The 72,089-nt window shown below is 43.0% G+C and overlaps 1 protein-coding gene across 1 annotated transcript; it reads right to left on the reverse strand.

Moving 5' to 3' along the window:
- Positions 1–2,550: 2,550 nt before the first annotated feature.
- On the reverse strand, positions 2,551–59,553 carry ERGIC1 (endoplasmic reticulum-golgi intermediate compartment 1). The gene is made up of 10 exons (XM_057409785.1): positions 59,383–59,553; positions 36,944–37,005; positions 30,148–30,220; positions 20,024–20,118; positions 19,269–19,393; positions 16,676–16,780; positions 12,668–12,728; positions 11,369–11,469; positions 8,560–8,682; positions 2,551–2,883 (listed from the first exon to the last, which is right to left on the reverse strand). Exons 1-10 carry the CDS (start codon positions 59,400–59,402, stop codon positions 2,776–2,778), a joined length of 873 nt encoding a protein of 290 aa, XP_057265768.1. The 5' UTR covers positions 59,403–59,553; the 3' UTR covers positions 2,551–2,775.
- Positions 59,554–72,089: the final 12,536 nt, after the last annotated feature.

Raw genomic sequence — 72,089 nt, forward strand, 5'->3', positions numbered from 1 at the left:
CACATTTGAAGAGCAGATTCTTCTCTAAACACATGATGTAGCATCATTACATGACCCAAGCCATCCACATCTGATGGACAAGCTTGCCACAACTTAGAGCGGACCCAGAAGGTAGCATTAACTTGGCAGTACTCAAAGGCTTAGACTGGGTTTACAGAAGAAGAAAGGTACGGACCATTTCTTCAGCAGGGTTTTGCCAGAACTCGAGTACAATTTTGTTTCCACATCTAGCAAAAAAAAAAAAGTGATTTATTATGTTATTGCAGTGGACATTTTTGCAGAGAGAGCAGGCACACTGAAGTATGCATCTGTCATTTCCAAAAAAAAGCCAAACAATTTCACTGGTCTGGTTTAGAGAAGTGGCTTGGACTGCACAGAAGGCAGCATTTTAATACAGACTGAGGATGGAGAGAAGGGCAGAAATAAAATGCCAGGGGACACAAGGAATTTGCAACAAGCTTTGCTTGTTTGTGTTGAAGACATTACACCAGGGAAGACATTTTAGAAAACTAACAGTACAGTCCATTGCACTACAAAGGTCTTCTGCACAGCTCAGGAAAAGGGTGCACTGCTAAGATACGGAGAGTTTCATCCTTGTAATCCACTGGGTTCACAAGTTGTGAGCAAAGACTCAACAAATTCAGGAGGAAAACCCAGGACATTTTTGCTGTGAGCTTCAGCTGGTCACAGTGGATTAGAGGAAATCCTTCAGCCAGCAAGAGAGGCAATAGCAATGGAAAACCCAGCTCCTACTGGGCAGCTGCCTCCATCCAGTGGGTACCACTCACAAGCACATGGACGCACACATCGAAATGAAGACAAGCATCTCATTTTCAAGTTGATTTTTGTAAATGGAAAAAAATGTATAAAATCTATCCATACATTAACAGATACAGGAAGTTACACAATCCAGTTTACAGCTAAAGCAATAGCAATCAGTCCATAATAAGAACAGGGAAAAATTCCAATGCTGTAATTTGTCCAAAGTCACTACAGGGCGGAGGACAGCGGGGGACTGTGGTTGGCTTCTTCTTTTTGGCATGTGGATAAACTGGCTACCTTCCCTACTTCCAAAGCAAAGAGACAATTCCAACAGACATGTATTAGGAATACTTTTGAAATGCATTTGACTCTATCATTAACACTGAATATTCAAAGATTCATATTATTACAGTATAATGCTTGCCTGCTTCTGCCTCCAGGAAAGGGCAGCGGGCAGTAGATACTATCCAAGAGAAATCCTGCACCCATCACAGAATTTACAGCATTGATTGAGTAGAAGATTTACTTTATGGTTTTTATCCATCCTGGAACACTTAAAATTTAGTTATCCTCAGCTCAGACATTTACAAAGCATGCGGAGACTGTTACTACTCAAGGAACATTTAGGAAGCTATGGAAAACGCGCTGGCGGGTATTGGTCTAATTTTAGTGAACTCATGTCTACCATTACATGCAAGCCATACCTGCCAGTAGCTTTCCCTCCATTTATTAGAGGCACCAGAAGACAAGGCTTGAATGAATGGGCATGGAAGCTCAGGTACCATTTTAAGGAATAAAACAAAACAACTTCTAGCAGGTGCCAGATTGTGGCAATGCCTGCCCTGCTACCAGTGTACCTGTAGGTGAACAGTGTCAGTCTAGGGCTCAGAAAAGATGCCTGACTGGATTTTAAAGGTAGAGGGAGGCACCTTAAACCCTGAAAAGACAGACTTCTGTGTTTGACAGGTGTATTCAATATGCACACATGAAGCAAGACAGTAAGCTGTGCTTATCCACCGGGAAGACTGCACCATTTTTCTGAACACAAAGAATATACAACCCTTTCCCAAAATAACAAGAACAACAAAAATAATAAAGCAGAAGTGCAGAATCCAGAGTGTTGGGTGGTCTGTGTTTAAAAAACATACGGAAGAATAAAAGCTAATGCTGTAAAGACAACTATTCCCTTTCAAAGCAAAGGCCACATAAAACTGTGTTGCTCAGTTTGGTTTTTTTACTTCATGCCACCTGTAAACACAAGACTGGATATTCAGTTTCTGGGAAGAAATGAAACCACTTTTACATTCAGAGTAAAAGAAAAGCCTTCCACTGCCTGGATCACAGATTACCCAGGAAAAGGTAGCTGGGGGAAGGCTTCCTCTTCTTGTTTGCTCATTTCATTAGAAAGGTCATATCTGAACAAAAGAGCTTTCAATAAAAGCACAAAACGTTTCTTGATGTTATTTCTGCTCTCTGTCTCTAAAGTTTGCTATGGGGACTAACATTTTCCATTCCTCACCAACAGATACATCATCACCTTTTTGGCAGCACAGGTGGAATTTCTTCCTAATGTATAATTTTTGCCTTATACAAAAGTCGATTGTCTAATCATGCAAATCCAACAGAATTCCAAAAAGTGCCACAAGACAGCTCAACTCTTTTCAATCTACTACTTAGTTTGTACACTGCCATAGGAACCTCCCAGAGAACAGACTGTCATCCTTACTTAGATCTTAGATGACGGTGTATTTTGTATATGGCATTTCAACCTCTTTCCTGGGGGGGGTGGGGGGGAGACAATCAAAATCCATGCCCTGATTCCATTGATTTTTCACTCTCAGAGCTCTGAAATGCATGGAGATTTCTTTGATTTGTTGAAGAGGTCTTCACTGAACAGTCTGATCAGAGAAAAACTTACTGATTCAATCAAATAGAAAATAAAGACAAAAACAGGTAGTGGCAGATTTCTCAATCTTTGCTCCTATCCTTGGAGACTAGGGCAGAGTTTCACTGCTACTGCATTTTCCCCAGCTGGATCTTCTTCCAGGCCTCTGATGCTGTGAAAATGCAGGAGTCGAGGATCCCAGCTACAGTAAATGTTCCTCCAATGATGGCACATATCTGAAATGTACAGAGAGGGAACAGGTTTGTCAATGATGAGGCAAACTTTTACACAGCTTGAAACTGGGGGAAAGGGTTGCCTACTGCTAGGGTATTTTCTGGGAGCATGGTAAGAACCGGGTAACGGTACTGGGGACATAATGACATGACAATTATTCGGGAAAACCATTCCCTACAGTGGAATAACTTAGTGCTAATCTGAACTCATCATAGCCAGAGCCAACCATAAATCCCAGTCCCTAGGAGCATACAGCATGAGTGCTGTTCCTTTCTGGGCTAAACTCCACCTAACAAAGTTTCTAGAAGCTCTGTGTTGCTCGTATCTTCCTATTACTGTTTTCTATTACAAATACCATGGCCTTATAGTCTTTTCCCTGTTTCACAAGATACAGTGTTTGCAAACAGGCAAAAGATACTTAAATAGCATGTGAAGGACAGTGACTAACAGAGAAACCTAGCTACCAGTGACACCTCCAGCTAAGGCTGTCTAACACTTTCCATTACAAGGGCTGCTTACAAAAGCATGGCCAACTTAACTCTTTGTGGGCTGAAGTTTTCCATGCAAGATGTGTTGGGTTGAATTATTTAAACAGCAGTAAAACACGTAATCATTTTCAAGAACAGTGTTAAGGAAAGAAATAATCTCCTGATCAGCGTAACAGACTACTTCAGGTTCTCAAGTGATAGAAAAACATAAAAGTATTCTGACATGTCAAACCAAAGTTGTTTGGCTTGGAGCACCTAAACTCAAGAGGCCAGCAGTTATGGACTTTGCAACACACTCCTTCGATTCCCTCATCTGTGAAATGGGGGCATTTCCAAAATTGCCTCCCAGGGAAACTGAAGGAGAAAACATTTAAAGGGCTCGATACCATGACAATAGCTGTCTCAAAGTCCATTTGGAAACTTGGCTTATATAGAAACATAAGACTTATATAGAAACCACCTGCTAGTAATAAGGCAGCAGTCAAAATACTGTAGGATGGGAAGAAACTTTCATCAAAGGGTGTCATCCCACCCTGTGCAGGGCACAAGGCAGGGCTCACATGGAAAGTATGATACACATAATGTAACTCAATAATGATTAACAACCAAGTTATAATTAAACAGGACCTGGCATTTTCTAACTCCCACATTTTTTACTTCATAACTGTAGTGCTCTTTCAATTTGGTCTTTCACATTGTGCAGGATTAGGTGCCTCTGGAATAAGAGACATCAGTCAGTGAGAAGGGGACATGATATACAAAGCTTATCTCCTGACAAGGGCCTGACTAGAAAGGGGATTTTGCTGTGAGCTAGAAGCCAAGAGGGAGAAAGGAGTCCCAAATCAGTAAGCCACCACAGCAGACTATCAGGGAAACGCAAAACAACTGACACTGAGGGCACCCAGTGCCATGCTAAACCTACCATGCCATATCTCGTCCCACAGAGCACTACATCCCATGGTCAAAATTACAAACCAAAGAGTAACACAGCAGCAGTGTTCAGCTCTTCCAGCTCAGAGGGAGTTAGCAGTGGCAACAGAACAAACAATTAATAGTGAGCACAGGCAGCAAGAAATAAAGCACTCATTTACATGTGTATTTATAACCAGCATGTATGTGTTTAGTGAGCTCAGTGAAATGAGGAGCAGCAGAAAACATGGCTCTTGCTGGACAGTTGTCATTCCAGCAGCCCATCAGCTGAAGGCAGAGTCAGTACTTTTAGGGGACAAGCCCATCTCCTGCCCGCTGTGCCCCCCTCCCTGCTGCCCCTCAGAGCATAACGCAGGGTGACTTTTCTGGGAGAGTGACCGCAATGGAGTTGGGTTATTTCAGTCCACAGCAGCTCAGCTGACGGGAGATGTTACACCGCAAACAACAGAAAAACCATCCAACACTAAGATTTTGCATCATATGGTAGGAAAATGTGATTTCAGCGCAGCAGGGAGGTGGGGAATAGAAAAATAACATATATTCCTCTGCACAGCTCAGTACTGCTGAGTGTTTATGAGTCACACACACCTGGCACTCGCTTGGAGCCTGCCTCCCAGCACGCACACAGCCCTCTTGTTTCATTGAAACAGAAAATAAAGCAGCACCGGGGTTGGTCTCTAGGTCAGCACAGAAGCTGCACCACCGTGTTTCCTTATCATCACAGATCTAATGCGTATGGAGCGTTGCTCTTTAGCAGTGTGGAAGGAAGTTCGGCATCATGCACTGATTTATATTTAATGGAGTTTTATGCTGGGAATAATCTGCGTTTGGCTTCATGAGGTTACTGTTTGACTCAGGCCCGGCCATTAAAGGAGGAAGGAAAAGAAATCCAGAAGTGTAATAATTACAGCAGTGAGAGGCCATGCAGTGCAGGATACACTTGAGGGTTTTGAAGAGAGTATGATTACAGGATAGTGGATGGGATGCAGCTGAAGTAAAACACGAGTGGGTATGTAAAAGGCAAGGCTGCAAGCAAGACAACAGAAAGGCGGGTGTCAGATGCGTGACTGTGGACCTCTAGGATGTCTTAAAATCTGAACATTACTTTTAAGGACAGAGGGGACCAGTAGAATCCCCAGGTAACTCCTAGCAAGGGAAGCTGAAGAAGCCCACCCAGAGATTTCTGGCTGACTTGCAGCTCATCTTGTGCAATAATGCTGCCCTGGTTTTAAACACCTCACAGGACTGAGTCTATGATACCCACCAGTAACAGGTCCCAGGGCTGAAATAACTGTGCCTGCAACCACTGGGGAATGGTTGATGAAGAGCCCTCTCATATCAGGAAAAAAATTCTCTTCTTTACTGTGGATTTTGAATGCTTTAGCAGAACTTTGGCTCATTTTCTGCCCACCCTCCCCTCCCAGCCCTGCACTGACCTCATGATAAAACCTTCTTTCAGTTTGGCCACTTACAGAACTCATAAATTTTCAGTAGTGAAACTTTTCCCCTTGCTCCATAACCTCAACCACGAGGCCATGAATGGCTTCTCTTTCTGGGGAGATGCCTTGATTTTAAGCAGTACAGTTCCACAGGCAAAAACTACTGTGTTCAACACTATGCCAAGTGCCTGTGGTTAACCCCAGGATCCATGGCAAAGTTACAGCACAGCGGCAGCACTGACCCACAGGCAATACAAAACCTTACTTAGTACTGATTTTTTTGAAGTGTGACATGTAAAGTATAATCTGTGCTAAATGCATTTTGCCCTGCATGGGAAGCACTTTTCACATGGTACAGAAAATTAGGGTAAGTCTTCACAGCACAAAACCCCAAGGAGCAGGCCTGAGTTCAAATGGGCCTGTTGGGAACACAAAAGGCCTGGGAACACTGCTGTGGTGCTATAATGCTGCTCTTAGTGGTGCTGAAGTTTTCTGGGGGCAAACTTGTTACTAACAAAGACCGTCAGACAACCTTCCCAGCAGCAGAATGAGACTCCTTTGGCTCTCTGCTGAAAAGCCAACACCCAGCTCTCATCTGACCTCTCCACATGGGATCATCCCTCCATAGTGTATCCTTCCCTCCAACACTGATGCTGCTTCCTACTGAAAGTCTCTTTCAAACAGGACATTCTCCTACTCCCAGGGCCCATTTAAGTGTACTGAAAGCCTCATGGGTGCCCCAATAAACAATCTGCTCACCAAAAGGAGTTGCAGGTGATGCCCCCCCCCCCACCTCAGAGCCACTCCTGTGGTTAAATGAAGCAGCTGCTGCTCAGACAAAAGCTGATGCTTTCCATAGCCAGCCCCATTTGGCAATGACTCCAGATGCCCCAGCGCAATCTGCCTGGACCTCAGCCCAGTACTAATCATTACAAACTGGTCTCCAGAGCAACTGTGATGCAAAAGGCCATGCTGGAGATACAGGAAAGGGCTAAAGCAGTGGAAAGGACAATGGAACAGATCATGTCATCAAAACAGGGCAAGGAAACCTAGGACAAAGGGTATTTTAATCCTCTACAGCACTGCTCCCCTCCACCAGCATTCTCAATTCCACCTTAAACACTGTATAGCTTTAAGGTGTAGCACATACACAGCCAAGGCTGCCCTACTGTAAAACATCCCTAGCCTAAATGAGAGCAAGAGCATCTGTACCAGGGTCAGATAGTCCCAGGCCGATAGTCATGATGTAGCATCTGTAACAAGGATTTGCCTCTATGTCAGCCACATCTGACAACGGTCTGGCCCACCTGTCTGATGTGCTGCATAACAGCTACTGCAGCTACCAGTGTCATCCACGCATCTCCATTGGAAAGATGTTCCATTGGAATGTCCCCAGGTGAGCTGCTGAGACTATAACCATTTAAAAGACCAAACGAAGCAGACAAAAATCCAACTGTAAAACTCTTCTTAAGCAGTCTCGCACCCAGCATGTCCCTGGTTAACTTCTCAGACAGGATGTGACAAAAGTCTACTTGGGGCCACCTCAAATCCGAAAGGTCATGGTGACAAGCAGTGACTCTCCTGTAGGCTCCTTACGTAAACTCTGAAGCACAGTATCGAATTCAACAAAGATGCCATTTATATGCACACAATGGCTTATCAGCAGTAAATCAATGCTAGCAACAGACATGACCATTAATAATAACATCTATCAATCCTTTCCAAACACTGTTTCCTATTAAAAACACCTCCAAACCCTCACCCTCACCAAGATGCGTAAGAAGCTTATGAGAGCATACTGTTAGGGGAAGCAGTACGAGATGCCAAGTCATAAAACGCTGATGTTTGACCTTTTTTAGGATTATGTTTTGAAACCAAACAGACGTGCTAAGAAGAGAAGGTCTTAAACCATGACATTTAGATTTGCTTCAAGTCCCTTCCCCTTGGTATTTGTGTATCCTAGAGATCACACGTGTTTCTGAAGTGAAGTGAACTTGCTGTTTATCACAAGCTGCAAAAATCAAAATCTTTAAGTGCAACACAGCCACAACTGTTTATGTTACTTCCAATTAAAATATTCAAACAGTTTAAAATTCAAAATCCGAGGTTTTCATTCCAGCCAATTTATCACCTACTGCACATTCCACCTCACTGGCACAGCAGGCTGCTGCTTAAATTTTAAGCCACCTCCATGAGGACACATTTTTGAAAGTTCTGGAAGAGCTTTAAATAGCTCTTTGCCTAAGTAGCAGTTTGGACGGTACAGCTTTGTTATAGATGCTGAGATCAGTACTGCAGGATGTTAGCTGGATAGATCAAAATATAACTTGTCAGGAAAACACCTCTGGAATTCGATAATGCGGCTCTTCTCCTCTTCTACCCAGGAGTAAATGCCTGGAACCAGCATACCCATATTAAGCCAAGCAGCAGCACTGATTAAAGCAACTGCTCTGCATTCTCTGCAAGTTAGATCTTAGAGAGACAGCTTACTGCAGGATGCTTTACTGCATATCATATTAGCTTTGCTTCCAAGTTTCTGACACGCTGCAAGAGTAACCATCCTGCCTAGACAGAGTTTGGCACTTCTGGAATAGGATAATTTTCCTTCTTCTTGAGCCTAGCTATCAAATTAAGTTGTCAGAGCACAGGGTTTACCAGTTACTTCACTTACACTTCAGTACAATTGGGTGATGTACTGCTTTATTTCAATCATGTCAAAATGCTCTGAAGTAGAAACTTGATTCTTCTGGACAAGAATGACTCGGAAGAGAAATGGAAGGCAGGCAGGAGACAGGAGAATTGGAGGTTTAGAGTAACTTACCGATGTGATAAACCTATACAAAGGCTGTCGTCTCTCTGTGTATTTCACTGTGATGGGGCTCAAATCATAACGAAACCAGATAGCTGGGATAATGCGGCCAGTGTGACTGTAGGCTACGTACTCCTAGAAAAGAAAGGGGGGAAAAAATAGCAGAAAATGTGAGCAATCTCCTTCCATTTGGAGTGTCTGCAATAAAACTGCTTCTGTGGATCTGGCCCTTACTTCACTCTTTAGTATTAACGATCAGACTGAAAGAAGCAAACAGGTAATTCCTATGACTGTCCCCCACCCTTATGAAATAGGAAAATAAGGTCTTTATAGTCTGATAATGATAGAGCTGCGAACAGAGAGTGATGGTGCTTACTCTCACCTTTAGTCAAAGTTACAGAAGTAAACATAAAGGCTGTCATCGATTTCTCTAGCTTAGATCTGTTCTATTTAAATACAAGCAGTCTCTAAGCGGTTGCAAGTGAAGTTTTATCCTGCCAGCATGTAAATCTGGGATACTCATCTAAAAACAGAATTTCGTTTGCAAGAACCTGAAAATCCCTTCTTGTCCATGCACAAAATAGCAAGCAGCAGCTCCTGTCTGAAAGGAACCCTTTGCCTCGGGACCAACAACGTGAATGCTTTGCCCACTCAGTATAAATCACACGGTGCCATGTTTAAACCGTGCTGAAAGCCAAAATGAAACTGTATACACGAAAATACTGGCAAAGGTTCAAAAAATATTCCAAGATCGTGTGGAAGAGACATCTTCAAATTGCCAGTGAAGGTCTCTTTTAATCCATTTCTTTAATAACAGCAATCAGTCAGACAGAGGACATCTCAACACGACATACTGCATACTGCCAACGTAGAACAGATACTAACACCAACATAGCATCACATGTCACATCTTTTTGAGCTAATATTTTGTCTGTGCTCTCAGTGGAAACAGATATCATCTTTCAAGGAACAGGACATTTATCTTGACAGACTGAAGAAAAATCAAAGCAAAGCAGGCTGGGGACTTGTCAACCAGCGAGAGCCATCAGCATTGGCACAACGCACACTGCCTCTTTACCCAGCTGCTCTTCCCTTCTTTAGCCCTATGACATGCCTGCCAACTCAGATCACCTCTTCTGTTTTAATTCTCCTTCATACAGAGGCAAAGGCAACCTCAAACACTTCAGAAGGATGAAGAACCGACAAGCAATAGGACACCCATAAGCATGACAGGAAAGAAAGGATAATTTTATGCGCTGTGAGCGCAAAGGGAGCAAGCAAAACAGCATCCCTCTCCTTCATTAATCTCGTAATTCCCAAATTTCCATCTAGTTTTTCTCAATGGATGACAAGAGAAGCAGAATGTGACTGAAGTCCCTAGTCATCGTGTTTTCAGGGCTGTTACTGCAGAAGTTCTGCAGCCTATCTTGGGACAGTGGTTATCTGGGGAAGTGAGGAAACAAGGGTCTTAAGACGGAAAAGGGGAGAGGAGACAGACAGTCCACACTTAAAGACTATATCAATCTCTTCATACTTGTCAATCTATGGCAGACTATTCCAATAGCTTCCAATTTCTTTTTCCCACAGATCAGGGCGGGAGACAAGGGCTAAAGCACTGATAAGAGAATTCTTGTTTTTAATGAGAAGAAAATGCAGATGCAGCACTGTTTCTCTGCCCTTCAGTTCTGATAGAACTGACCTCATTTTTTCCTTCCTCTCCCCTTTTCCCCACCAGCAATCCTGCCCTAATGAGTCAGTCTTGGCCAAATGCCCCCATTTGCAACCGTGTTCATGAGAGCGTCAAAAGCTCCTGCTGTCTGTTTTCCGAATTACTATCAGAACTTGCGTCGCAAGAGTCTTATCAGAACAACAGTTGTGACATTAAGCAGAACAAATACATTGCAATCTGAATACAGGGAGACATCCAAATCATTGGGACACACTGTACATGCCCAAAAGTCACTAGACAGGAACGTTAATCTAACAAATAGTTGATGAGAGCGCATGCTTGATTCCCAGTTACTGCAAACTAGCAGCAATTAGGCATTATAAACCCATTCTGGACTTTCATTTAAAACTATTTGCCTATCAGGTGCTAAACTGAAATACACTTTTTTCATTAAAAAGTAAACAGGAGCTCTCTTTAAAAGGTCAGTACACTGTATTATTAAAATACAAATATTTTCACATTTAATGTAAATTAAGAATTATAAAGTTATAAGAACTATTATAACCCACTAAAAGTGGGCACTGTGAAATAGTCAACCAGTAACTATTTGCTGCTGCAGGTTCAAGGGCTTAATATCTGAAATCAGCATCTATAAAAAGCTGATGACTGCTGACTTAGTCTGATATGTGCAACACAATTAACACTGTTTTATTAACAAAACCACTTGTAAGTGCTGCTTTGTGTGTTCAGTTCCATTGCAGTTTCCACCCAGATGAATCTTGACACAAATCACAAGAGCTCCTGCAGCATGTACAAACCTTCCACATAATTTATAGAAACGTCCCTCAGTTAAACTGATATATGAGAAAGTCAGGAGTAAGACTACACTTCTCTAGGATTAAAACAATACCACCACCTGCTTTGACAAGCCCTCTCCATCCAACCCTGTTAAATGCTGGCACCAGGAGCAAGACAAAGCTTGAAGAGCTTCAGTTCCTCCTTCTCCCAGCAGAGGCTACTCCTCACCTACAAACAAATGTACCCGGCTGCAGAACAGAGGAGCAAGAGGGAGGAGGAATGATGACTGAAGATCCTCCATGCATCCACTGGGATGCAATAAGGAGCTTCTCTGAGAACTACCTGCTTCTTTACCTTATTTGCTACAGTATATTGGTAAGAGTATCGCTGCTTGCCACTCATGTCTTCGTACACCGTCGGGACTATCTTCAATATATAATCATGAGATGCAAGAGCTGTGGTCAGGGAAGGAAAGGAGACAAAAATATATGTTAGAATTCAGAGAAAGGAATCACACACAACATTTCAAAGTAAATGAGCAAAATCAACAAGTAAGTCACAGAAAAGGTATGTCCTTCCTCCTCATCTCAGGTTCTGAGACAAAATGACAATTTCGCATACTACTTTTATGTTCTTTGTACAAAATTTTGTAAGGTAGCTGGATGGCACCAGAACCTGCTCACCATTCCAAGACTTCTGCAGTAGCACAACCCATGGAGATGAGTTTGGGTCACTTAAACCTTCCTAAGTGCTTGGAACTACAAATGGTAAGTCTTACCAGCACCACTAAAAGCTGTCCTGGTTAAATCAAGAACCAGCTAAGGTTAGAACTGCAGCTCACTCAGCTTCTTTTGACAGAAAAAGCTGAGGCACCACAGCCTGTGTAGTCCCATTTCTTATGTACCCATCTTTCTTTCCTTCTCTTCTTTTTACTACAGCTGATCTTCCCCATGATTTAAATGGCTTGCGCTATTTTTCATGTCTGCTGAAACAGTTCTAAAACAGAACTCTGTAAGATTTCTGGGCACGATCCTTTAGCCAAGTGTAACACAATGACATTTGGCTCCTGGATAAAAAAAGAAAGAAACAAAAACCAAATAAATCCAAACTACGAGAGAGTTGTTTAGCATCAGGAACAGCCATAGAAATTTTGTTCCAAAAAGTGGACAAGACTGATATCCTTGTGGGAGCCTGAACACCTGAAGCAATAAAACTGCACTGAATGGTAACATGCTCTAGAAATTGCTTTTTGTGTACTGGTCATAAAGAAGGGCAATGGATATGCCTAACCTTCCAGCCACAAAGTAGAACTTAAGGAAAGATCTAACTTGAACACAAGAACAAGGAAAAGTTATGGTGGTGGTGCCAGCAGGAAAGGGAAGCTATAGCAGCAGGATATGGGTAAAGACCTCAGCAATTCTGAGTCAGTCACAGCAGAGCTGGAGACGATGTCCAGGTTGCAGAAGGGCTGCACAGGACTTTTTTGGGCTAAGCCTTCTCTATGTTACTGGAGAAATGACAGTCTGTAATGTCTGGATCATTTTGGTTAAAGAGGCAAATTAAAGACTTCTGGATACACCAGTGTTGCACAAATGGCCCTGTTTTCCCTCCTGCAAAGAGTGGCTAAAACCTGTAATCACCAAAAATACATACGATTTGAGCTGAGTTTGTCTGCTCCCTCCAAGGCATTGAATGCTCCATGAACGTTATGGACCTGGAAAGCAAAGAGGCATATGAAAAAATTATGCTCTGACTTGGTACTCTTGATCTTTCCTTCCCTATGCTATCCTGTAACAAGGAGATCAGCCTGATTCAACCTTCCCGAAAACAAAGCCTCAACCCACTAAAAGATGACCTGAAATATCTTTCAGTGACCATCACCACAGAAGTTGGTTCCAAGTTAAAAAGTTGATTTCACAATGTCTTACAAGATGAAATTCCAAAACCACTCCAAAGCTAAAGGAATTGCAGTTGGAAGAGGCCAGTTGTGAAATTTCATAGTGAGGTATTTCCCAAGAGCTTTACATAGTTAACTGTGAAATTAATTTATCAGGCTAAAAGGGAAATAAATGGGAGTCATATGCAGGTTAAAACTCAAGAGTCTCCTGTAAAGGTAGCCCATGTCAGAGCAGTTGGGCATGTATAGCTTTAACGCATTAGCCCAGCTTTCCCACCATACACACTATGCCCATAGAGATGGGAAGGATGCATGCCAACACTGCCATCCATTCAGCTTTTCCTGCAGCTGGTCCCAGGCATGGGAGTATCTGTTTGCCCAGAATAACAGGATTTCCATCCCATGCCTTCCACACACTATTATCTGGGAGTCTGATGTCCACCACCAGCATAATCAGCTTGTGAACTCTCTATAGGGAAACCCCACAGGAACAGCTGTAGATCAGAGGTTGCGTCATTCACATTATGTACATTAAACTATACAGAAAGAACAAATAATTCCACAACCTAGAAATTCCTGACCTTAAGCCAGACAACTGGGAAGAAGAGCTTGGGAGAAGTATTTGGTCATGGGTATAACAAGGTTTCATCCCACTAACAGGGCAATGCAATCTCCTTCCCAGACCCTCTCAACAACTGATAGTATTTGGATGGTTTCATCTCATCCTAATGGCTGTTTCCCTATTCTGAATACTATGGAGTGGATGATGATTTGGAGGAAGCTACAACTGAACTTGTTTCTCTCCTGAGAAAGGAAATTCTACAGGGACAAAAATCACCAGCAAGGTGCTGGTAACAAGCACAGAGCAAAAGCTGCAGCTGAACCTTCTACAGCACCTTTCAATGTGCTGGCGTTTCAAATACTCTATACAAGAGTAACCATCTCCAGACTACACATGCAGACTGTACACATTCTTTACTAATTTTAGAAGTATACAAAGAAAGAGGGGCCCCTGGACTGGGCTACACTATTATATTCCATTCTTGATAAAGCCGAGAAATAAGCCTCTTATAGCATATCTGGGCCAGAGACTTTAAGGTCCACTTCAAACACCCTAACAGTAAATACTGAGTGGATACTCAGCAACCAACTGTATCTATCCTGGGAAGTACTAGTATATTTGGACTTTTGTTTTGTCCTTGCCTCCCCAGCATCTACACTTCTATTTATATATGTAAGTTGGCTGCTCTGCTTCTCTCTACATTGGGAGTTTGAAAAGCTGTGAGTTACAGAGACAAAGCCACCAAGCATCTACACAACTGTCTGTTTTGGTAAGAGCAGGTCCTTTGGTGCCTCTGCCTCTCTTGCCTTTGCAACACGGATGGCATTTGTAATTCCCAGTCTGAGGTTTTACCATGATTTTCCTTGTGGAACATTCTGGATTCCTGTTACAATACTTGCTGTCTGTAATTAATCTCTGCTCTACAAAGTGCACAAGTGTGCTCCTTGGGGGAACATGCTTGTTTGTACCTTGTTAAGTCCCTGGAAGGGCTTCAACAAGGAGTAAGCTTTTGGGCACGGTAACAAAATTGCTTTGCAACAGACAACTTAAGCAAGTCTGTTTAGCCAGATATTCTCAGGACTTGTCCTGCACTAGGAGGGCCAAATCCAGTACTTGAAGTAGTGGCACAGGAGGCCAGAGAATGGTTTAATAGTGCCAACACTTGTATTCTCCTGCAATGTGGACCTCAAAAAGATCCTTTCTAGGGCCTTGAACACCTTAGGCTTTAACCTCTACAAATGCATGTGACAACATACAACTGGATATATAACTCAGGCAGAGAGCAACAGCAGGCTAAAATAACTTCCAGCCTTGCAACTATCAAGGGAAGACAAGACCTCTCACAAGGTTAGAACTAGGATTATTCAACACCACAATCTAGCACTCAAGAGAATTCTATCATTAAAAACATAACCTCCTACTTTCCATATCTCTTTACCAGGTTACCTGACATGCAAGAACTACTTCACTGGTTTGAATTTTGGTCTCACCTACATGAGGGAAAAATGTACAAAAAAGTCTGCCACTCTGTGCATGAATTAATGTTGAAGAATTGAAGCACATTCCATATAAATCTCTGTTTCACACTGTTTTTTCTAGAGAACACAGTGTGTACCTTAGTGGATCATTCTGGCAGAGTTAGTAACAACCTACAAAGAACTAACTCCCAGCACATGACACAAGCGAATGAGAAGCTCCTCACCCTCTTTAAGAAATATGAGCATGTATTACATCAAAGCAGGTGGAGATATTCAAAGGCGTATCTAGATAGATTTAAAGCTCTCCGTACTCACTGGCTCTCTGCTGAGACTTGGTAGCACCTGTTTAGTGAACATATCCTTCTTGTAATTTGTGCTGCTGAACTCCTGTTTGCCTGCAGGATCAGCAGCACCTACATGCTCCATTCCTTGTGTATGGAGATGATGAGTAGCTATTCTGAATTCGAAAATACTAATCAAAACTTGTCCAACTCAGAAGCCAACTGTATGTTTGCTAGACAGGTTTCTCACCCCCAGAACTGAAGACGTTCACTCCTTTGCCCCCAACTGTCCAAGACTTCTCATCTCATTCATGCTGATTCGCACTTACTCAAAGACTCCATGATAAAACAGTGGGAATGCTACTTTAGAGTGCTGATTTCCCACGCAAACTGCAGAACTCCCTATTAGCACTTACCCAATATTTTTCATAATCTCAGTGCGCTTTACAGACATTAAGCCAAGCTTATTTATATGCTAATATTCCAGCGTTCCCACACAAGATATTTCCTAAAAGAAGCCGGGAGCAGAATCAGAAGACTACAAAGCAACGCTTAGACTTGTTAGCATGAAAAAGGGTTTTGGAAGTGGGTGTACAAGAAGCAGACTAATGAGACGTCTGTGCTGAGGAAAGATTACAGAGAGACTGTGGGTAAGCAATGTTTAGGGTGAGTCGCAAACTGGGTGTGCACATATATAACTCCCACCTATGATGCTAACTCCTTGGAAGTAGGCTAGAGAAGTGCTGTAATCTGTTCTCATTGAGAAATCAGGAATTATTACATAACTTGCAACACCTGGTGAAACTCCATCCACTGGGCAACTGCACACATCCACCTTCTTCCCAGCAGGGAACTGGCAGTTCTAAGTCTAACTTGTGTTTCACAGAACCAATTTGACTAATAGGTGTCTGCTATACAAGTACAGTGAAGTGAATTAAAAGGTACTTGACTGGTGCCATGGTAAAGACAGTAGCAAGCACACATCTTCCCTTAGTACACTCACTGCTCCTCTGAAAGGCAGTCAAGATTTGGTTACTGTATTAATACTGAAAACAGTACTGCATAGATATTTTGCAAGCTGTATTAATACTGAAAACAGCACTGCAGAGCATTTTGCAAAGACATGAATCCTCATTTCTACTCCTTTCAGGAAGATTATGACAGTTTTCCGAAAGCACTTTCAGTTTCAGATAAAACCAGTGGTTATTCTGTGACCGAACACTGCTCCCTCCTGAAGTGCCATGTAACAGCTTGCAAACTCTTCTGGACTGAGTGTATGTTTTATGCATGCAAGAGATGGGCTTACTTGCCCAGGCAGTCCTATCTCATGTCCTCTCCACATTGTACATGGCCCTTCCATAAAACCAAACTGTCTAATATTAAAGTCACTCTCATTGCATTCATTCCCCTAGAGCCAGGAAATTTTCAGGGAAGAGAACTCACCTGTAACTTGTCCCCAAATGAGAGTTTATGGATGACGTGAGTCATGTCAGGATTCTGAGGCTGTGCAGTGGCACTGTGCGTTGACACGTGAAAGTTACCAGGGACCTAAAATTAGTCAAGACAAGGAAGACAGGATTTCACATTTTATCCCTCAAGGCATTGCTAGGCTCTGTGATATGAAGCAGAAATGCCTGGATCCATCCAGCCTGGCAGGATATATCTACTTAGCAGTGGACAACCTCTGGCATGTCAGAGAAAGGCTCTGAATTACCCTCCTGCACTTGACCAACACCACCATACTGCATACAGAGTGGAGATCGGTTACATCCCACAGCCCAAGAGTCTGGCACCCTCACACTGCTGCTGACTAGGAGGTGATGAGTGGATCACTGCCAGCTTTAGGGATTCCTAACTCTTAAGGCTATGTCTTTCATCCCTATTAAAATAAAATTCATGTCTCTGACAGGGAACAAACAGTTGCTTAATGTTTTACTCCCACATCTCGCATTTGTAAATAGGCTCACTAACGCAACACAACCCAAGCAAGCTGTGGATCTATTCCTACTGTAGTACTGATCATGAGCAACCTTACATTTGAGAAGACTGTACATTAAGAATGAGTTTTATATAAGAGAGAAAAAACCCACTGAAACCAATGGGGTTTCCCATACAAACTAAGCCATATCTTCAGCTTCTAGCCCTGGCAATAGCCCTTCCAAGCACAGAATGTTCTGGTTTTAATTTTTTTAATGGAGGGAAATATGAAGTTTCAAAAAAAATACAGATTTCACCTAAGGACTCAGTTCCAAGACAGAAAATGAAACCTGGTGTCATTCTGATGGGATCACTCTAGGATGCACACACTTTTCAGGTCACTAGCCTCTGTGAAGTGTTTCAGCAGATTCAGCTCGGTCACTGTTACGGAAGGTGCAAGAATTTTTTCCTATCAAGAAGAGGTTGGGAAATCAAGCAACGCTGAGGAGCAATTTGACATGGCCTAAGACAAGAGTGGGAGGATGGTTATACAACTGGTATCCACTGTGCTCTCTGCAGGGACACCTCACCAGCAGGGCCATGGGAGGCCACATGCCAGTTCCATGTGCTTTCAGGAAAGCTAATTTAAATGACTTGAGGAACAGCAGTGTTCTCCTGGGAACACTTTCAGGTGTGGACACAAGCTGTGTCATACACAAGCTCAGTAAACAGGGTGGCAGACTCTGCAGTAAGGAGTACACACAATCATCACACTGTTACTGTGTTCTCCCTCTTTAGGTTTGAGAACAACACCCAAGAGCAATCCCTGGTCATGTTTCAAAGCCTGGCCACATCCCACTCCAGATACCAGCTCATACAGAAGCTTGTACAATTTCTGACAAGGACTGCAGGTCATACATGAGAGGTTGAGGCTTTCAGAGGCTGAAGTCCTGGGCCAGCTCCCCTCCGACAGCAGTCCCAACCACTACAGGAGACAACACAATTAGTTGCCTATCACAGATTAAGCAGTGAAAGGAGCTTCTCATTGCCTCACACAGCAGCCCCCTTTTGAGTTGCTTTGGTGAGCAGAACATACCACATCTAGTAGACAAAACCCAGCTCTGTGCTTTGGGAATTAATAGAACAAGAACTATATTTCAAGAAGTCCTTTCCCAGTTTTGAGGACTATCAGCTGCCAGTAATCTTGGTGGCTTAGAGGCGAGGAAAGAAACGTCTTCTTTTTAAGTCCCTAATCCTTTCCATGCCACAGAATCAGTAGGAGCTTCTACTTGTTATTTTTAGATGCGATTTAACATGACCCGGGAGGAAAAGAAGGAAGTAGGATTTTGTAGCCTGTGGTACATGAAGTGGCGTGAATATAGGGTGTGTCCTTCTTAGGACATCAGTGGGCCCCACCACTGCCTCTCCCACCCCAGCTAGTCATCTCCAGCATTACATAGCAAGATTATTCAATCTGAACACACCCATCCCAGAGAGGAGCCTCCTCCAGGCCTGCATTTTCATTCTTTGAGACAGAAGTGGAGCACCCCAACAAAGCATGCGCAGAGGCTGCCTGCACGTATTCCAAACATATCAGCATGGAGCCGCTTCTGTTATGTTGGCACCCTCTAGCAAGGAACATTCCTGTCATTCTGCGGCTCTTGGAATAAAAGAGCACTTAGATAGAGCCATTGCCAAAGACCTCTGCACACTGAGTCAGATTTTGGAGGTGCAAAAGTCGCGAGGAATAAACACAGAAGCCATGTGGCATTTGTAGGGAATTCATACATCCCCTAAACATGAGGCTGCTGCACTGAAAGAGACAAAACGGGCTGCAACATAGAGCTGCTCTCTTGCATTAAACAATCCTATCTCAATTAACTGGTTTGGAGAACAAAGTAAAAGCCTGATCTAACACATTTCTATAGGTCAGCCTCCTTCTACATGCAGCCTCCTCTCCCCAAATTGTTCTGCAGCATTGAGAGACATAACCTTACTGGTGATTAGGGACATGAACATCAACTCTACAGCAGAGACATTGGCACAGAGATTTTCATGAGCATTTTACAAATGGATTTCCCTAGCCAGCACACACTCACCTACTGTCATTCCTACTCACCTTGTTGATGCTGAAATGGCCCTCAAACCTGCAGCCATCCCCATTATTGAGAGGTATCTTCATTGAGTTGTCAATATGACCCACTTCGTGCCTTCCCATTTCATCTTGGATGTCTAGCCCAACTACTGCATGGGTGGGAAGAGACAATAAAAAAATCAAAACAAAAGAAATAACAGGAAGGGTGCACAGGAAAAGCATGCACTGTTTTTACTGGGAAAAAAAATCCACATAGTTTTTGCGGACATTTGACTAAACTGCACTAGTAATGTCATTTGTCAAATGCTAATAATCATACCAGCTCTTCAGAAAGAGCTTTGTAACCATACTTTTCAGACTGCCCATTTGACACAAATACCATGTCCTGCCAGCTGACTGCAATCTCAATTACACAGACGGAAAAACTTCAGGTAGACAAGGCAGGTGATTTGTGAAAAGCCAAGCTGGAGTGTTCAGAGTCACAAATGAAACCTGGGAGGTTTCTTGCTCCAAAAGGTCACTGTGAAAAAAGGAAATGATCTTCAGAAAGAAGCCAGGAAGGGAAGTCACCCACTAACACAGGCTGCAAAGCGAGCACAGGGTCCAAGGAAACAGGTGTCCTGGCTTGGAACAGAAAGTGATGTGATAGTGGCAAAGGCTGCAGCTACTTGATCTCCATCCACCCTGTTACAGAAGAAGGGCTACTGTACCAGGTTGGGTCTGTTTAAAGTGCTGTTTAAAATACAAAGACAAACTGATAAGCGAAAAGGGGTACTCACATTCACAATGCAGGTTTGGCAAACTGATGTTTAGATTCACTTCTATTTTACCTCCACTGTCTTTGTCTGGGTCATCCACATAGAGCTCGTTAACTCTGGAGGACAGAAAACATGGGTGGGCTCAGGCATGGAGCTACTTTTCACAGGGAAAAAAAACAACAACTTGCATGGGAAGGGAAAAAAAAGGGTACTTGAAGAGAGGGTTTCACTACGTGATGGCTGAAAATCACCAGACAGAGAGCAGGAAAAGCCCCCACAACTGCATGGGGGCAACCACTGTTTAGTTTTACTTCTGGCCTGACAGAAGTGCAGGAAGCTTCAAACAAGCCGATTTATGCTTCTTGCCCCCTTCTCGAGCCTGAGTTTCCAAAGGTGATACAAAACGAGAAGCTGATGTCGAAGCAGTGGCAGGCTAGTGTGCGAGCCCTCCACATACCTGCGCTGCTACTCCTTTTAGGAGGCAAGGAAGCATATGCTTTTTGTTTTGCTTCACACATGTTTTTAGAGAAAGGCCCCTCTCACCTATCCCACAGGAAAGCTTCTTTGTATAACTGTCTTTTGTTATTGCCACCCAGTTGACAACCTAGTGGACAAGAGAAGGCAGCATGGCATAAATCTCTCTCCTTAATATCTCATTTCAATCTATGACTGGTAACCAAAAGCAACAACTAAAATTGAGAAGAGGATCTGAGCCAGGAACAGATGGGAAGAAACATCCTGGACAGCAGGATTTAACACACTATTCAAGTCTCCCAAAGAGTAATGTTGTTTCATGGCACCCACAGTGCTGGCACATTCTTCACAGAAGACAGAATACAGATACAGAGTAAAAGGAATACAAATATTTACTGTTGGCACATTCAATCCATCTGACATGTAAAAAGTAAACAAAAAAAAGCCCAACACAAGCACAGCCGAATTCCTTGAACAGCCCCAGAGAACCCACTGCAGGGGAACTCACTGCTCTGAACCAAGAAGATGGCAATATTACCCAGCAGCTCTTTCTCCTTCGAAGCCCAACACTGTTCAGCCTCATCAAATATTAAGATTTGATAATTTATCTTCCAGTCAGACACATTACAAAGCTATGGGAATTTATGTTCAGGCAAGCTACATGAAATAAAGTACCTGTAAGTACTCTGTATTATACTTATTTAATGCTCAAAGTGCATGAAAGCCTTTGACAAGCCCTTGCCGAAGAGTCTATTAGACATGCTATTAGACAAACCAGACTAAGGGCAGCTACAAGACAGATTCAAAGTGATTTTGCTCTGGTGATCCATCTCTGGACCATAATGAACTGTTTGCCCTGTGAATTGAGAAGAAACAAGCCTTCACACTGAGAAACACACAGCTGCCAATTCTTTTGGAGGTAATTACTCACAGGTCAGTAGGGTTTACAGACACTCATTTAAAACCAGCACAGCATTTGTCTTCAGCTTCACAGCCCTACCTTTCTCTGTTTTTAATTGGCTTGACAAGTTGCTTGCAATCATTACTCAACGTATTTTTCAAGTGATTAATAAAAATGACACAGAGGGAGGGGAAAGATTGCTCATCAGTGACCTAGTTAGAAGCTTCTTGGCTGAGCCCTCTTCTCTTGGGTGGAATGCATTAAATCTTCTATGTGTTTATTACTGGCAGATTGGGTAGCAATCGGGATTAAGTCATATATCCAAATAGGGTTGTGAGGAGTAGCTCCAGCCAGGATAGGCATTAATCCCCCAGACCAGTGCACCTTCCTGTGCTCCCCAAGTCCTCCCATCAAGATCCCAGCTGCCAGCCAACCTGTTTCATAACAGCACCTGGCTTCTTCCCAGCTCTGAAATGTGGGCCATGCCCAGCCAGTGCTGAGGGCAACTCCACATTACTGCCAGAAAGGAGCATTCATGCCAGGGCTGGCACAGAAACATGTCAAGTTCAGCAGCTGAACATCCCAGCTATTTGGAGGGAAGCTCTAGGAAGGTCAATATTTGTATTTGCTCATTCCCAATTTGGAACCTGTCAGAAAACCTGCAGTCAGGCATGGTCTGTAAGCAAAGGCACATATGCTGTTCAGCGATAAGCAAGTGAGAAGTGCTTGCTGGTAGAAGTCAAAGGATGAACTGAGCACAAGGAGCCTATGGCAGCTCTCACATAGGAAGACAAGCAGTGAGGTCACTCGCTTGCAGACTGGATCACTGAGGCAAAGAGAAGTAGGCCAGCTTGTCCACGTCACACAGCCCATTAGTGGAAGATAAAGGAAACCGGTTTCCTGTCCTGCACTCCAGTCACTGGACCAACGGTTCCTAACCTGTCCCTTGGGCAAGGCTCATGGCTGCTTCCTCCTCCTCCTTTACCTAGTAGCCCCCTGCCCTTCTCCTACTCATGTTCCCAATTTCATAACCCTATCTATCGCCCCTTGGACATCTGACAGCTCGTGACAGTCTGTCCTTCCTTCCCTCCCTTGGACCTGCAGTGCTGCCTTTCATGGAGCACCCTGCCTGCTGAACCCTGCTTCTCCTTCCTAGCTCCAGCCACTGCCTCCTCTTGGCACCTCCAGCTCTTGCAGAGGGTCCAAGCTAACAAACCCAGCCAGGTTTCTTATCAGGGGCTCCAAAGTGCTCACCGCCTCTGCTATTGAGGTTTCCTTTCACTATGGGGAACCAAAGGTACAACGATAACACACCACAGACTGCACTTGCTGGGGAAACAAACCTCAGAAGAAATGTCATCATTTTCAACCAGCTGGAAATTTTACTCCCAAAATACATTCTGGAAACCTCCCAGGGTCAAGGCTGTCCTTCCAGGATCTCCTCCTGATCCACTGCCACCTCAGTCTGGATGGAGCTGGCAGAGAAGTGGCACTCACACATCCCTTGTTACAGTCCTGCCCAGGGCCAAGAAGCCAAATTGCACACAGCCTTCCTCCTATTTATTCACACAATCCTGGGACGTTGGGAAAAAGCACTATTTAGCACCTGTAGGAACTCTCCCTGAAGGGATAACATCACCAGCGGAAGAAATGAAGTTGGCTCTGATTTATAGCTGTCCCTTCTGGAACATGAAGTGTCCCAGGAGTAACAGTACTTAACAGTGCATCTGGGATGGTCACAAAGGAAATAAAACCTGAGGTCAGACAGAAGGGCACTGTAAACGCAGCTGCTTCTATGGCTGTTTAAGAGAGGCAGCGTACAGGGTTTTATTGTGAACCAAAGATGGCAGGTACCTCCTCCAAAGACCTAAGCACGCAGGAGTTGGCATTTTACTGGCGACTGCTAAGGACTATTTGAATAAAAGAGGCACAATAAAGCAGGGGTGAGGGGCAGAGCTATGAAAGTACAGTGAAGGTAAGAAGTGGACTTCTGCCCACTGGGCCTCCCACCACTGTTTCAAGAAAGGGAGGAAAGTTTCTTCATGCAGCAGGAGCTGTGATCCACAGAGAAAGAATCTGCTTCACTTCTAGAAAGAGCCACTTCAAAATACTTCACATTCCTGAGCGGTGCTGCTGGGCTTCACAGTTGCTTATCCCATTTGCTTGCAAACTTGCAGCATTACACGGAAAAAGTTGGAGGGACTCTTTGGCTGAGATTGCAGATCATGCAAATGGCACGCGAGAAAGAATGAAAGGGGGAAACAGCACAAGAGGGCTCATCATTCCTGTAAGATTTTATCCAAAGGAAGTCAGACCCATTCCCCATGCTTTAGGACTCCAACTGAGGACACAACAGCTTTGTTTCCCCAGAAACAAAACTTCCCCAGTAATATTCCCACCCGGGAATGGGTAATATTCCCACCTGCCCTGGCCCCTGACATTAGACGCTTCAGCACTTCAACAGCTGAAGAGCCTGCGGCCCTCTGAATACAAGAGCAGACACTCCGCAACGACCTTTCAGAGCTTCACACGCTGCCTGGGTGCTCTCTAAACACATCTTCCTTGTCCTCTGTCCTCCTTGTCCTATTCTCTGCTTCAAGTTTTATTCTGCTTTTTTTCTCCTTCTTTCACAGCAAAGAATCAGTCAGCCTCCTCTCCAGTCATCAGCCATATAGAAAATACAGCCACTTACTCCAGCAAGCTGCATTTCACTTTGTCCTCCAGCTCCCAGGAGACACTCTCCTGTCCCCACGATCCTAAGACTACAAGGGAAAAGAACTGTTCTTTTCTCAAAATACCTTCTCAGGTGAGCTGTCTCTGCTCCATTTTCCATTTCAGCTCTCATCACCCACCTTCCAGAAACACAACTACCCAAAGCTGAGATTTTAGCACTACCATCTTCTCAGTGAGCCAGATCAGAGAAGATCCAAAACATGACAAACAATCCATCTTCTTCTTGATTTGTGGGAAGAAACAAGCAGGTCAGCAATTCTCTACTGTGTAATAAATTGTGCATGTGCCTATTGCTCTGCCATTTGTAATCTTCCTTCTATGCCCTGAATCTCCATCAGCTCTTCATTGAGGTCTTTGTCCCAGATTAGATCTTGGCTGAGCTGGGAAACACAGAAAACACACTGTCCTACAAAGGAAGGAATTGCAGCTCTCCAGGAGGCAGGAAGAGAAGAAGGGTTCGAAAGACGTCAATGTAGATTTGAATCAGAAATTGCAAATGACATCATGATACGACCTTCCGCTTCCTGCTAACCCACACAAGTACATGAGGCCAAACGGCGTAACAACACTTCACAAACGTATATCACCGTTTATTAGGTAAGCTCCATGTTACTACGCAAACATTAATTAAGCTTCTTAGCACCCCTGAGAGGTAGGCAGCTAAGTATTACATCCTTCTACAGAAAAGTGTTTGTCTCAAGGTCAGTCCATAGCAAGAGCAGGGTTACAGCTCCTGTTCCCCTCTGACCATTAGGCTGTATTCCCTATGCTGGTCTAGTTTGCTCCAGCATTTCATCTGCCTCCACTGGATGAACCGGTGGAGTTGGAGTTGTACCTCCAGTTTGATGTCAGAAAACATGAACTGTAGTATTGTGTTCCCCTCTTCTGCTCCAAGGTTATTATTTCTAGCAGAAGAAACTCATGTTGCACCAGAATCACACTCTGCTGCTGACACAGCTTGATTATGCAGGTTGTTAGGTGAAATTTTCATGGGCTGACAGGCCCAAAACACTTTCCATGTACCTTGGAGAGCAAAGGACCAAAAAAGCCTTTGCAGGTAGGTATGATAACAATTCTGTTTCACTGCAGGATCAGTCTCAGGCATGCAAATGAATCCAGTGTGAACAAGCAATGCTGGTCTCAGAAGCTAGTGATGTTTTGGTTCCTCTTACATTAGGGGTACCTGGCAGCCTGCATGAACAGTCAAGTTGTGCTGCACATGATTTGGCCCCAGCATAGGAGCTGGATTGTGTGACGCTCATACACTGACCAAGGTGTTTTTCATAAAGATGAAAGCAAGCAGTTATCCCCAGTGAGCGATCCAGTCACCTTAAATGAAGGAATGATCTGGACATTGCTCATGATTGATGCTTTTATGCAAAGGCAGTATTTTTATTATAGATACTCTGCTGAAGTCATTAACTGCTTTGCAGGGGGCACAGCCTTCCAAATGGCAAACATGTCACTTCAGACTGTTCCTTGCCTGTTACTACATTAAAATAAGTAAAGAAAGAAAGAAAGAGAAAACACTGCCAGGAACAGTCTGTTGCTTTCTACAATGTGCTGTGGTAGATTAATTACTGTTGAGCAGCTACATTCATACCACAACTATCACATTTATACCCTCCTACCCCTTCCCCTGGCTGCCAATGCACGACAGATTAGATTAGTTAATTACATCTTTCCTCCTTAATGATGGAATACTTGGAAAACTCTTATTGATCCTACAGAACATAATTCATGACCTAATTACAGTGATAAAACAGCAAGATTATCATCTTGCCAGCTATTAACTTCTAGCACTGATCTGAGTTAATTAGAAAAAGAGATAGGCCATTTCTTCATTCTTGATTTGCAACATAACAGCAAAATGAATGAGGAAGGCCCAGCAATTTCTAGTCCTCAATCTGCTCTCAACTCTTAACCTGCTACCTATCCTGCCCAGGAAATACCAGACACATTTAACACTTCAGCATAATTTCTTCAGCCACTCGAGTCATTTGCTCAGTGTGACAACTGTTTGATACTGCCAGTTTTGCAGGGGTTCAAATTTGGAGCACAGACCTCCTTTTCTTTCTTTGTCTTTTACAGAATAGAGGAGGTTAATCTAGGCTCTTGTTTCAGACTAAGCCTTCACTCTCAGTCTGGACAGGGATGTGGGAAAAAATAATCAAGATCCTTTGTTTCCAGAGTTCAACTCACCATCCACTTAATGGCAACGATGGGTTGTAGCTGAGCAAAGAAAGAAAAAACTTTTTCCCTCACCAGCTCTTCACTGTACTGAAAAGGATGTAGCCCCACCTAAGAACCAACCTTTGATTTCTTTCGTGCCTGTTAGGGTCATTCAATACATACAGAAGATGAGAAACTAGAAGTTTTCTATCCTACTCAGGGCTCATCTACACAGGAAGCTAGTCAGCAGCAAAATAGGATGTGCATTTACAGAGCCACATGAGCTTCCCACGTCTGCTCTAACGCGCAGTGTCTTAGTTCAACTTCCTAACTGAAGTAAGCTCCCGCGCACAGACGCAATCTTAGTGCTCATTAGAAATGCCCACACGAGTCATGACATAGCTGCTGTGATGCTCACTGTCTTCCCCACATAGGTAATCTGTTTGGGTTTAGTGTTACGACTGTTATCCTCGAGATGAGGGTGTAATTTCTTGGCTTTCTGCCACCCAGACAAGCCTTTAGCAGTTGCAACTATAAATGCTAAGACAATGGGCTGGTCAAGGAAAAACAGCTTTGAAGTTGGGCAAGAGTGACCAAATTGAGATTTCTAGTAATACCAGGAATTTAAGTTCCTACAGTCATATGAATGTAGAAGAAAGTCCAACAGTGGGTAGAAGTTAGCAAGTATTAAGGGTTAGCATGGTGTGGAGCAGACTTTATTTTCTCATGTTGCAGCAAGAGTTCAAACCACTACACCAACGTCTCACTTCAGATGCAGATACCAAAGAAACCTCCCACTGGTGAGAGTTAGGCAGTTAATCCTGTGGGTACCACTGCTGTTGAGGTTGCTGCTGACTTGCCCTGAAGCAGGCTGTCGATACACACACATCACGCACGATTACTCAGCATAATAGGGCTATGAGGTAAGCATGAGTCCACATCAGCAAACCTCGTACGTCTGTGATGTAAGGCATCAGGCCAACTGCTCTCGATTTCACCTTGCCATCAAAAATGTGCAGCTATTCCCACGCAATCCAGCTTTGTCAAGCGCATGACTGCTTTAAGGGAAATAAGACAAAAGAGGAGAAAAAACTGCTGCAGTCTCCAGCTGGCACTGGCAAAGCAGGAAAGCTCTCCCCTTACATGTGCACACTCCATTTAATCATTCAAATCCCGGCTGACTAGGAAGCTTCAAGGTGGGAGAGGTATCTGTTGTAGGAGACTCTTAATACAAAAGAAACTCGAAGTGTGCAATAAAAGTTCATGGGAATTGAAAAGTGTGCACGTTAAGGAATCTTTTGTATCTTCAAAAGTATTTGATTCATGGGCAAACAAGGCTCTATCTTTGTGAGACAGCATGTCCGCTGTTATTTGCTACCACCCAGTTTAAATGGTGGCACAAAGTTCTCACACAGTTCCAGACCACACAGAGCTCCACACTTCTGCACCCTTATTCTGACCAATGAGACTATACCACCTCGCAATGCACTGCCAGTTATACACACTTGAAGGGGAAGCACAAGAAGTTCATAACATCTTTGAACACCTTTAAGGTACTGCGCTTCCCAGAAGAGAAAGCAATGAGTAAGAAATGGAAAAAGAAAAGTTTTACTTCTACTTTAGAAGTTGTCGAACTGGGAAGCATTTTCTTATGTGACTTTCTGAACTATTTCCGTTACTGGGGGAGCCACTTCACAAATTCTATGGGTGATCTGTTCCCAGCAAGAGAGATTTCGGCGACCTATAACTCATTAGAACGAGGTTTTCATATTCTGCAAGCTATTGTGTTGGATGGTCCATGACTAATCAATTTCCTGCATTCATTTGTCTCAGTGTCTCCCATGACATCCTCTCTAAAATTTTACTGCTTTATTGCTTACAAGCTCAGTTCCTGCTGGGAAAAGCGGTTACCATCTCTCTGATGTTTTAATGAGAAACCTGTCAGCTGAGCATGCAGGAACTTATAGCAGCTCTAACATCCTTGCGGAAAATGCATCATCTTGTTAAGAAAAGACCATGAAGAGGCCTCAGAGAATCATACAGGTTTGCTGTTCAAAAAGAAATCCCTAGTCAGGAAACTACCACTACATAAAGGCATGTGCAGTCGACTAATTAGGTAAATATTACTAATTCCTCTGGTAAAGCATTACGAAAAAAGAAAACCAGATGAGAGAATGAGATCCAAGATGGGAGCAAGAAAAAAGTACTATTTTACTTGAAGCCATCTGTGTAGCTTTACTCTAGTTTTTAAAACAAGACAACCAACACAACTCAGCTCCTGAGAGAAGTGGGTTGATAAGGTGACCCTAGCATTTTACAAGCAAATGCATGGAACTAAATCAAAGAAACAGTGGGTGAGTAAGAAACCTAAGATACCATCTCTGAAGTAAACGTGCAATGGGTGTAAAAATTCGCTACAGCTGGATTACGCTACTCTCTTAAGGTTAAACATTACTCAAAGTTAAAGTTATTCTTGAAATAATATTCTTGACCCAAGTCAGAGCTGCACAAAAACAATGAAAAAGCCACCTGTGGTTATCAGAAGCCACGTAAAGCATGGTCAATCTAAGTACAGCATGTGAACCCAACGTGTTTCAGAGCTTTTTGCTCAGCAGTGACATCTGTTGCTATCTGGACCATCATGTAAGTCTGACAGAAGTTCCACCCTTCCCAACTATCCAGGAACTGTGCATCACAGTCTAGTGAGCTCACTGCCACATCAGCAGGATGATGGCAAATGTTTCCTAGAACTCTGGTATCTGTGGTACCAAAGGTACCTCTGTTAATATTTACTAAGAAAAGTTTACTTCAAGGCAAAAGAAGTACGAGAAATGGAGAAAAGAAATGTGATTAACTAAAATACTTGTTCGATGAGCACTTTTTTAAAGTGGAAATTATTTCCATTTTGCTCAAAGAAAGGCCCCAGAGAGGTTACCTGGAACAACTTGTCTTCAGGCACAAAACCTGTTAACTAAGTTTCCAGGTAAGGCTCAACAGGGAAAAGGAATAAGGTAAAATCACATGTGAATTAAGCTATCCGCATGTATCAGAGATTCAGCTCCGACATCAAATAAAGGTACTATCAATATTAATAATAAATCATGTTTTATACAATTAATTTTTCCAAAAGCATCTCCAAATATATCCAGTAAAGACAGGCAGAATGTGATGCCCACTTTATCCCCAGGGAAGCGAGGGGGAAAGAAAACATAGAGATCCCACCATATCTGCAATGGGCCCATATTGTCTCAGAGGCCAGACCACGTGAATTCAGCCAGTAGGCACCACACATTTAAACATACGGTAGCACCAATGAAAAACACACTAATTTTTGAGAATCACTTTGAATCAAACAAGTACAGAGTAGAGTGCCTATTCAGGAGGAGAGAGGAAATGAATCTCAGATGAGAACAAGACATCAACAGCCTAAGGAAGAAGAGGGAAACTACAACGGAGTGGCACTGATCATCTTAGCATTCACAATGCCTTATACCTGATCACCAGAGAACTGAAAAGGATCAGAAGTTTTTGATGTGATCTGTGGTCACATGAAAAATATCTGTTGTGCTCAACAGAGAAATCCAGCATGCAGCTGGTAAGGGATCAAGCAGTTTTCTCCATCAGAAGTATTTTAGAACCAAATTTTCCTAGCATACTTTAGTAAATTAAAAACTTGAATGAATGAATGAATGAATGAACGAATGAACGAATGAAAATTCAGGCTTGACCAAAAGGAATCTAAATCCCATGAGAAAACTAACTGACCTAGTGTAATTACAGGCATTTTTCCAAGTATCTGAGTAAAACTGTGAAGAATCATATATGCATATACATTCAAACAAAGGAAAACATGAATTTTACTTACATTTCAGTGGCTATGAATCCGGTGAGCTCAGACAGGAAGAGAAAGAGTATAAAGAGACAGCAGCAGACAGAGACTGGAAAAGAGGCAAGGCAAGGAAAAGGTTAGTCTCATATCTCCATCAAACACAGAAACTTTTTTCACACAGGTGTATTACTCCCCCCATGGATATGCCACCCCAACACACTTGAGAGCTAAAACTCTTTATAGACAATAACCCAGATGAGACCATCAGAGCAGCAACTTCAATGGCATGCCAACACCCAGCATCCTGCTGGGTACCTCAGTTCTTGGGCCACCTTTTCCACCTCCACATGGCTCCTGCATCCTCCATCACCAGCACAAAATGTTAGCCTGCCAGCATTCCCTCCTCCTTGACAAAGCTGCTTGACAGAACAACTTCTTTGGAGCCCTTACTCCAAATGTAATTTTATTACTACTAAAATCTCCATAAAGGAAAAAGAATCAGCATCTCCTTCCTTCAAAAGCATACAGTGGTCTGTGGATAAGGAGACGCTGTGCTTCTTCGTCAAGTTCTAAGTCTGTGTGTAAGTCATCTCAGCCTGCAGTATCCACTAGACAGAGCTGGCACAGCAGAGACACAGTGATAATGGACTAGTCTAGCTAATGCAGGATACATTTCTCCATTTGGTGATATATTGACTCTTCAAAGAAGGAAAATACCCAGTGAAGGAACTGCAATGTACCTGGACAACAAGTCCCATGTCTTTTCTAAGAATGCCAACCTAGAGCTAGAAGGAGGGAACCCAAAGTAACTGTCATATTACTGGTTACTCTTCACCAGGAAACTATTCAGAACATTTTACAGTGACATTCACACAGCAGTGACAAGCTCACTGGCCCACTCAGAAGGGGCTGGAAGGCGGCACAGCTGTAAATCCTCTTAAGCAGGGATGACTGAAGTCGTCCAGTCAGGGATGTACCAGCTCAAGGAGACAGGCCTGCATTGTGTATCTGTTATAAATAAAATGACCAAGTTCACCATGAATCAGTATATGAAAGAATAAACCAGGAAATGGCATGCTATGCCAGCGCTGGGACAACAAGGTACTATCTGGCTCACTCCTCAATCCCAGCAGAGTTGCAATGACCAAGCACTCTTTGGAAATGACCACTTTACTATAGCCACTAATTAGGATTGAGAAATACACAAGAAAAACGCTGTTCCTCAACTTTATTCCACATGAGCTATGCAGTCTGAACATCCATTTCTTCAGGAAGCTCAAGCAACAACTGGCTGGGGAGCAATTTTATCACACAATTAACGTCTGTACAAACTCTTTTGGTAGGGAATGTGAGAGGTAAGGGAAGGAAAGGGGAGGTACTTAAGGCGAATACCGAGACAGACTCTGGAGTGACCTAATGCCTTGTGCCTCATTCTTCAGATTAGTCAGTGTATAGTTTTGAGGAAAGAGAAATGCGTTGCTTCCCCTTCCTCATCACAGTAGATTAATTTATTGACCCTGTGAAAAGTGCAAGGGATTAAAAGAGATGTCAAAAAAATCCATTAGCTAGGATGAAGAAAGAAAGAAAATGCACAAAGACCAGTAAGAAAATAGGAAGCAAGAGGGGATGTTCATTTCTAAAGAGATATCTCAGATGGTTACACAAGTGGTTCCAAGTGGAAACTTCTTGGCTGTCAAGACAGAGAACAGCACTGCTGTTAACACAGCTAAGCCATCGCTACAGTGCACCACAGAATGGGGGAGGAGAAAGGTCTTAAAGCACAGCAGCAAAGTCTTATGAGAACATCTATGCCTATGTAAGAGCACAAAAAAAGTAACCTAGGCACAAGACTCGTTTGTCCAGTGTTTCTTACTGTTAATCACCCAAAAGCACAGACACAAGATCTCTGATCTTTGGCAGTGTGCAGGTGAGAGCGTTTGCAACAGAGACAACTTTTTCTTCTTTAATTGCTTCCCATATTCCTCTCTGCTTGTTATCATCCTGTAAAGGCTTTCCAACAGCATCAGCTACACCTCTCTGCTCTCCAGCACATCTATGCAAGCCTGGCACTACTAACTGTAAATTCTCTCCTGCAGCTTTCTCTCTTCTGAGTTTTTAACTTTCTTCTCTGCCATTTATATCATTATCTTCTCCGTTTCCATTATACAATGGATTTGCTCCCTCAAGTTCACTTTCCAATTCAGCTCTCACAGTGAAGGCTTGTGGTGACAATACTTGCCAAATACAGTCCAGTAAAATTCCACTAACCTACTCTAAAAAAATCCTGCAAGAATGCCCTGGAACGCTTGACAGGGATTGACTTTCAAAGCTCCTCAATGCTTTGCCAGTCTTCAAACTTCATAGTCAGTTTTCAGCCTTTAAAAAGAGATTACTGAGGGTGGACTTGAGGTGGGTATAGAAAATCATAAGCAGCCCAAAGGAGATGAATGGGGAACAACCATTCACTGTCTCTTCAGGAGGGAAGGGGAAGGTTGAAAACAAGAGGAGGTTTTTCCTTTACACAACTCCCAACTAAATTCTGAGGGTCTGTAAGATTTCAAGAGGGAATCATACATGTCCTGAAGAATAAATCCCTTGAGGCCTACTAAACACAAAAGAACCACCTCCAGCTCAGGAAGTTCAGAACTGCCAACTGACCAAAGCCTGGTGAAGTGTTGAACCTGTTCTCATGCTCTTTCTCAGGCATCGGCTGCTGGCCACTCCTGGCAAGGGGACACAAGGCTGCACAGACATTTGTGCTGACCTAGGTAGTGTGGTCACTCTTGTATTCTTGTACACACACATTTTCAGGGCAGGGGAGTATCTTTGGTGTGAGACTTATGTGAAAGTCTTATGCATTAAACTGCCCCTAGAGCCAACATTTTTTCAGCTGTAAAATATGAGCACATCTCCTTAGCATGGAGCTGCAGGCACGCAAGATGTTCCCAACATAAGAATTTATGCACACAGCGCTTCAGCTACTTATTTCATAGTGAAGGCCTTTACTTGCTTCCATGCAAATGTGCAGTTCCTGCCACCGACATTTGACAACTGCATTATATTTGGAAAAGTAGATTAAAGGCTAGGATCAGACAGAATAAAACAATTCATGCATAAAACTTAGCTTAACTGCAAAAGCACTGCGATGTTCCCACAGAGCTCAAAGGACCATCTAAGACAGGTTTCTTAAAACTCTAATATGATAACATAACCAATATATCAAAGGTTGCTTGTGTTAGACACACTGAAGCTCATTGCTGTTGGCTAATCAGTAATCCCAGAAAGATGGGAAACTGCCAAGTTTTTTTTCCTACACTAGCTTTGACAACCTAACCTTTTCATACATAACCCTTCTGATACATACCCCATCTATGTAGTCCTGACTCTTCCTCCCCACCCCACAAAAAATGAAAGAAACGCAGTGTTTAACACATCATACAGCCTGAGAATGTCTATATTAAGGCATAAAATTATTAGTATTTATTATTCAATGGAGCAAACTGCTATGAAGTACAAGGAACGGGTCTTGTTACAGATGCCATGTGAATCATAACTTTGATATTTCCTGATGTGTATTTAAAACTCCAGCCTCTAAACAGCAAAGAGTATTTCTGGATAACGTTACCATGTGTGCATACAACATGTGCATGCAAACTATGCATCCATGCTGACTGATGAATAGGAGGATTGCTACAGCAGCTGTCCTAGTTGCAGGCCCCTCTCTCAAGAAGTCAGACTGCTCCTGTCCAGCCAGATGCCAACTGTCAGCCAGCCAGGGCACGTGCTGCTGCTCTGCCTACATACCCAAACATGGCCAAGTTGTCACCACGTTGGTCAGGTCTGTTAGAACGGCCGTGTGCTGGCACCACAAACACAGTACACAGTGGTGGAAGGGCTGCAAACACTGGCACGAGCATCTGGTGGAAAATGGACAACAATGGCACGACTGGCTGAATGGCACAGGGCTCACAATGCTGCCTGAAAGAAGAGATTTTTATTGAGGAAAAGGAATGAGCAACTTCTTCACTTCTTTCCAGAGAAGCCCACAACAGCGGATATGTTGCTCTATACAAACCTCATCCCAGTAAACTGCAGTGGACTGTTCTTGGCTCCTTCATTCCTACAGATTTTGACCAACTGGAAGGGTTGCTACACATATCTGAAATATCTTCTATACTGCATTCACTGCAACTTCTGAAATCACAAAACCATTCATAAGAGAAAGCCCCAACAACACCCCAGTTGGCTTCTGATTTGCTTGCATTTGAGATTGCCTGCTCTTCTCCACCAAAATACCCTAATACTTAATCTCCCTGAGCTGCTTCTTTCCTAGAAGAACTGGCCACTTGAGCCCCGGTGGTCAGAAGCAGAGCTAGTATTTTCCATCTCTTCTGTAATGTGATCTGTGCCTTCTTCCCTAATAAACCTCAAACCTTTTTTTTTTTTTTTTTTATTACTTAAGAAAAGGCCTTTTTACAATCCAAAAGCAACTAGGAATCCTGCAGTAAATCCACTCCTATTCCAGAAAGCCTTCAGCACCAGAAGCAATACTGAAGTTTCAGCAGAAATCATGGGGGAAGAGCCTAAATTAATGTTTGGCTACTAGGGGCTATTTTGTATCTGCTCTGTAAAACTTGAAGGACGTGAAGAAAGCCAAAACTGAGTTGCAGCTATAGCTGATTCACATATTTACTAGACTAAAAGGTTCTTGAGAGGCAGAATCTTCCCCTATCCTCAAGCCCCCAGCGTTATTACAAGCTGGCTTCCCTAAAGCATTTATCACTAAATCATGCAACCTTCCCAGGCTTCAAACTGGCATGGCAATGGGCTGGTCTCATTCACAGCCTCCTACAACATTCAAGATCACTGGCTTTCAAATTACAAGTCACAGGCTTGGTCAGACAGAAAGCCTATTAGGAAAGCTGCACACAAGATCCTCACATGCAAAGCCACTACAGCTTGTGGCTGCCTGTGTGGTTCAAAAGCTTGTATCAGGCTGTCTAAAAACACTCTGACAAAAAGAAGGAGAACCAGTTAGAGAAGAAATCAAAGCCTGAGAAGCTGCAAGTAACAATAGAGAGAAATAAGTCAGCTATTAATTTTAAGTAAGAGTCACAGCCTTCAAGCCTTCCCACAACAGACTTATCACTTGAGCTGTTTACTGCAGATCAGAAAGCCTAACACTGGATGGCCTTTGATGGTTTTTTTGTTTCTAAAACATACTCTTTTGCAGGTGATTCATAACAAGACCAATTCTCTCAGTTACAGTGTGGGAACTTCGAGTTTCCAAAACAGAAGAGAAGGCAGAATCACCGACAAGTTCAAAGTGTTCTTTCAAAACATGAAATCTCATACACCTCTAAATTAGCAAACAGATTCAAGCTCTTTGTTTGCAGCTTCAGCAAACCTAAAAGGGAGTCAACATCCAAGTAATTCAGCAGTCTGCAGAACAAAGAGGACAAGGACTCTCTGAAAGTAAATATTTAGATTAATGTGCTATCTTCACAGAAGCACAGAATAGTTGAGGCTGGCAGGGACTTCTGAGATCATCCCATCTAACTCCCCTGCTCAAAGCAGGGTCAGTGACAGCAGGCTGCTCAGGGTCAGGTCTAGTTGGTTTTGAGTATCTTCAGGGATGGAGACTCCACATCATCCTGGTGAACCTATTCCAGTCTCTGACCATCCTCACAGTAAGGAGTGAGATACTTCTTTAGCTCACAAAGAGCTTTCCTTTGTGTCCATTGATTCACTGGTACTGAGTCAGTTCAATCTGATGCCTGCTCTCACCAAGGGATATGACATCACTCACGTCAGCAATGACATACAAGGCTACTGACCCGTCTACAGGAATGGATGAATGAAGCACAGCTCCACGATCAAAGGAAATCACTGTTCAGTGGAACAGGAAGCTGCATTAGGCATCCGATTACAGGACTGGCAGGACCAACCTGATCAATGTTTACCACTCTGCACAGTGCGCTCACTGCATATAATTGTGTGAAATTGCATTACTCAGCCCACAGCCTCCCTCAGGAGGAGGAAGGAAGGAAAAGGGGCCCAAGGCAAGAGATTTGTATCAGCCAAAGTCTATGTATTGATACATGGGAGTGAGAGTGGATTGCTGTCGGTGGTTTTTGACCAAGCAAATTTTCTTCTTTAGAAACATGACAAATAACAACAAAATAAGATCTCTGCTCATTAGTCCACCTACAACATCAGATGAATTTCCTGAGTATGCTGCGAGAGAAATACGTGTTTCCCAAACCAGCTTCACTGCCAGCCACCGCATACTGCCACCCACCCTGCTCCTTACTGATCCGGAACCTGGATTCCTCACTTGCAGTAGTTGGGTTCCTCCAGTCTCTTCAACAAGCAAACGCCTGGGTACACTAATTGTGAATGCAACCGCTACCAGTTGTTTTCCACACTAACTGAGGGGAAACCTATCAGGAGGGGTAAAAAGCCCTACAGTCATCAACCTGACCAGTGTTTGGTGCAGACTCACAGTTTCTGTTCATGGGAAGACACTAGCAAGAAGCTCTCTGCCTACTGCAGTAGCTAGCAGAGTGGGTATTTCAGTGCTAGCTTTCAGGACCTCCCTTTCATGACAACTACTTTTTGTTGTTGAGATTCCAAATCCAGGCAAAGCACTCCAGAGTTTAGTACAACCTGACAGACTGGGCAAAACGAGTTGTCTCAGCAACAAAGGATATACTTTCCTGTATTTAATATCCCTTTAAAAAAAAAAAAAATCACCTGGAGACAGAGAAGCCAAATGATCTTTAATACTAGACTGGGGTATACAAGGACATCAAAAAGAAGTGTTACTTACTAATAGCCCCTGTGTAGGTTGGCTGTGTAAGGTCTTTTGGCACCTTCCTGTAGATGTCAAACCTGAAAGAGGACAAGCAACAGCCATAAAACAGGTGGAACATTTCAATGCATTTCATGTCCCCACAGGGATGAATGATGCTGAACTTTTTCCATCCAGGTTTCCAACATTTTTTTCAGTTTGCAGAAGGATATGACAAGGAAAAGCAAAACAAAACCCCTTTTTCTTTTGTACAATTATGTAACTGTGCTCCTTTTTGGCTCCAATTTCCAAAGCACTTTTCTCCACCTCCCTCCGCTTTGCTGTCATGGATCTGTGCAATCTGAACCGTGAGAGGTGCCAGAGAAGAAGTCATGCTGGACGAGTTTATAGACCGCCGTAAAAGGAAAAGGATACTCTGCAGACTCCTGACTGAAGAGGCCTGGCAAAAAGAGAGTTAGACATAACCAGTATTGCCCCTTGTAGTTTGCATCCCACAATAGCCAAAACCTGACAATACCAAAGTCAGCGATCAGGGTGTCGAGACACGAAACCTACCCTTGGACACCAGATACACAAGAGACATTAACCCAAGAAGTTTGCTACTCCCCCACCAAAACCCAGCTTAATATTAGACCGTTGTTTTGATTCAGTCATATCTTTTAATATCCATGTGGCTCGGCTTTGCTATTTTAAACTCTCCATGGTTAAACTTTCACTGCCCTTATGTTAGCTGTATTATTTCCTACAACCTTGTGTTCCTGCGCCTCCAGCCGCAATGCAGCTCTGACATCAGTTTTTCCACCACTCAATAAAAATTAATTAATGCATTAAAACACACACACACACCCTAAAGAAGGAAGTGACTGATTCTCCCCCAAAATAGACTTTTTTGGATATACCACAAGTGGGTGAGATTTGATGCTTTTTCCAGCTCTGGAGATACATGAGAGACAGCAGCTTCCAAATTTGTATTCTATACTGCATCAAGATGAAACACCCCCATGTTTATTCAGCAGTTTCTACTACACCAAATATTACACTGAGAGTTTAAAAACTAGATCCTCTTTTCTTCACTCTTCATTTGTTGAGATCACTTGCAACTTGGAGACACTCTGGGGGAACAAAACAGCGTTTGCCCTGCATGAGATTTGGAGGACACTGTCACTGTGATTCATTCAGGAGCTGAAGCTGGCGGAAGGAAGGATAAGAGAGGGAAGGAGAGCAGATATAAAGATAGCTCATCTGCCCAGCTCAAGTCCTGAACAAGCTATGTAATCACTGAACTGTTCCAGCAACCCACTGCAGTACACATGACAAAGCATGCTGCACAGGCTACGCATGGAGCTATAAGTTTTCATGACTCTATTCACTGCCATCTCTGAAACAGATCAGTAATATTCCTGAACCAAACAGTCCATTTATGGTTTTCCAGCTGCCCTGAGAACATCTGGAAAGTGTTGTTTACATTCCTTCCACATACACCAAAGCAATAGCAGCAGCAGATGGTAAAGCAACCCAGAGTAGCTGCTGACATCATGGTCTCACAGGCAGAACTACCAGAATTAGCTGATGGCTCCTGCTCACAGCCCATTAAACGCCGAAAGCTGGCACTGTCTCGCCAAAGTGACAATAATAGATCAACAAGGCTAAAAAAGCCAAGAGAGAAAGAAAAAGAGGGAGAGAGAGCGTGAGCAGGTGAACACACAAAGGCTGCTGAGTGTGAGGTGAACAATCAGAAATAGGAAATAGCTCTGTGCTGGATTCAGTAAAAACAGCAGCATGTGGATACTATAAAAGGGAGTTTGTTCTTACAATGCAAAATATTTACTCATATTAAAATGATGACCCATCACAGGATTGAAAAAAAAATAAAAAATTAGCTTTTTAAATAACTCAGTGGAAAGTTGATGTCATGGCAGAGTTCTCTCCTCTCAGACTGCCAGTTTAATCACATCAGTGACACCCAAACCCACAGATTAAGTTTTACATGTTGTAAACTAGGATTAGGCATAGACACTGCGGAAAGCAACCAATGGCTCCCAGCCACATCTGTTGCCTGGCTTTAAGTGCTTAAAAAGCAGTTCACCATCTCTGTGCTACTCTACTTCCCGTCTCTTCTACCACAACATTACATTCCCTCTCTTTCCTACTACCATGACACACATCTGAAAAGGGCTTAAGCAAGTCTCGGGATCTGATTTGCCTGGAGTTCTGTGAACTGCTGGGTCTACACCTACAGGCTCAAACCTCCAAGAAAGCACAGTACAGCACACTGAACAGTTGTCATGTGAGGTCCTTAACGGACCTTAAGGATCACTTAATGTATGAGCACAATGAGAGTACACAGCCTGCTAGGCAAAGAACACCAACCAGTGTCGCAGCCATCAATTTACAGGATGGAATCATAGAATCATAGAACAGTTAGGGTTGGAAAGGACCTTAAGATCATCTAGTTCCAACCCCCCTGCCGTGGGCAGGGACACCTTACGCTAAATCATATCAACCCAAGGCCTCGTCCAACCTGGCCTTGAACACTGCCAGGGATGGAGCATTCACAACCTCCCTGGGCAACCCATTCCAGTGCCTCACCACCCTAACATGAAAGAATTTCCTCCTTATATCCAACCTAAACTTCCCCTGTTTAAGTTTTAACCCGTTACCCCTTGTCCTATCACTACAGTCTCTAATGAAGAGTCCCTCTCCAGCATCCCTATAGGCCCCCTTCAGATACTGGAAGGCTGCTATGAGGTCTCCACGCAGCCTTCTCTTCTCCAGGCTGAACAGCCCCAACTTTCTGTGCCTGTCTTCATATGGGAGGTGCTCCAGTCCCCTGGTCATCCTCGTGGCCTCCTCTGGACTTGTTCCAACAGTTCCATGTCCTTTTTATGTTGAGGACACCAGAACTGCACACAATACTCCAAGTGAGGTCTCACAAGAGCAGAGTAGAGGGGCAGGATCACCTCCTTCGACCTGCTGGTCACGCTCCTTTTGATGCAGCCCAGGATACGGTTGGCTTTCTGGGCTGCAAGCGCGCACTGAAGCCAGGTCATGTTCATTTTCTCATCAGCCAACACCCCCAAGTCCTTCTCCAGAGGGTTGCTCTGAATCTCTTCTCTGCCCAACCTGTAGCTGTGCCTGGGATTGCCCCGACCCAGGTGCAGGAGAGGCACATACAACAAGAGTACAGAAAAAGCCAGGAGAACTGAATAAAGCTTTTATGGCTTTGTTCTGTAGAATTAACACATTTTTAGATAAGGACAGACACTACAGAATAGCATAGAATTGAGAGTGGACAATGTACACAAAAGGGGCAATAAGAGCAGACTGGATGGTAAGGAGGAAGGAGGAAAGCCCAGTTGGAATCTTACGGATGAATGCAGAGGCTTGAAGGATGATATCCAGAACCTGATTCAAGCAACAGAAGGGAAGGCAAGCAGGGGAGGTGTGTTTAAACTTGCAGAAGGATGCTGAAATGATGACAAAAATAAACATTAACAGCAAGGGAATGGAAAAAGACAAGTTTGGAATAAGAGACAAACGCTGCTGGCTTGATTTTGCTCACTGACACACAATACCAGTAAATCCAAGAGACCACTGGTCCAAAAGTAAAAGGACTGGCTATATGCAAGTATCCTGGCAGAAAATTCATTTGCTTGGAAAAGACATGCTGTGAATTAGGAAGGTTTATGCTTTGGCAAAGGAACGATACTCTTCACAGTACCAGACATCTTCCCATAAAGCATATGATGCTGGCCACAGCTTGAGAAAGTACCATTTATTTAGTCTGATGCGGGATGGTGAAAACAGCAGTTGGGTTTACAGAGAGAAAGGTAAGCTGGATGCCCAAAAGGACAGCAAGACATTGAACTTTGATAAGAATTATGGATATGCTGGCATGGCCAGAGAAGAGAGCTATTTTGTTAACTCTGAATTAAACTCTGAGATAGAAGAAGATAAAAAATGCATAGGATTCAATGAGAGCTTAAAAAGTATGTTTGTGAGACAACAGAGAGACAAAAATCCCAGCAATAAGTAGAAGATGGTACCCCAAAGAAGGCCTCATCAAACTTCTCAAACAAATCTGTGAACTTGTTACTCTAACAGGAGACCATAAGCCCCAAGAAATGAGAGATCTGTGAACACCACAGCTCTTATCAGACTTAAGGGTTAAAAATCCAACCAACTTTTAAATCTTTACAAGACAAACCTGCCTCTTTTTGCCACTGGCTTCTTGCCTCTCTCACAGAGCTCAAAGCAATTTCAGGGGAGAAAAGGATGAGGATTAAGACACCACAGACGATGTGTAATGTATGAGGGAGGAGGCCAAGGAGTTGCATGCATGGTAAAGGGGAACAGGTTTTACTTGCCCTCAGGTCAAATGTTCCTGCAAGCACCTGCAGTAAAAATTCCAATAAGCCTCCAGGTTCCTGAGGCACTGGTCACTTGGAAGAGTATTTGTACCCTGGGAACAGAGAGAAACCTTGTTCTCTGTACATTGCAAAAGCTGCATTACGAATTTCCGATACTAGCACATTCAAAGCAGTGGAAGATATTACAAATGCGGGAGGAAGACTGGATGTTCAGAAAGGTTACACAAGCCAGCTCATAATGCAGCGAGACACACTGTACTACACGGTGAATATCCACTTCCATAGTCTTGTACTCATAGCCTAAATGACCAGGAGAAACCAGGGTGTAGATTTACAGCATATTCATCACCTCAGAGTAACTGCTACATGAACTCTCTTAACCTGCAGTGCTGTGCAGCAGTCTGCCCTGCTTTCACACTGGGATGTATTACTTTACACTTACGAAGCGTGCACATGAACAGTTTCCACAGGAGAGCCAGCATGTTATTTATATATAGCTTTTGGCAACTTTCTTCCTTTGCTCAGAAGGACAAGACTTGTAAGGCAAAGTAACATCTTTGAATCAATCAACTGACATAGCTGCACAGTGGAAACAAACTCTCTGCTAGGAAAGTTCTTCCTCCAGGTCATATGTATCCTCAAAGGGAAGGCTGGACCTTTCAATACCAGAATACAAGGCTAAAGATAGAACTAGGCTGTCATCAGCATAACAAAGGAATTTCCTGACCCATCTAGTCTATCTATTGGGTTTTTTTCTTTTAATGGAAAGCATGGTTACAAACAAACCAAAAAAGAAAGCAGTTTGGCAATACCAGAGTTTTGCAGGAACCAACATCCATAACTAACACGAGGGAATGCTACAATACCTTTTTCTCAGTCCTATGCTTAAAGGACTTAAAATCCTTTCTCACTTTCCAGACTGGAAAGTCAACCAACTGGTACAGCATTGCAAAAGAGAGGCACAAGCATCATTCCTAAATAGGTTCAAACAGAGTGTTCGCAGACCTTTACATGATTAAGCCAGGTCTGAGGCAGAATTCCATCTGTCAAGACAGGTGTGCAAAAGTCCCCTCAGAAACACTGAAGTTACATGTTTGGTCTCATCTTATTGCAGTTGCACAAGTGAGTGGTGAGGTAAAATTGCAGATGGGTGCACCTCGATGGAGCCAAACAAAAGGATGGCAGATTTAAAGTGCCGGTAAGCATTAGAAGGACTTCAAAAGCTGTATCTAGACTAAAATGGGCTGTGGCTATTCAAAAGTCTTTTTCTTCAGACAGAAGTATATACTCTGCATCTTCACTTTTCAGGATTGCCTAGAGCCACAGAAAGCAACAAAGTGTTTAACAAGCCAGATTTAGATGCAGTGGTGCTCATCTGAGTGGGACAGCCACAAATGATGATGTCCAAGGCTGGAGGGTATGCAGAAGCAATGGTAGGTCAAACTCTATAGAACAAAGCAAACTGACATCACCAGCACTGGGGTGATTCCTGACTTTCCTTTCAAATCTGTCGGATTGACAGTACAAGCCAGGGACAGGGAGGGCAGAAGATGACTAGTCAAACACTGTTTTTTTTCTAGGGTAGATACTTCAAATGCCTGCCCTATGAATGGGGATGAGCTCATCCCCTCAGCAGGAGCTGCTATGGGCAGAGCTAACTGCCAAGGTGTGCTTTATAGACCTGAACAGCTTCAAGTCTGGATCTGAAATATTTCAGGAAAGGAAGTAAGAAATACATTATTTCACTGAAGATTACAGCCCCTCCAAACAGAAAGTAAGACGCTGTTAACTTTTTCATGAGCAAGAAGCAAAGAACTTGAGGCAATAAAAATATATCAATAATTAGAACTAACCAGGCATTGGTTAAATCTGAATGTCTTGTAGCAAAGGGTTACTCTCAAACCTGAAGGAGTTCACATCAGAGAAGGAAGAACACTAATTCCTCCTTCAGTTTACAGCATTTCTGCAACCCTCAAGTATGCCCACCCCTACCTGGCATAAACAGAGGAGCAATGCACTGGCCATGTCACCTAGGCAGATATTCAGAGCACAGCTTATAAATCTCCCTATACTACTGATTCACTGTGTGGAGTCACTGCAAAGAGACAGCAGCTGCTTTAGGTCTGTCTGTGGAGCACTGAAACACAACTCTGGAGCGAGCAGCAGTGGGATGTTTTCATGTTTCCTTCTGCAAGGTCTATTTTTACTGATTTAGCTAAGGGGCAAGGGAAAGATTGTTTTGCGGCTCTTGGACTATATTGTGGATTCCAGTTAATCAAGTAGCCAAGCAAAAGTACAACACATTCACATGTGGCACCTGGTCACAGAACAAAATTCAGGCACCATAAATCAGCAGCGAACAGATTAATTTTCATCCATTTCCACTCCTCAGATGATTCAGAAATTTAGCTTTAATACTCACAGACAGGGGAAGAACGTTTTTGTTCTTCAGGCAGGTTACATTTCTCCTCAGAACAAGTAAATACTTAAACATTAGTCTTTTTGAAGCATAGCAGCTCTATCATAGGTATTTTTGCAGCACATACTGAAAGGGGAAGGTATTCAGAGGACCCATTCATTACAAGAAATTACATTTCAGATGTCAAAGATTAAAAATAAAATAAAATGAAACCCCCAGTATCATGGCTGACATTCTACCTTTAGCAGGTCAGTGGTGGCGTAAATACATCATGTCATCTCGTCTTAGCAGCAAGGGTCCATGGCTGTGATTCACACAGAAGAACGTGGGTGTTGAAACAACGCTTATTCTTCACCTCCCAGATTAACCAGCTTTTAGAAGTACCCTCCATTTTTCTGCAGATACCACATTTGAAGTCGAGGTCACTAATTCCCGGTGACATTACTCACTCTCAATAACAAGTCAAGGAACAACAACCTTAAGTTTATTACACATGAGTAGCTTTGAGATCTCTTTGAAAAAGAGCCGGCCTGGTGCTGCTGAACTGAATTGCTTCATTAACAAATAACTTTGCTTGAGGTGAATGCAAGAATAGCACGTTTAACAGCAGAAACATAACTTCACTATTAAGTTAACCAAACAACTAACAATTTTACAGCAGATTTGTTTAAAGTAAACAAATGGGGAATTATCAAGTACAGATACAAAAAGTTTATATTGAAAACATTATAAAATTGGTATGGTTACTGCAATAAGAAATTAGAAGAACTTTGGAGTCAGTGCTTGCATTCCAACACACTGCATGTTGGGAGACCTAGTACTGGACAAGTGTTCATTGATTATGAATTGAGAGCAACGGCTCCATCATAATCTATCAAATAGCGTAATGTCTTTCAAAGAGAAGAAAAGAGGTGTGGGGGAGATGTCCCCAGCATTTCCAAGATACAGGGGACAACTGAGATATCCAAGAAAATGCTGACTGGTGGGTGAATCCTCGCAGCCTAAACAGTCCCAGAAGGCTTCCAGGGTACGCAAATACTCCATCCCTGATTACTTCTTGGTAAGAAACGTGACTGCTCTGAGAAACAGAGGGGATGCAGGCTGAGAAAGGCAAGGCTTCTGTGACACATACACAGAGGGACAGATTGGTTGCCAGAAGAGATGAACAATAATACATCTTCCAAAGCTGAGATGGCTTCCTGGATCAACAAAAGCCCTTGGTCAAGGGCTCAAGTTTAAATCACATTACAAAGGAGCAAAGAAATAATAAACCCTGTATTCAGCAGCAGTTGGCTCTTAAGTGGGAGGCTGTAGGTCACTGATAAGGGCTGTACCACTCAGACTTCTGTTGAGATTTCCTCACACAATATCTACGTATCTGCAGTACAGCTTAACTCACTCTCAAGACAGCTGTGTAAACCAGAAAGCAGGAGTAAGTCTGTCTTTTCAGAACCTTCCCAGAGACATGACTATCACACTAAAACCACTGACCCTTTTGTAGAGCAAGAAAGCAAGTTCTCAAACCTAGCATGCCAGCTAACACTGAATTTGCAGGCCAAGATCTCTATTCGATGAAGTGAAACAAGGTTAGGTTAGCCTTTTAAGGACTATTTCATGCAAGAAAAGTTTCCCTGCCACTGCACAGGGCAGTAACAAGCTGATTAAAGCAGTTTGCAAAATCTGTTTCCCCTTCTGCTTCTGCTCGTGTGCTGGTAATACCCTTACCCATTTTAACAGCAAGTAGCACAGCTCCTGCAAGCTGGAGATACATTCGAGTGCAATATTGCTGCTGTTTTTTCCCATGTGTCAAGTCCTTCTTGCAAACCAAAGTGAATCAGAGTATGGCTGCAGGCCTCAAATATCAAGAAACAAGCAGGCATGATTAAGTATTTCTCCACACACACGCCGATTCCTGACTAACATAACAAAGAACTTGCCCGTTCCTTACAAAGTCCATTCATTATGTACTCACCAGTAAATGGAGTTACAAGTGAAAGAGAGAATTTCTACCGTTACACAGTATACTTGCTATTTTAAGGAATGTAATGGCACAGAGGTAGGCAGAGCAGACACATTAAGTTTTATGAAACTTGTTCTTCAATTAAAAAGAGGAAAAAGGTGCTTTTTGTGAAGAGAAGATAAAGCACTCAATTATACTGGGTTTCTTTTTCAGATGGACAGGAAAACTGCTACACAGTGTATTTCTAGGAACATATTTCATAAAAACAACAATCCCAGACTGCTTTTGATGAAAACTACATGCACTGTGGAAGGTACACAAAAAGCAAGGCAGCTGCCAAACACAACTTTGGACAGTCAAGCCTGTGCCAGCAACCATTTCATCTTCAATAAAAGTCATCTTGAGGAAGCTCTGTCTGATAGCAGGTTAGAAAACATCTAGTGTCTCTTCTTTGAGAGCATTTGCCATTTAGACCTTCTAAATAAATTCATTTTTAGGCCACATGCCTCTGAATTACACCAGACTCTCTAATTACTTCATGCAGACATCAGTGAATCCAAGCAACTAACAATGTCTGTTCAGCTGCCATTGAAGAGACGAACCATCCTTAACTTTGAAAAGGATTAATTTTCCCTGGAGACAAGGGCATAGCCTTAGGATTTGTCACTCAACACACTTCTTCCTCTTGCCATTTCCTATCTGCCTCCTTGAACATTTCTATTGTATTGCTATATTACAGACAGATGGCTCAGAGATGGTTGGTTCAATCACCATTATTTGGCTCTACACAAGAGCTATAGATCTGATACAGAGACACACAACCAGCCCACAAGATTTGTATAACTGAATCTATTTTTAAGTCTGTCTTTTCAGGACAGAAGAGGTGCATTAGAAGTTCAGGAAACCAAGGGGGTGTGAAGTGGGGAGAGGAGAATGAGCAACGTCAACCCCACTTCAGGAAACATGTTTAAGTGCACATGAAATGAGCTGGAACACTGGCGCTGAAGAGTTTTCAACCAGTATGGGCTACCACACAACTTCCTTTCCTTTTATCACTGCTGCTACCACCTCTAGAAAAGCATCCCTAGAGACAGCAGAGGAGGTTATGGACTATGACTCATTCAATACCTGCTGCTATTAAGGCTCTTAGCAGAGATACCACTTTTAGTTGAGAATACAGCAATTCACTTTGCATAAAATGCTTTATCATTTACACAGAGGGCACAGGAAGCAGGAAGAAACTGTCATGATAAATGTAAATTGGATTAAGTCCATCTGACATTCAAAGGTGACTGCACACAAATAGACTTCATTTTCTCCCCCAAGCAAAACTTTAGAAGAAGCTGGTGTTACAAAGCAGAATTTAATCACCATGTCTGCTCAGAAACTTCCTTCTTCCCCCCAAATCAGTGTAGCTTGGAGGCAAAAGGAGGGAAAACAAAACAAAGCACTGGACATCACAGAATGGTTTGGGTTGGAAAGGACCTTAAAGCTCATACAGCTCCAACCCCCTGCCATGGGCAGGGACCCCTTCCACTAGAGCAGGTTGCTCCAAGCCCCTGTGTCCAGCCTGGCCTTGAACACTGCCACGGATGGGGCAGCCACAGCTTCTCTGGGCACCCTGTGCCAGCGCCCCAGCACCTCACAGGGAAGAGCTTCTGCCCAAGAGCTCATCTAAACCCACCCTCTTTCAGCTTAAAGCCATTCCCCCTTTGTCCTGTCACTACCTGCCTTTGTCAAAAGCACTCTCCAGCTTTCTTGTCAGCCCCTTTAGGCACTGGAAGCTGCTTTATGTTCTCCCTGAAGCCTTTTCTTCTCCAGGCTGAACAAGTCCAACTCTCTCAGCCTGTCTTCATGGAAGTGCTCCACCCCTCTGACCATCTTCATGGCCCTCCTCTGGGATTCACATATCTTCTATGAGAATTCATGGAATCAAAAGGAAGCTATGGAGAGACTGTTGTCAGAGCAAGATCATTCAGGCTGGAGCCTAATGGCAAAAGAGAAACACCCATCAGTACACAGTGGTATTTCTAGAGAAACCTTCCCACTAAAGGCATGCTACTTTGTGTCAAGGAGCATTTTTATCTTTGTCATCTTCTGACTGCTGAAGCAGAGATGTGCACCATCTAAGCAAAGCTTAAGGATCTCAAGTACAAAGTACGTAAGAGAATGTCTGCCTCCCCAACAGCTCAAGGTACTGCAGGGTCAGTATTCACCAACGTGTTTTAGAGGTTTCATGAAGCAACTCTGCAGAAGAGCTGGCTGACGGAGAGCATCCACTGCAACACCCAGTCACTGGGAAGGCACTCCCCACCTGCCTGCCCATACTCCATAACACAAACATGAAGCGAAATACTGGAAAGAGCATTAAAATGAAATCACAAGATTTACAGAGCAGAAGTTATGTCAGAACTAATTATGTTGGATTATTTTGTTTTGTTTTTAATTGAGGAAACATCAAGATCAGCATGTCTTTTTAAGTAAAACCTGTCTTTATTCTAAAAAAAGCAGTGACTTCCAACTTGCTGTGCATTTTCAACTTCTTATGGTCCTTGCTGTACATGTGCTGGACAAGAATCCAGAATTTTCCACAGATCTATTGAAGAAAGAAGACTGTCTATACAGCAATGAATTCACTCTAAAGCAGTACAAAGAAAGTAGAGGTGCCTTATTCTAGGGCTTTCCTCTACACATATACAGAAAGTATTAATTCTTGTATTTTTATGAAGAAATATTAGTTCAAGATTTCATCCTTAAATCCTTTCTTTAGATCATGCTGCTTTTCTTCTCATCCAAAGGCAATGCTCCGACAACCCTGCAAGAACACTTAGCTCCTACACAATCCAGTACAGATAAAAAGTGATAACTCTTCTTCCAACAAAGTAGGTGAAATCTCTCACCCTGGTTTACAGAATGGGAAAACAATGGTAGGAAGTCAGCAGCAGGGAAAGAAAATATGAACTACTGACTCCAAGTGCTTCATTTTGTAACTGTTAATTCTTTGTTTAAATGACATTTCTATGTTTCCTGTCTGCTGGCAGATAAGAACATAATGTGCAGAGAGCAGCTCAAGACAGCTTCTGGACAGCCATGCTGCAATCCTGCCAATGGGATGCAGCAGTGGGAGCCAACAGACCTGAATTGTGTTCAGTTCCTAGCACTGACTCACTGTGTAATTTCTGCTCCAATTACATCTTTCTTCTTCAGCCTCATTTTGCAGAGTGGCACCTGGTAACATATGCCCACCTTTCATGAGTGTGTTGAAATCTACAGATGAAAAACTCTGGAAATAGATGAGACATTACTGGTCAAAGTTCCAAGTCTTTTTGAAGGTCTGTACAAGGAAAGCTGCAGGAAGACGGACTTATGAAAACAAACTGAACGTGCACTGTGAGAGCCAAGTCTTGGTTCAGTACCAGGATTGTGCCTAGAGTGCATGTTTACAATCTTGATCAGGAATGGTTTTGTGAATTGGGACACAAACTTTTAATCACTGAAATGTAAAATAAGCGATCCTGTTAATCTCAGTTTACACAGAAAGTAGACATTGAATACACAAATACCAGACCTGACCCTGAATGCGAGTTCAAGATGCAAATACAGATTGAAAGCAGGACTAATAAACCGATACTTGTAAATACCAAGCAGTTATTAACACATTTTATAAGATTAACACCTGCGTAACAGCAGATAATATGCAAACACCATTAAGTAATCAGCTAGTCCTCGTTTACACACAATAGGATATTAACACACATACTGCAGAAGTTGAGCTTTAATGAACAAACTTAAGGCTTCAAAACTCTATTGGAAACTGTTTAACCCTGAACTATTTGAGCCAGCTCTAATATACAAGGACTGGGCAAGGAGGGGGAGGGGCTAATGCAATTTTAAACCATCTGTACTGCAAGCAGGTGAAGACTGCTATTTCCATCCTCTGTACGACCGACTCCTCACTCACAACATCACACCACTTTTCAAAGCATGATCCACCAAATAGTATTTTTTTGTGACCTGCTGACTCTCCACACTTGTAAGCCCAGGAGTGAAATGTAGGAATAGATTTCCTTGCCAGCCAGCTCCTCCCTCTTAATTCCAGTTCCAAGAACATAATGAAACTAACAGAGGAAGTTTCTGAAACAAGGAGGAGTACTGAGAACAAGAAAACAAGGTTAGCCAGGAGGACTGTCATTAATTATATAATCCAGCCTTTGGGCAACTGGACATTTAGGGAAAGGGGCTCAGAGCACATTGGAGTCATCGGCCTCTGCAGTATTATGTCATCTCGTCTGCTAGTTACAGGTACAGGGTTTGTATAGGGGGGAAAAAACCCACCCAATAAACAACAAACCCTTTATTTCTAGCACTATGAATCCCCACAACACTTGCAGAAAGAGTGCACAAAAATGAACACATTCTGCTCCCATTTAAATCGATTTCTTTCCAAGGAGCTATTTCTCCTGTTTTCTCCCTTCTGCCAGCCTCCCCAGCACCACCGCGCTGTCCTGCATAACACCCTTTTGTCAACCATGTTCTAAATTTTGTGCTCTTATCCCTTCAGTGAGTAAGAAGCTTGTTCTCTATCACCCAGGAACACACAGCAATTGCTACTGCTGAAAATACATCAGAAATGCAAACTATTTTAGGTGGCACTGAAGGATGGAAGAGAGGAAGCGGTACATCACTGTACTTTTCAAAACAAAATGTTAGCCTCAAACATGTTTCAGAAATAATTAGGAGGAGGAGAGTATTTATAATCTCAAATACTCAAAGGCAGAGTCTTGCCAGCAAGCATTTTATTTCCATTTAGGTAGTAAAGCAGGTGTCAAAATGAAGGATGGAAGAGAACTGTATTTTTAATTAAGTGAGCAAACTACGCTGTGCTTCATCAAAACAGGAGAAAAGTGTCATGAAGAAAAAATGTTCAAATAGGAAGACTGGTATTTAAAGGTATCCAGCCCTCCACTGTAAGCAAGAGCGACTGCTGAGTGACAGTACCATATTATGAAGACCAGAAAGAGAAGACAGAGGTAGAAACAATGGGGAAGAGGATGAAATGGCTGATCCCCCAACTAAGTAAATAGTTCACATACTTGAAAGTTGTAAGTATACTATAATCCTTCCTGTCCTGAAGCCTTCATCCCCCCTTCTTGCCCTTGCAGCTCCCCAACGCCTCCCACCACTGCATCGCCCAGACACTTCCTCCAGCGCCATCCCTGACCCATTCCATCCTTTGTGAGCTTCCAGTCCTGAACATCTCTCCCTTTTCCAGTTCAAGACCTGACAGCTCAGGGTTTCTCTACCTCCTGCCCCATCTCACAGTCCACAGCTGCTGGTTCCCAATACTGACAGTGCTGCTGGTCTCAGTGGCCAGCTCCTCAGCCTGCCCCACAAAGCCCTGATCTCTAGCAGATGCTGAACAAAACACAAAAGTTGGTCTGTGATTTCCAAGAAATTACCTACACACAACTCTGAACATAACCAGGACACAGCTATGGAAAAAAAAGTGTTGTACCACAGTCTTTCTCATAGCTGCTATGAATCACAAAACATTAAGACTCTTGCTGCCTGGTACTGCTGAACACCTTGAAACAAGATCTGGTAAGATTAGTTTAGGATCAGAACTGTGTAAATTTCAGGGAAGCTGCTTTCTGGAAGGTTTAAGTCCTGGCTGCACTAGGACAGCACAAAAATCAGAGATCTGTACAAAGCAGCATGAACAAATATAACACCCAGGGAAAAAAAAAAGTAGAGGGGTTGTGTGAAGAAAATAGCTCCATCTTCATAAGGCTTCCCTCAAAAGCACCCAGGCTATCCATACCCCACTGCCTGATTGAGAGATTTCTCCAGATCAATAAGAGAAAATTCTAGCTTTGTGGAGACCTCGTAGCAGCCTTCCAGTATCTGAAGGGGGCCTATAAGGATGCTGGGGAGGGATTCTTCATTAGGGACTGTAGTGATAGGACAAGGGGTAACGGGTTAAAACTTAAACAGGGGAAGTTTAGATTGGATACAAGGAAGAAATTCTTTATTGTAAGAGTGGTGAGGCCCTGGAATGGGTTGCCCAGGGAATTTGTGAATGCTCCATCCCTGGCAGTGGTCAGGGCCAGGTTGGATAGAGCCTTGGGTGACATGGTTTAGTGTGAGGTGTCCCTGCCCATGGCAAGGGGGCTGGAACTGGATGATCTTCAGGTCCTTTACAACTCTAACTATTCTATGATTCTACATCTGCTACGTCCATCCTATGCTAGACTAGGCCAAGAAAATCACTCCAAGGGAAAACTGTTCAGCCACTGCTCTGAGAAGAGATTGAGCAAAGTACAGTGCCCTTGAAACAAATCAGTAACTGAGGCTCAGAACGGGATTGTTAACTGCCTGAAGCTGACAAGAGTTAAGACAGCAGAACCATGACTTAAGAAAGTAGACAGTGGCATTTGTGGCTGTATACACACACAACAGCAAGTCTTTCTTCTCCTCCAAAGCAATTTCTGTACAACAAAAGCCGTTCTTACTATACAAGATTTAGGGGCAAAACCCCACATCCTTTCCCAGAGCATCCAGCAGTATTTGTACTTTTTCAGTATCTAACTTAAGAATATCAATAAACCTGTAGTGACCAGCTCAGGTTCTCCTACTTAAATTCCAGTCTAAGAAGATGAGAAATTCTGTATTTGCTTCTACAAATCATTCCTATTTTTCAGTTGCATATAACTCTATTACCTACAAGTACAACTCGTGCATCATCTGGCTTCCAAATAACGTTCCTGGTTTTAACTAGTGTCCATGAAACATCTGTATTGATGTTCACTAGAAAAATGTGACTGATACATACCCAAGATAGACCTGCAACTTGTAGCTGGGGACAGATTTACCAGTGGGTTTTAGTCCAGATATAATGCGCTATAATGCAGCAGCCAGATTCAAATTTCAGTTCAGTAGGGTTACATTTGATTTAGAGTGATGGGGAATACAAGTAGGGCTCCAAAACTTCACCTTTATCAGAAAACACAACATCATATTTACATTACTGGCTCCACTGGTGTTTTACTAAGCTTTCCAACCTTGCTTTATTCACAGCACAATACAGAGATGGACAGCAATTAGGAAGCCAAGTGATCTGCCTTTGGATATGACTGTTAAATAACTACTAAGCAGTCATGACTGCCTGAAATTCCGTCAGCAGTAATACATGCCTGACCATATTACCATAGCATTTTGAAGGCTCTTCTATTAAATACCACTCTTCCTGGCTTCTGTGGATTAAACTAAATACATTTCATTTGGAAACATCCTTAAAAAAACAAATAGAAAGATAAACATCCAAACGCACACAATCCAAATGCAGCAAATTGCACTGTTCGACTAACTGCAGTCTTTACTTGCATGTCTGCCATGATTACTACTAAAATACTCAAACATTTCACTATAAGGAAGACTTTGTAGGTCATAGCAAGACTGTGGTTAATTTTTTGGACAAGTTTTCCATTTTGGGGACAGTTGGCTCCATACAGAAATACCTAGACAACACTTCAGGGCTTGTATTTGGACAGAAGACAAAAAAAACAGATGACTCCACTATTTTTAATTTCACTGTAAGACTGTTCTTTTCTCAACACCTCCACCATCTGAATTACAAGCCTTAAAAATACGCATGCACACTTCAAAATACAAGCTCAATGTCCACAGCTTCTCAGTCCATGCTGGTGGTATTGCTTCAACTCTGTTTACAGTGTGATTCAGTCATTTTCACAGCAATGAACTATGATGGCATGAAGCAAGCATCTGTGTCATCAATGGGAGAACAAAGGAGGCTAGTTAAAGTTCAGAAAGAACAATACGAAACTTTCCTACAGAGACAGACCTTAATACCTCTGTACTTACTGAAGAAAACTTTTCTACTCCAATATTACCTTAAAAGAAACTATGGAATAAGGAGATTTAGGGAGAAATATTTACACACATATATGCTATGTATAATCACATATTTGTGGCATAAACATCAGTAGACTCTGTACAACTCTGCTCACCCATCTGACTGCTGTGACTGCAGAATAATTTCTCAGGTGTCCTCAAAGGGCTATTGTTGAAACAGAGTTAGTCATGGTACTGCCTGGCACCAAAATCAACTTTGGTAATTATGTAAGGTGGCAGCAATACCACTTGGAAGGCTTGTTTACCAGTGACATTGCACAATGCAAAGTGGAACATGCTTGCCAGACGTGGCTACAGTTCAAGATGAAAATATCCTTGCAGAGTTACCAGGCACAAGGGATCACCTATTGCTTCAGTAGCTACAGAAGTGCAGGTCCCTACAAAGCATAGAGAAGCAACTATCTAACCAATACAGAACAGTGTTACAGCCACTAGTTATGAATGTAGACATTACTTTAGGAAGCGATGGCTTCCAGCTCAATCACATACAGAATTGAAGATTTTGAACAAAATTTTTACGAGTGGCAACGCCTATGGCTGTGGAAGTGAGCATAGAATCGTGCCCATAGAATCATGCCCAGCTTAGCATAGGAGACTCACAAACCTTTCTGATGTGCCATGGCTACACAAGCCAGTAGGCACAATTCACCTAATCAGAAGCCATATAATCTGGCCTGAGCTGTTTATTCTTCTCTCTTGTGCTCCCCATGCTGCTTCAGCCAAGAACACTCCTATCTGCTGCTATCACCACCGTGTACCTTCTGTAGCAGAGGTACAGCGAGTTCATTTGTTAAAGTAAGTTCAGCAAGTAATTTTGCCAAATGAACTAGTGTGGGTTAATGCAGCTACTTAAACAATGTGCTAGGAGACAGCCTCAGGTGAATGGAGTACAGAGCATCATGATCCCATGAGAAACTCCTGAGCAAATATGTAGGTTTCACTAACATCTGATATTTATTAGGCAGCACCAGAACACCACGTAGTCACCATTTCTGCTTAACAATTGGCAGATGTTCAAACACAGGCCAAACAAATCCCTTACAAGTTTTAAGTGAGATTTCAGGAGTTACAGATAGATTTTAAGTTGCAATCCTCACAAACCTGTCAAAAGAAAAATGGCAGGATTATCAAAGACAGCTTTGTTTCCTCTTACGCCATACAACAGAATAAAGCTATTTTCCTTAAGCTCCAAGTGAATGATAAATTGTCCAAGGGGTTGCTTAGTTTGGAAAAATTTTTCTCCTTAGCCTCCAAATCACTTACAATCTGCAGGTTTGCCCTCACTAATCTGGTCAGGAATCGAAGGCAGACAAACAGACCTCCCCGATGTTGCTGAAGCAGTCTGTATCACTGGTTTCACAACTGTGCCAGGTCAGCTGTGTTGAGCATCAGTTTGACTATTAGCTGTCACAACTCTCAGGTCTAAATTGCAGCCAAACATACTACCTCTCCTAAAAGCAGTAAGGTTGGAAGCATATCAGCTTTGGTAAAGACTAGACAATTTGATTCAGAAAAGGCATACCAGAACTGAAGCAAAGACCTGCCTGTGTCCCAAAACAACAAAAATGTTGTTTTGAATCAGAGTATCCACATTAAAATAAGTATTTATCACAGACGTGCCAAGCAACAGCTGACTACAGGGGCCTGCTGTATTGTGCAGATGGAATAAGCCTTTGCCACAAAGAATTTCCACTCTAAATCAGCATTTGTACCTAAATCTCATCTAAGCCTGGCTCCTTTCCCTTTCCCATGACCTCCAAAATCCAGGTATAATATATCAGTATTTTATTCAGGTTACCAAGCTGTGAAAAAAAAGCAACAAAAAAACCAAACCCAACCAACCAAAACCCTGAGGAAAACATCACAGTGATTAATTATGGGAAATAAATTCTGAATTTCTCAGTTAAAAATAAAAATCAGGATTCACAGATATCTGCCACTCTATGCTAAAGATGTGGCCAGGGCACAACTGAGAACTGCCCACAATTAGAACAAACCATGATTTCAGAGCAGCCTATTTTAGCTTTTCTCAGTCTAATCAGGTAAAGCTACCAAAATAGTTCAGAAGTTTCAGTATCTGCTACAAACCTATCAGTAACTCTTTCACGCAAGCAAGCAGATGCCAAGAAAAGGCTAGAGATGCAAAAGAACTTGCAGCAATAATTCTCTAGACCATGTCCACATCCAGGGCATGGGACTCACTTCATTTTTATTTCTGTAATTCTTAACACCAGAGCAGTCTGAAGCCCAGCACTGGCACTTGCTGCTGAAGCTAAGCCCCCCTGCTAACTGGATCACACAACACGTGAGAAACCTTCTGCCCCACAATCACCATTCAGATGACCCAGGCTTACACTTTAATCTAATTATGATTTTAACCATCCACAGGTGCTGCAAGAATGAAGGTGATACTGGGTCTTAAAACCTGGAGAGGGAAATACCCTTTCAGTTCCAGTGATAAAACTTAAAACCACCTATTCAATAAACATGAAGCTGCTTTGCTGACACATGTTCTAAGAAACCAGGGGGACAGGCAACGGAAAAATCTGTCTCTCTCTTGCAGCCAAGTAGGTTTTTAAAAATGAGAAAGAACCAGGCCTTCTGGAAATACAAACTGATTTAGTAGTTCTGTAGGAGGGCTGGTGCCTCGTGACATGCACTGAACAGACCTGTACTGAAGGCTCCAATCCGGAAGCTGAAAACTTGGTTCCTTACCAACATCACAGCAGGACTGAAGAGATTAGTGTACATGAAATGCTTTGAAAAATTAAAATCCTTAGGTAAGTGCTAAGTATTATTACAATCATAACAATACTTAGGACAGAATCATTATTATTCACTTTAAATTACTGTAAAAATATTATTTTATTTATGAATTAAATGCAAAGGGAACCACTGAAAAGCCAAGAAAACAGAAGTCCTCCAGACAAAAAAACAAACCAATGTACAGTACAGAAAAGTGCAAATAACAAAATGAGCTAATTCCGTATCTGATACAAACCAGTATGCCTCAGATTGACCCATGGAAACAACCTCCAAGAAATATGTTCAAGCGCTTTGGGTTCTTCAGTCTGGCCAAATATGAACCCCTAAGTCTAGAAGACAGCAAACAGATATAGTCACATAGATGGAAATGCTTCCTTTAAGTTGGTGAAGAATGCCAGGATGGATGGGGCTTTTAGCAACCTGGCCTAGTGGAAGGTGTCCCTGCCCATGGCAGGCAGGTTGGAAACAGACAATCTTTAAGGTTCCTTCCAACCCAAACCATTCTGTTTCTATGAAGAATAGGGACTCTTCTGATCATGAGCTGTTTTCATTACTTATCATTTGTGTCTTCTCCATTTGAGACTGTGGCAACCTGTTCCTCTGAGAGCCATTCTGTGTGGAAACAGAGCTTGAGTCCCAGACTTCCACCTCTTTAAAACTGATGTTAGCTGTCAATGTCCTGCCACTCTAAAATACTAAAAATAAAAGCTCTAAGTGAGGGATTCAACAGGAAAAGAACTTACTCTCCCAAATGTTCTAGCACAGCAGTTAAGGACAGTGATTTCTTCAGATGCATTAGCAATATAGCCCTGTGAAACCTGTGGCCTCCAGAACACAATGCCTCTCCACTCTGAACCTCTGAATTTTGGACTCTAAGTATGTGGGGGCAATTTTGAAAGTTTCTTAACAATCCAGCCCTCTAATTATAGACATTAAAGCCCACTTTAAAGTGTGTGGTAAAGACAAGGTGCCAAAATGTACCTATCAAAGAGAACATCCAGTTGAAGTCTCCGAAAGAAAAACCTTTCATTGTACATGATGGAAAACATTCACAAACTTACTACAGGTGGTAACCTTATTTCTCCAATAGCATTGTACTGTGTGTTCTGTAGTTGTCAGGAAGTAACTGTACGTTTTTCTTTAAGTGTATACATCATACTTTACCTACTACAGTAACATTTTCCAACCTCAGAGGATTTTGTTCCACTGACTGCACAATGAACAAAAACCACAACAGCTAAAAGACAGCCCCTAACCTTTGCAAAAATTTTGGCCCTGAACTCTGTTCATGCTTCTAAAACAGGAAAGTGGTTTTTTGCACGTGACAATAGTTTCTCTGTATCTTTAAATGTAAATTTCTTGTTATCAAGGACAGTCTTTTCAAAATTCATCTGCAGAAAAGCTGAACTTCAAGAAGCTTACATTATCTGAGGAGGTGCTTTGAAGTGTCTATTTCTAATCCTCCCATCTGAATGACAAAGAAGTTATTTGCAATTGTGAATCTTCAAAATGCAGATCTGAACTGATGCCTCTATGTTTTTGTAACTCATTAACACAAACTCTGCAACTCAACCCTTATGTCTTTGCTCCATTCCAAAGTGAAGCACTAGTGCTGTCTCTTAAGAAAATTACTCTTGGTAGGCCAGTGTTTCTACATGTACATTCTGAGACCCAGCAAAAAAATCACATTTTCAAAGACATCTGAGATAACATTTTCTTTATCTGCTATTACAAAGTGACAGCCACAACCCAGGATCCCTTATTCATGTACTGTACAAGTCTGAAAACAGACAGCAATGGGGTTTGCAGAATGTCTCCAAAGCCGAGAAGAAATTTTCTACCAAATTTTACACAAAAGCAGAAACGAGGCTCTGGGCCCTGGATCCCACATGATCCAGCAGATGCTGTTTCCAGCTTCAGCAAGTTTTCATTCAGAAGCAACTGCCTCCATGTTCAATAGTGCCCCATGGATCACATACAAGATCCTGTTAGCCTGTATGAATGAGAGGCCTGATTAAGAATTACAGCAAAAATACAATACACAACTTTTGACTCGGTGAGCTAAAAACCTGCATTATCACCATTTCCACCTGTCATCTCAAAGGGGTGCAAATATATGGTTCATGATGGTCCTTCATGAGAAGCGTCAAGCAACAGTTGTATCTTCCAATTCCCAAAAAACTTGTATCTTTATTGTAACGTTAATGCTCTAATAAAACCTACATGAGAAAACTAATCTGTGCACCTTCCCCATGGCATGTATGAATTTGTAAAGTTAGAAGTCTTTGTTTCAGGACTGGCTTAAAAAGAAAACAAATACACAGTTGCTATTTCACCTCCACATAAGTCAAAGGGGTCTCTTCCACTTCTGCTTTGGTATGTGAAACTGACCACTGTGGCCCACGGGATGCAGGAGCCCCGTAGCAAGGCCAAATTCCACAGCTCACACCTACTCAAAATGCCAAAACCAAAGGCAGAGGTGACAACGTTTCCCACCATCAGAGCTGCAGTGTGTGGCTTTGCCTCACCGTATGGAGCAACCTCCTAAACCTACTGTGGGAGCTAAGGGACCGGCGGGAGGAGAAAGGGCCCAGCGCCTTCACCCCGACACCCGTGGCCAGGGCCTGTGCAACACCCACGGCGGTCACCTCCAGGGCCCGCTGCTCCACCCGCCCTGCCCAGGGCAGCTCGAAACTCCTCACGCCTCGCTTTGCACAACACCTTACAGAGCAACAGCCGCTCGCGGGGCAGAGCCTCCCAGTTTCCCACGTCCCTTCCCTGCCCAGACCTACTTCTCCCATCCCTCCCTCCTTCCCTCCTCCCTCAGGTTTCACTTCGCCCGCAGCCGGTCAAGGGCCCGGCCCACCGCCGCCCGCGCTGCCTACCCCGGCCGGGGGTGACGGGGCCGGCGGAGGCCGGGCGGGGAGCGGCGGCCCCGCCGAGGGGCGGGAGAGGCGAGGCCGGTACGGGCCCCGCGGCGGGGGTGGGCGGTTAGCCCCGCCGCACTCACCTCCTGAAGTCAAAGGGCATGTTGGTGGCGAGCGCCGGGCAGGCTGCGGGCCCCGCCGCCCCCGGCCCCGGCTCTCGCCTCGCTGCCGCCGGCTGCAGGGCCAGGAAGTGACGGGCCCCGCCGCCGCGCAGCACCAGCCCATTGGGTGGCTGGAGCCGGCCGTCGCTTCCGCCGCCGGGTTACGGGCAGCGGCGGGAGCGGAGCCCTGCGGGGTGGCAGGGCCGGGTTTTGAGGCCGGCCCCCGGGGCACTCCTCCGGCCGCGCCTCCTCGGCAGCACCTCACTCCCACTGCTTTGAAGGGCTCTCTGCATGGCTGCAGTACCTCGCAGCTCTGAGGGCCCTGTCAGCACCCCATGGTGGGCTCCTCACACACCCCGACCCTTGCCAGCCCTCTCAGCCGACCCTCTCTGTGCCCACAGCACACCAAAGGCCCTGCCAGACGCCGTGGGCCTTCTCAGTGCCTGCCCAGGCCCTAGCAGCACCTGCTGCTCCGCAGCCGTCGGGCTGCTGTGCTGTGGGTGTGCCCAGAGGTGACCCAGGCTGGCAGAGCAGGCTCAGCACGGTGCTGCTGGCAGTCTGCAGTCGCTGCCGTGTTAGCGAGGAGCGTTGGAGTCTCACAGCTTCTCCACAGTGCTCCCGAGCTGCCTGCAGACACGGGACTGCCCGCACCTACACGCAGGAGTGTGTTGGCTCACGCAGGTGCAGTGCTTCAGGTTGTACTGAGCTTCTCTTGCACTCTGAGTATCTCAATAATAACAACTGATGTTTGTGAACGCAGCACAGGCTGTGCTGTCTGGAGATAGTCAAGCTGCAGTGACAGACTAGGGAAAGGTATATGCTTCAAAGTGCCCATAAAGGAAGGAAAGCTGCACCACTGAAAAACACACAACCCTTCCCAGTAGAGAATGAACTCTTTGGTTGCTAGCATGACTCCATCACTTGCTGTGGACTGTCTTTCTGCAGCTTTAGTGGAGGCCAAGGAATTACAACAAGAAAGAGCTCCCCATTCTTTGGGTGAGAAATCACCCCAGTATTGCCATTTTGCCTGAATGCTTTTGTCTGAGTTCATCCCTTCCACGTTTAATGCAACACACATGGCTAATCCTGCACTGCTTCATACAGCACCTGGGCTCCTTCCCTTAACAATGTCACTGGCTAATAGCATCAGTCAGTGGCTTTTTGCTGCAGGTAATGTGACCACTGCTATATTAAGAAGTGCTTTCACTTGCGTATGGTCCACATTACATTACAGTTCAAGAATAAAATACAGCTACCCTTTTTAAGGGTACTGCCTTTTTTTAAGCTACCTGCCTTGTAAGTCTAAAAGCAGGGCAAGAGGGAAATACTGTGTGCAACATACTGCTTTTCTAATCGATTTTGCAGCTTTCTTCCTCTTGCTGTCATAATCTCTGCACTTAGAGACCCACATATTCCCATTTTTCCCTTTCACCCAGAAGCTAGGCCCATACCTGGATAAAAAATAAATCCAGATTCAAACAAGCAGAGAAAACCTGACAGTGTCAGGGCTGTTAGTCAATGCCATAGTCTTTCAAGGGAAGAGATAATAACTGATGCTGGGACTATTCAAAGCTAAACTGGAGGGTGAGATAACAAGGCACAATCCCTCAGAAGCCCCCAGGGAATAGATAAAAATACCTAATTGATTTTTTTTTTTTTTATCTCAGACATCTAAATTATCTAACCACATTGTGCAAGCTTATTCAGCAGATTGCTAATAGATCACCCACAAAATCCTGCTGCACTTTGCACTGTGCTCCAAAACTGAACAACCCACTGAAATTAATGAGACAATTCTCATCTGTCATGAGGTCAACCAATTACACAGGCATAGCCAGCGGGTACTATCTGTAGTGGAAAAAAACCAAAACAAACCAGTGCCTATCAAGTTGGTTACACAACCAAGTGCTCGCCTAGGCTCCTGGCAAGGCCCCAATATCATTAACTATTATTAACTGTCTTGTGCAAAGGCATCAGCTCTCTCAGGAGCCAGGAGAGTGCTGAAGTGGTTTACAAAAGCACTTCAGTTGTATGGTAGACAAATCTTGAGGTGGCCTTGAAGAGTCGTTCTTTTTGCAGGCTCAAGAGCACAACACAGTGAGAGCTCACATTGTGAAGATTTTATTTGCAACTAAAAGGTTAAACTCTGAAGAAAGTAATGGGCTCACAGCAGTGCCAGGACAGCTTTCCAATTGGGTCTAGCTGACTTACATCCTTGCCAAGGAAAGAAGAAGTTAATACCCTGAGATAAGACCCTCGTCACAATATTGTTTAATTACATAAGGCTTCTAGTGAGCCTGAGATAAGAACAGGAATTTGTCCCCAGTCCAGCTGGGTGCGGCTGCTTAGATCATGTTGTGTATTAGAATGGGAACTAAAAGCACAGGTTCATTCGTGGTGATTGTCACATCATTAGAACTGGAATGAGTAAACTGATGCTGACACCCCATTTAAAAGTTAGCTCTTTTTTGTGTGAGCAGTAAACTAACGTTTTCCTGACAACAGTAGGCCTGAAACTATCGTTTCTCTTCAAATTACTCTAGGAGCATTAATTGAGCCAAACTGCGTCTCTGAAATCAGTAAGTAAATATTTTCAGAACCCTTTATCAGTGAAGAAAATGAAGCAGAAGGATTGATTCACCTAAGACTACAGAATAAGATCAGTTTCCACTCTAAAATTAGTAAACAAATCCTTTAGTTTCTAATTCTTCTTGCAAAAAAAAAAAAAAAATCATTTTCCTCATTCCGGTTCTCTTTCTTCTAGGTAACTCAGATACTGGATGACTGTATCTGGATTCCTAAGTAATGCCTCACAGCAACAAAACTGGTACCTTCTTCCTATTAAAAAAAAAAAAAAAAGTGGCCAAAAAGTGCTTTATTTGCATTGTCTTAATTCCATAAATTCATTCATTCAGCTGAAATGTATTCTGTCCAGGTTTCCTAGATATTCCTGATTTCCAGCTGATATGCTGTTCTTTCCTTCTAGCTTAATAAAGTTTATATTAATCCCTGATAAATTTTATTATCTCTATTTTGCAATCGCAGAATTTCCTTTTTACACAGAAAAGTGTAACCTTGATCCTTACCTATTCAGTGTGGTTTCGGATAATATCCTGTAACAGTCATGTATGAGTTCCTCTTTTGTTTTGTTTGTGATTCCTTACACATGGCTGAGTTTTATGTTAGCCTCTGGCTCTTGCTGCAGTTCTTGCATTGGGAACATATTGTAAGTGCTGTGACTGGGTCATGAGCAGCATTGTTTGTGAAAGGTAGAGCTGGGTACGTGCAGTCATCGTTGAGGTCAGTTAGTTTTCGTTCATCAATTGGGAATGTGCAGTGACTGTTAAGGAAGGTGCAGTGCTTATTCACTTATGCCCCTGCTGCTGCTGCTGAGGTGTGTTTGCTCTCAGCTGAACTGAAGCTTTTTGTCTGGGACATTGTGCACCACGACATTTTATCCCCTGTTCATGGGATACGCTTGTAGCACTTGTGTCAGGGTGGGTAGGGGACTGAAGTGAGCGCATTGCTTTGCAAGGCGTGTTTACTTGATTATGTGTTGTATTCTGCAGGGTGTGTCGCTGACTGCATGGAGCATTAAACCCAACTGCCATTCAGGAAAAGGAAGAAACATTTTAGAGAATGAAGAAAAAATGTTATAAAGCATTTAAAAATATAAATAACAGCATGTGAGGAAATCTTTCTGAAAGAACAGGATGCGTATGTAGGTGAAGAATTCAAATACAAGTGCTGGGCTAAGTATAATCACTAGTGAAAGAAAGCTCAGCCCTTCCTCTTAGGATTTTAGAAAGCTAAATGTTGACAGCACTTTCCAAATACCAAGAAATAAAAACAGTGATTTTTAAGTCTTGTTGCAGTGCAGTATATATTTATCTTTATCACATATGTTATTCTGTCCATCCATTATTGTGAGACTGGACTTTAAATGGACAGTAAAATAAATTAGTATCTACTCAACTTACTAAGGTCCTAAAATATTGACTATATGAGCTTTTTCCTTAAGAAGACATAACAACCACCTCTCCCTGCTCAATATACAGAAGAAATAATCTGATAGATAGAACACGGGGCTCGGTACAGATGCCATGTGTGTGTTTGAGTGTGGAGAAAGGGGTCTGTGTGGCCTCTTCCTTGTCCTGTGCCAGTGGACAAGCACATCGCTGGGCAATGCTAGGGGGAATCTACCGTTCAAAGTCCCTAGAAAATTTACCCTGGGTTTAATACTATTTCTTTTTGCTTGTTTGGTTTATGCTTGGGTGCCAGGAACTTACTATGGGAAAATCGTAGTGAACAATATTGTGTTTCATTTCTTTTTTCACTGTGGAAAAGAACCTAACAAAGCAGTTTCAGCTCCTGTCATAGGCTTACCTCATGCTTTCACAGCATCCCTATATTGATTAGTGTAGCTGAGGAGACTGCAAACACATGAAAGGTCATGGCCAAAAGGATATGCAAGTTAACAGTTAACTAGAGCAGAGGACTTTGAACACTAAGACAGAGTGCCAAATCTCAAAGAGATTTGGGATTAGCAGCAAAGAAGAGTTGATTCTCCAGGGGGTAGTGCTCTCCAGTGAGTTAAATGCCTAAGTTCCCTGTACACTGGAGAGGAATAGTTAGGAACTTAAGGAATAGTTAGGAACTTAAGGAATAGTTAGGAACTTAAGGAATATAGTGGCCTTAGCTACTATACCAAGTGGTGACATGCCTGCGTCAGCCAGTAAGAAGTACTTAGGAGAAGGGGACCTCTGAATGTCTCACTGTGACACTCATACAGGACCAAAAAGTGTTTGCTTATGGGTTTTAGTAACACATTTGTCATGGACACCTGAATTAGTCTTCCCAGTGAAAGTATGCCTGGAAGATGAGCCACCTCTGTACTTCACTCACCAAGCACTGAAGAGCACTGCACTGGAAGGCAGTTCTAGACCTTTGAAAAGTCTAGAAATGTCTTTTGCTGTGAGAAACTTTAGGGGAAAATGTGCTTTGCCCAGCTTTCAAAAGCTGAACCATGGTGTGACCAGGAGTGCAAAATTTCTGGGTGATTAGGGCTCCTAGCTGGGAAACAGTGGCAATATTGGGACTGGGATACCGGTGAAGGGGTCAATGACTTAATACCCATAAGCACATAAGCACTCCTGAGAGTTCCATTCTGCTGTGCACTTTGACTCCTACTTAGTCACAGCATGCCTAGGAAACTGGGTACTTAAGACATTATGGACAACCTGATGGATGGACTTAGGCAAGAGCTAGCTGACAGAATTCAGCCCACCCAGAGCAGTGGGGCTGCTGGGCACAAAAAGGCACCAGAGCCTTTGGCACCTGAAGAAGCTTTTGCTAGAAACTGCTGCATTTACAGCATCTGATGACGCTGAGGAGGGGAGGCAGAGCTTTCCTAGGTTGCTGTCATGAGCACAGGCGCCAGCAGTCTGCATGAGCTGCACTTTGGTGCCTGAGTGCTATTTTGGATCTCTCCCAGAGACCTTGCATTGGTATGCACTCAGTGGGCAGTCAGTGTGAAAGCTTGCTCAAGAGGGGCTAGGTATGGTAAGTGCCTGGCTTGCTGCATCAAGAATGACGTTCTTAGAATGGGTGGCTTCTTCCTAGGTATGAGCTGTGGAAGCCAGCTCCACCGTCTAAATGCCAAGTCAGGCTGTGCCCAGTTCTCTCTCTAGCAGGAGGAAATGCTATCCTGTGGCCATCAATACATAGCAACCAGCATTTTTGAACAGAGTAAGTATGGGAGGATTCAACAGCATTGGGTCATCACAGAGACCCTCAGGCAGTAAACAAGCTAACCAAACCAAAACCTTGACAAGGAGGAATTGCTCAAAGAAGGTGCTGGAATTTTTTGTTGGAAGACATGCCAAATCTTGCTGCAGCACTCTGTGGGCAGCCACTCATGCTACTGCAGGTTCTCACCCATCATTTGACCCATTGGAACAAGCTGTGTGCGTGAGACATCGAATAGCACTTCACCAATTTACTTTTGGCATGCTTGTCTGTGCTGCCTTATCAGCTTTCTCAGTGGTTTCCTCCAGATATTGTGTAGTGTTCAGGGAGCTGAGTAAACCCAGTGGGATATTTCAGACAAGACATACATAGTCTTTTTAAATCTTTTTCATAGTAAGGATATGGATTTTTAATTGCTGCTCCTTCAATTTGCTAGCAGGCTGCCTCTTCTGCAAAAGACACTTGTGTTTCCATCGTTCTCACTTGATCACTTGGCAGACCTGTGGCGGTCAGTGGATTGGGAAGATTTCTGAGTGCTAAAGAACGCATAGCAGAAGTCTGGGCATGGCTAGGGAAAATCTTTTATAAAGAGGTTTTATTCACCCTCTAATGAATGAAGCCAGAGGTTGTTGTGTCTGGCCAGGTTTCACCTGGAGGCCATCAACTCCGCCTTTCTGAAGTGTCATTGTTAGGGTATCATTTTTTAGTATCTGGCCTCTTGTTTGGGGTGGGGTTAGTTTTGGGTGGTCAACTTCAGTTGGCATGTGATCCACTCTAGCATCTGTCCTTGTTGCTGACTTCATCAGTCTGACATTTGGCCAAACAGACACCAAACTGGTGATTGTCTCTAAGGGTTGGCTCTAGCATATATGAGATGGAGGGAGATTGCTGTAAATACACAGAGCCCACAAAGAAGCATGGAAAGATACAAAAGAACGAAGAGAGTAGCTGCTTGATGCCCAGCAGAAGGGAATTGGGAAGAAATAAGAACAGGTATGTAGCGAGACCTGTGAAGGAACTTAGAGGTGAGCATGAGAAGTTTCAGCCTATGGCAGAAGCTAAGAGGAGATGCATCTGGGGACCTGATTTATCGAAACAAATGTGCCTTTCAAACGACAATGTGCATCACCAGAAAGCACTAAACCAAAATGACTTGAACAAAGCAACAGATAAACACTTGAGAAAACTCCCCCTGCCCTTAGAGGAAGCCAGGCGGGTCTCCAGACTTCACCCTCACCAGAGAAGACCCCTTTCACCCTGTCTCCTATGAGGCTATTTCATGGTTTCTTGCTCAGCTTGTCACAGAAGAAAGAGCAAAATGCTGCCTGCCCTCTTCATGCCGTAATGATAAGCCTGCAGTGGTGTAAGGCAGGGTTTATTTTAATTGGACTTTTAAACTTTTTTCCTGGCACTTTAAAGTTTATGAACGGAAAGGATCCGTCTGACTCAGAGACTGGGCTACTTCCAAACATTAATCTTAGCTGCCATATGTTAATGTAGTTTGGCTCTGCTGCATCCTATGGTCTAAAGTCAGATGTCTGTACCCTTTCATCTCTGGTGTCAGAGACATTGGCAGATTGTGATTGCCTGATGTGCAATCTACAGGCATTTGATGAGAGTCTGTGAGTAAGAAGGCCCAGAAAACATCCATATTGTGTTCTCCTGAAATTCATTTTTTATCGTTCTGCAGTATTGTTTGCCAAAATTATAATGTCCAGGACAACTCTGTCCTGTGCTGACTGAAGTCAACATCCAGATTTTGTTTATTACAGTATTTTCCTCAAGGTAATAAAACTTGGCATATGAGGTTGGGTTCAGTGATACAATATTTAGCCCTGTCCCTTTAAGCTGGCTTTGTCAGATGGATATAACAAACACATAAACAAAGATGACTGTCCTGTTCATCATGATTTTTCCAGCACTGAAGCATCATTTGTGTTTCACTCTATTCCATTCTCTTTCCCAAATGTTTCCATTCCGCAGCAACTGTTTTCAAGTTTCATCCAGGGTGTACACTCACACTATTTGGTGTTTCCCTGTACCTTCCTCATCTTACTCACACACTCTCATCCCTGGAATCATCATGGGAACAACCCAATGCAAAAAAAAAAAAAAACAAAAAAAAAAAGAGAGAAGTTTCCCATTATACTTATTTCAATGGAATTTCCCTGCTGTCTTTTTTCCATATCAGTGGATGTTTTCTGCTAGCAACAATAGTGTGAACAGCATCAGGAAGATGAAACCTTTACATGAAAACATTACAAGGGCATTTGCAAAGGCTAACATTAGCGTAATGAAACTTATTTTCCTAGATCCCCTCTCAAACCTCTGTGCAGGGAAAGGTTTCCTCCAGAGGCAATTCAGAGCAGTAACCTCATTCCATGGAGAATAGAGGGTATCCAGAGAGATTAACTCCTTAAGCCTAAAACTTGAAAGCTTAAAAAGATTGAAATCCATTCTCATCTTCTGGGGAGTTACAGCAGACATACACCTAGTCCTGCTGTTGTAGATGTGTTGGCCTTATGTGCTGACATGGAGAAAGTTGTTCTTGATTGGATAACTGGTTTATTGTACAGGACAACATCTCTCAGTTCTCTTCCAGCTCTACAGCCAGCTTTCTAAGCAGTTCTGAGCAGGGAGCAGTTTTCTGCATGAGAAATTATGTAGGCAATTATATTAATTAATATAAGACTTTTCTCCAGGAGGACAGAGATTTGATGGGCAGCTGATGGACATTCAACTCTAGCAAAGGTTTAAAGCTGAGGTGTTGGTTTATGATAATGGGTGTTAATGATCAATGAATACATCCCTTCTGCTGTGCAAGAAGCCAGACCCACGACTTCCCACACTGCAGGGAAATTTTGTCTGCACATTTTACATTGCTCTATTTCCCCATGGCAGGCACTGGCACAGCCAGGCCGATGTTCCTGAGCGTATGACTTATGAACAGTACAGTTACGTTCACTTGCCATCCAGAGACTCGTCAGTGACAAGTTGCAGCCGTAGAAGATAGAGATGACTCAATACTGGAGCATTATGTAAATGAGAAACCTCTTCTGTTGCGCCCCGTTGTACCAATGAGGCCACGTAAAGTTCACGTCAGTGACGCTGCGTTCCCGTGTCCCCTCTGCCTTTGTGTCAGGGAAATGGGGTAAGACAGGCGTGGTTCCCCCAGCATGGGCAATATGTCAAAACTGGTAGTCAGTCTGAATGTGAACCCCTGGAATCAAAGATTCCTTCCCAGCAGCAACGCCTGCACAAAATTTGCTGTTGCCTTTTGCTGTCAATTGCAAAAATGATTGAGCTTCTTGTCACTTACTGTAAATTCTGAGGGGGAAGTACTGAATTTAAGTGAAGCGTGCTCTCCCTGAGAATCAAACAGTTTTAGTAAGAGCTGTGGGTCATCTGTGACAGAGCTACTAAACTCATTTAGCTTCTCGAAAGCACGAGAAAAAGTCCTGCTGCTAAATGGCGTAATATTGCATGCCCTCTTCTGATGGCCTTGTGTAGGCAGCGTATCCTAGGCAAGAGCAATGAGGAGGAGTGAAAGCGTGAAAACGCAGTACAGCTGAATTCTGTCTATCCAAAGCCGCAGATATTATTCCAGGTGGAGAGCCAAATTCTCTGACTCACCCGCACAAAAATCACGCTGAAGTTTGCCGAAGACAATGGAATTAATCTAGTGTAAGACTAATAGGAGAGGGAAGAATGGTAACCTCCAAAATGTTGATCTCCTCAGCTGTCTTGTTTCTAGGGTGCCATGACTCAGTGTATGTATACTGCTAGCAGATGTAGCATAGTCTGACTACTGCAGATGAGTGCAGAAAGCCAAAAGGTATGAAAAAGTTCACAAAGTAGAAAAGATTTGTTTTGCATTAAATGTTTAAAATCAGAAGGAAGAGGCAATTGACTCCAGTGGGAGTTTCACTTGAGTAAAGACTTAGGAGCTGAAATGAGAGATGACAAAAACCTACCTTGCTAGCCCACAGCTCACAGAAAAGTGACTCCCTGAATTTATTCTGTGTAATTCTGTTCAAACAGATGCAAATAACTTCCCTCAAATTGTTTCAGAGCCCAGATATCTTTTTTTCTCTGTATTCAGCACCTTTCTTTTTATATATGATTCTGTTCTTTTCTCTGTAAATATTATCTGACTGAAACACTATACAAATTCTGTTCTCACCCATTACAGTCATTCTAATTTGATAATGCTCTGTACATTTAGTTTATTTACCTTTGTCTCATTTTTTCCTTTTCTACTTGATTCAGACATCCATCTGTGGCAACCTGTCCTACCTATTTTAACCCTACTCTTGTTAGTGTTGCAGCTACAGAATTAATGCGTGCTTTGACTTCCAGAGAACTCTGCAGTAAACTTCCCAGATGAGGCCCATTGATACAATTCTCATGTCTCATTGAGTTTAAAGGTCAGCCTTATGATGCTAGGAGTTCCTCCATGAGCTAAGTCCTTCATATATTTTTGCTCTTTTCATCACCAGTTCCACTCTATCCCACAATATAATGGCTAATAATTACGCTCTTTTCAATGGTCTATCTCCTGGTCCATTGAAGGTAGGACTTTTTTCTCAGCAGAAAGCTGACTCATAAGGTATGCTGCTTTCTATCCTTAGAAAAAGTGAGTCATTAATGGATTTTTCATTATGCATTCAAGTACCATAGACTGAAATTTTGTCCTCCCAGCCTAGTCCTGAGGTAGTGTTTGGGAGTCTTTTTGATTTCGTATTTTAGTTATGTCTCAGTGAGGCTCTGTAAGATACAATAGATGCTCTACAAGGAGCTGTTTTGTATTATATGCTATGAGGATTCCTGTTAACTTGAGCAGTGCCATGGTTTCACTCTGCACTTCCGTGTGCTTCCGTACCTAAAAACGTCACAAAATTCCCTTTACACCTGCATTGTGATATGTTCAGCTTCTGTTTTCACCTAACACAAATAGTTTACAGTTGTTTTTAAAAGCTGCATGAAAACTGAGAAGGCTGGGGAATAACTAAAATAATACAAATCCCATTGGTACTGTTGCAGTGATAGGAATAGTCCTTTTGTTTGGTCAACAGTGATTTGGTGACCTTTCAGACAGTCAGTGAAGCTTCATGACAGAAATGAAAAATGCTCTTATTTCTGTTTTATAAACAGAAATTAATGTTGGGTGAGATTAAGTTGTGATAGGGAAGCAATGGAAATATTGCGGATGGAACCCAGGAGTCCTGTACATTTTATTTGTCCAATGCCACTATATTTGGTAGAAATATTGTGATGTATTTACAGTCGCTGCTATTTAGCTTTGAATGGTGTCAGTGTGAATGAGCATCTGGCAGAATCTGTGAGAGCTGCAACATAGTCTGTAATTCACAGGGGGGTGCCAGCTTTTGCCTGTCCATGTTGTATTCTGTTAAACTATCTTCGCAGGGTATTTTGAGGGGGGAGGTATGAATTTCTGATACTGACAGGAGCTGTTATTTAAAGCTGTATGATGAAGATGTAAAGGGGATACTGTTAGAGTGGTTGCTTTGTTCTTCATTACACAAAAGTGGATATGCTGCAATGACAAGTTTGTAAATCATAGCTAGTTCCGTTCTCACACCACCCAATAACCTCACAATCTCTCTGTCAACTTCCTGAAGACCTTGGGAAGCTATAATTTGTGATAAAAATGGGAGTTAAAATGTTACGTGTATATCAAAGCTGAAAATTTGTGGCTGGCTGACCTTTTCATTTTGAGCAAATGCACTCATTTCCTTTACATTGCTTACTGTTTCCTTCTGAAGTCTGGCATAATAGGAAATCCTCCATGATTGTTCTACTTAATCAGTGGCTCCATTGTGCCGGCTTCTGTTCCTTTCAGTGAGCAGGATCTCACCGTGCTCCTAATGGGGCATCGCTCTCTCTGCTGTCAAGCATCAGTGCCCCAGAAACTCAGATGTTTCATTTCAGCAGCCATGGATGAGAGAATACCATGAGCGGTGTGTGCTACATTCAGTGTGCTGTAGAATAAGGAAACAGCCCCCTGATTTTTGATTTAGAAAAGAAGAAAAAACCAAGCGCTCACTGGATTTTACAGTGATATTTCCCAGTGTTTGTGGTTAGGCTTTGATGAATAAAGAAAATGAAGAGTTGATAAATTTAGATTTAGCCTTCTTTCCGTATGTGGGCTAATGTCATTTGTTGTCATGTCACTGCTAATATTTGCATAGTCATCTGACAGTTGTAAAGGACTATATTCTGAAATGCCTACCCATTCTGACTAGCACATCATTTTTCATTTTCTGATTTATTTCTCTTTGTCATCCAGTCAAGTGACAGGAGTTCCATGTTGTGACTGTACACCACAAACTGCAGATGGTGTAGCATTTGTACACATGCCTCTTGCTAGAAATTAGGCAAGTATTTACAAAGAAAAGGTATATTGGCAATAGCTTAAAAAAAATTGTGAAGTAAAAGAAAGGCTGAAGTTGCCAAAAGAAAGATTATTTGTACTGCTAACCTCTACCTGGTAAAACATAACATAAACAAAACCATAGTGACAGGCCAGTGCTCAGGAAGAGCTGATGGTTCACCACATCTTATCTTTTGCTTCCTGTTCCAGCACAGAGATGCTGACATCATGTTCCTGCATGTGCAATATGCAGAGAGCTCAGGGTTTGTAATTCAGTGTTGCCAAATAAACAATTTTTGCTTGTTGCTATTAATGTTCTGCTGTTCTGCTTTTCCCCAATAAAGCTGATGTCTGTGGGGAGCCAGGTAGTCAGTCAGACTCTGCAGACATTTCACAGTTTTTTGCTTTCCTATCATATGACTTTCAAGTGCAGCTTGCAGTAAAGATAGAGCAGTGGTCAGAGGACTTTAGTCAGTGTGTAACCCGTTCCTTATGGAGAAAGTTCCCAGAGAAGACTGAGGGGGCTTGTATGACAGTATAGTTAACA

The sequence above is a fragment of the Pezoporus wallicus genome, unplaced genomic scaffold (assembly GCF_028554395.1).
Source record: "Pezoporus wallicus isolate ANWC-B61680 ecotype Strahan unplaced genomic scaffold, APGP_CSIRO_Pwel_v1 contig_4309, whole genome shotgun sequence".
Lineage (NCBI taxonomy): Eukaryota > Metazoa > Chordata > Aves > Psittaciformes > Psittacidae > Pezoporus > Pezoporus wallicus.

Bases quoted from the DNA above. Each gene is read 5' to 3' on its own strand.
- ERGIC1 (XM_057409785.1), bottom strand. From the start codon at position 59,402: ATGCCCTTTGACTTCAGGAG. The intron at 30,221-36,943 runs GTAAGTAACACT...CCTCTTTTCCAG, and splicing joins AACCTACACAGGGGCTATTA to TCTCTGTCTGCTGCTGTCTC. The intron at 11,470-12,667 runs GTATGTATTTTT...CCCTGACCACAG, and splicing joins AGACAAACTCAGCTCAAATC to CTCTTGCATCTCATGATTAT.